This window comes from Chenopodium quinoa, unplaced genomic scaffold, assembly GCF_001683475.1.
Source record: "Chenopodium quinoa cultivar QQ74 unplaced genomic scaffold, ASM168347v1, whole genome shotgun sequence".
Taxonomy (NCBI): Eukaryota; Viridiplantae; Streptophyta; class Magnoliopsida; order Caryophyllales; family Amaranthaceae; genus Chenopodium; species Chenopodium quinoa.
In genome coordinates, this window is record NW_018742205.1 from 5,986,005 (window position 1) to 6,058,093 (window position 72,089).

The window sequence follows — 72,089 nt, forward strand, 5'->3', positions numbered from 1 at the left end:
GTATTCGAAAAATTGATAACCTTTACAACTCTGCATAATTTTTCACCAACAAAACAATTTCACAGCAATCCATCAGATCTATTATACCGGATTTTATGCTAAAGAAATAATCACCCAAAAAAAAAGGAGAAAAACTTGTCTTTCAAAGGAGATCGAAAAACCTTGCCTTTCGAAGGAGATCGAAAAAACCTTGTCTTTGGAGATCGAGAACCCTTTCATTCGCGGGAGAAATTATTATTGTAAACAAAAAAAACAAACAAAAAAGTCTAAAGAAACAAAGGTTGGGGCTTTCCATCGGTAAAAATCGATGAAAGCCCCTTCGGAAACAACAATGGAGGCTAGGATTTTTTTTTTTTTTTAGAGAGAATAGAGGAGAGAGGAGAGACTTATTATTGTTCAAATAATCACTAATTTATTAATAATACCATATATAAATATTATATTATGGAGTAAGAAGTAAAAAGTCGTACGAAAAATTAAACCCTAAAGTTTCCCTTCAAAAGGCGCTAATGGTTATGCATTTTTTTAGACATGAGCTTATTAAACGGAATAAAGGTTTATAAACTACGGAATAAGTTTAATAAGCTACTCAAAAGAGCTTTTTACAAATAAAACTGAGGTACAACATCCATACAATAAAATGTTGCTTGAAAACTCATGTATTTGCCTTCAAACATGCTATAGGAGATACCATAATATACATTGTTGGCTATGGATCCTCATTCCTGTTGAGCTTGGGGAAAGAATAGAAGAGCGAGCAAATAACACCCGATTGTTGGTATACATTATTACCGCGAGCTCAGAAAGACATAAACAGTTTTTAACGGGCATAAGTAAAACGGGTAGGAAAATAAGATGACCAAGGCTTAGCAAAACAAGTTGAGTTACGTTCACAAGTGACTTGGTACCCTTAAGCGTAGGTACTTTTGGCACCTTCTCTAGGGAAGAGACCATTACCTTACTAAATATCCCCAACAAAACTTATGGAAGCCCCCATGTTGAAAAGCTGGTATAAAATAAAGGTTTTTATTAGTTATATGAATATGGTTACAATTCAAAGGTGATATATAAAGCATAATAAAAGTGGAATCTCAATTTATTTACGTTGATTGGGTTAAATAAACACAATCATCTCTACTTAAGTGATGGATTGCATTCTAAAAATTGCACTCCAAGTTGCTGATGTCAAGACATCAACTTAGTACATCAACTTAGTAAATATGTGACATTGACAGCAAAGAAAAACAATAACAGAAATAAATAAATAATACGTAGTAATAATAATGAAAATTTTCTCCTACCCTACTGTATTTTTTAATAAGTGGATGATGTAGAAACACAAATAGCTTTTCCCTATAAATTCAAATTTGACTACTATTAATCTTCATTCTTCAAATAAATGTTAGTGACATTTCGTTAAAGGATATGCATCTATAGCCGCTTCGAATGATGAACAGATTTGATCCAATCTAATAATCTATATAAACATGTGCTATCTTAAAAAAGAATATCTCCAAGACACCCTAAAGATCAGAACACTCTCGTGTTTCCAAAATATAAGTCGTTTTAACAATTTTTACATCTGGACGAAGTTAGTTTAAATAAATTAAAGTTTCGGTGGCATAGTAATTAAATTAATGTGCAGAAGTAAATGATATTTGGCAATTTTATTATTGTAATTAAAGTTTGTGGGCTTAAAACATGAAAATCATTGTCAAACTTGAGTTAAGTAGGAATGCAATGAATTTGGTCAAACATACAAAGACAAATCTATATGAGACATTCATTTTTGGCCGAACAGTACAAGTTGATAATTGTATTGTCAAGTATTTAAACACGTACCTTTATAATATTAAGTTAAAATAGGGAGACAAATATATAGGTGATTTATTCAGTATGATATAGGGTGAAAAGACGAGGTAATCGAATTTGTTTGATATTGGATCCATATATTATTTATGTCTTTGTGATGAGCCATTTATTCTTAGATATGCTTTTGTTTGAAATTATAGCAACAAACTTAATAAAATTTCACTTTTCAATAATTTAAAATGAATCAACATAAATTCAATATACTTAAAATTGGATGTAATAACGATTAATCATCCAACTACGACCTGAAGCAAATTAACCTAACCACAATCAATCTTGATTACCTATCTTCCGCATCTAATTGCATGGCCTAGTCATCAAATTAAATCTCAATTATCTTAAGACATATCTTAATCTCTATCTCTTATTGAATATAGATTATTGCCTTGAGTTATAGATTATCTCTATATCAATTATCCCTTCTTTTTTAATTTCATTTCCTCCTCTTACACATGTACTTGGGTAAGGCTGTTTTGCAAATTTCACATTACCTTCACAATCAATCAAAGCCACCATACAAATATATGTTAGGTAACTCAAATATACTATTGCAATACTATTTAAGTTGGGTTCTTTACAACCAACAATAAATTATAGAAACATCAAACATGTATACAGAGACTTCTATATGTTATTGATCGATCTAGTTTTTAGATGGGACCTTTCTAGTTGTGAGAATTGAGTTGTAACAAGATGTTTGGTGGGGTGGAATTTTTTTATTTTTTTTTTTTTCTTTTCATAAAAACCCAATATTGTGGGGGATGCTATTTATTTCACATATTATATTACCCCACTTCATCACCAAAATATGCACTTCCATCACCTTTTTTTCATTTCCCTATATTTGTCTATTCACCCTCAAAATACACAAATTCCTTCACTTTTTTCCTCTTTCTTTTGCTATAAATTGGTTCACTAACACATCAAAACAACAAATTAGTGTCTCAATATTCAGTTTCTCTTGTCTTCGATTTTTTTCTTAGCTTCCTTCTCCTTTCTCTCTACTCTCTTCTTTCTCTAAATCAAATATGGAAGACTTTACATGGTACGGTGATGAAAGGTTTAAAGAAAAAGGTCATGGTGTTGAGCAAGATGGAGAAGCAGGGCACGTGCATTACTAACTCATGCGGTTTGATACATATATGCTTGTATACGTATATGTATCAATATGTCGATATAGATACAAATATAGAAAAAGATACAAATATAAAACAAGAGAAATCTTCCTTCCAAAGTTCGATTAATCGATTTATAATTAGTTGAAGTGAGTTGGTCCTTTCATGTGCCCGTCTTCCCCATCATGCCCACCTGACCTAGCTTGCTCGTCATACTTTCTCAATTAATCTTATCTCAAATTGGAAATAATGCAAGCGTTTGATCTTCTCAAGGTTCATTGATTATTATTAAGTTTCAGGTTTGCTTATCTATATCTTATCTACCTCTTTTTTTGTTAGTATAGAACATATACATTAGCGCTAAATTATATTGAAATCACATGCTAAGTTATTTAGTGTTTTCTTTAATTTGTAATAATGGATGGACAGATCATTTCTAATATAATGAATATGGAGATGAGAACATACATTTTGTTATATGGAACCTTTATATTGGAATAGATATAGCACTAATAATAATAATAATAATTTCCTTTAAAAAAAAAAATTAAACACTGTAGTACATTGGATTTTGGATGATAAGTAATGTAGTATATTTATTTTTTTTAATGGTGGATAATCTACAAAAAAAAACAAAAAAAAATAAAAAAATAAAAAAAAAATAAAACCTTCTATATTCTATATATATACCATTCAATTGTCGTACCCAATATGGACATAGTGTCTAACACCGAAGCCTGTGGTACAAATTAAACTTGAATATGTGTCCTACACACACCCAAAAAATAAAAAAATTAAAAAAAAATAGGTCCGGTATTTTGATATTTTTGAACAAATTGACACAAAATAGGTTTTACCTTTACTTGACATGGTTTGGTTTACTGTTAAGCCACACCAAAAAATCTTGTGGTGTTTTTAGATTTTGACAATTTCTTGTGCTTACTTTTTTTTTTTTTTTTTATAAATAACTTGTATTTACTCTTCCTAAACACTCCGCCACACCCCTCTCTCTCCTCTACCTTGCATCATGGACTTCTCCCTCAGATCAATACAACATCTATTACTCGGTATTACTTGCTTATTTAAAGTTATTTGGAAAATTGAAATTAATTTCATTGCTTATAAATTCATTCAATTAATTGTCAAATTAATTCCTTTGTTATAATACTTCATATATTGGATTTGTACTTTGTTATCATAAACATGTCCCCTGCCTAGTTTTGGATTGACGTTCTTTCATATTCATTTTGTACATGTTTATTAATTTGTACCCAATTATGAATGGCCTATGAAAGACTTTTGATGTACTTATGTACATAGAATAAATATAATCTTGTGAGTGTTAGTTGATCATCTTAATTGGTAAGATTAGACCTCAACTCCAAGTTTGTACATGTTAATTCATTTAGAGTGTGTTTGGATTGAAGAAAATGGAGGGAAAGGAAGGGAAGAGAAATGGAGGGAGGGAGTTTCTTTCATTTCGATAAAAAATTAGGGATGGAGGGAATTGGAGGGAAGAGAAATGAAGGGACTAAATTCTAAGAAAATGATCCCTCCAACAATTGAGAGAAAGGAAAACTCATCCTTCTTCCTTTCCCTTCCCTCCCCTTCACCTCCCTCCCTTTCTTTTCCTTCCCTTAGCATTACCCAAGCAAACTGTTAGTGGCTTTGCATTGACTTGTATTTTTAACTAATGTATAATTAACAAATTTTGTCATGTAATATGTTGTTCAATCACCAAGCATATATAGTTTGGACTAGTGGTAAGGTTTGTATCTCTCAACCATGAGGTTGTGGGATCAAACCCCACTAGAGGCACTTTGGGGTGGGGGTTCCCTTAGCCTCCCCCCCCCCCCACTTTCAAAGTGCCTAGCCCACTAACCCGAGCCGGAGGACCTATAAGAGGTTTCGGTCCGGTAGGGCCCTTCTCCTTACCAAACAAAAAAATATATATGCTGTTCAATCAGTTATAATGTAAATTTTCATAATATCAATATTGTATAATCTATATTAATAAAAAAAAATTAGAGAAATTAATGATCAAAGTTGTGTATCGACAAGCGTGTCCAGTCAAACTACTATAATTAAAAATAATTTTTTTTTAAAAAAAAAAAGAAAAAAAAAGGAAGAATATGAAGTATGTATTTTCCTATGTAATATCTTACTTAAGTGACCAAGATGAATTTACCTATGAAATCTCTTACTTTGTAAGATAATGTAAATACTCTATTTATATAGTTAAATTCTTAAGAATTAGCACCTAAATATATAGCGCATGGCAATTACATATAAGACAAATTTTATTTTCTAACTGTTTCTTTTTTTTTTTTTTTTTTTCAATTGTGTACTAACTCGCAATACTATCTCTTTTTCAATCAATAAAAGTTTGATTATGTGAACGATATATAATGATGACAAGGACAACAACAATAACAATAGAAAATTCCTCGGTGATTTGTGCTACATGAACCTTCATAGTTTATGATGTGTGAATATGAATAAAAGAGGCAGTACTCAAACAGGATTTGGTATTCCAAAAACTTATCTACAAGACTACAACACTTGCTTGTTGAAATGACATCTTCAAGAGACTTGCGTCAACAATCAATTTTGTAACATGCATACAATCCATACATATGACAAGATCGATGTAGCTCTCCGAATGAGTTAAGTTTTACCAGTTTTTCCACAACCTTAGCTTCAACAACTCAATCAATCCGATACGTTTTCTTCATTTTATAGGACAAGAAAATTTAGTATTCCTGTTAGAGGTAGCAAACGGATTGTCAAATCAAATACTAGTTATATTGGCTCGAGTCATATCTATCATATTCAAGCTATTGCGCATTCAGTTCAACTTAATTAAGTCATGATCAATTTGGGTTCAATGCTTCAATCATATATTCAAAAGACAACTGATACTTTATTTAAGTGAATATCAAACAATATTACTAGTATTTATCGATTGAAGTGTCAAATTCAAATCATGTAAAAAATATTCACGTAACTTTGATTTGGGACCATTTGAATCAAAATCGGAGAAAATTTTATTCTAGCTTAGTAATTGGGCAATTAATAGTTTCCCTCGCTCTCATATATAGCAAAACTCTTTTCACACTCCATATTACTTTCATGTCTACTCATATAAAGTGTTAAAATTATTGCATGATAATTTTTTATTACAATGAAGAAATGAAGAGTTGCTCTCAATTATAAATTGGACGTTGTCATGGTTGCCATGAGCCAAGGGGGCAGGAGTATTAAGCCATAATACAACTATCGTTTCCTGATTTAGTTGTTCCCTCTTCTTCAAGTAATATTGACAACGATTTCTTAACCACTATTAGCTTTATATAGGACCCTAAAAATTGTTCATTTCTAGGGTGTTTGCTTTGGAAGTAACTTCAAAGGAGCTAGGGAATCCTTTTTTTTAACTCTCCTATGAAATCTTTACAAGCAAATGGTAAGGTAAATGACCATTAATAAAACAAGTAACTTTGCATACATGATACATATTTGCTTAGAAGAGTACGTGCTGATGCAACATGTGTTTGTAGTCTTCATGGATCATTGCAAAGTGTTTAATAATTGACGCCTAAATTAAAAGTCAAATTTGCAAAGGAGTAATTTCATGTGATTTAAGGTAACAATAATGAAATATAAGTTGGCTTAATCCCTTATTATGAGTTGCATACAAGATTTGTTGTACAGTTGTACTTCATATTATAATTTGTGTGATGTATGTTACTATCTCAATACATCTCAATAGAAGTACATCACATTGTTTAATCTTGTAGATTTTTAATTACCATGTATGCACGAATTCATCAATCCACACGCTAGGTGTGGTTTATACATACTTGCTCATTTATGTACTTCCTAGTAATGCAACTCAATAATGTCAAGTTATAGGAAAGTTGTATGGCCAAGGTGTGAAAGTAATTGCTGTGGTGAAAATTAGTCGATTTCTTCGTTTATACGACTTAAAAAGAGTGTTGTAGAATCTAGTAAAATTGAATTTTAAAGTTAGACGAGCCCATTAAACTATTAGCAAGAAAACAAAATTGACAAGGATGCTAGATGAAAACTAACACCAATCCGAAACAGAATCAATTTTTTGTAGGAAAAGCAGCCTCTTCTAACCAATAAATATCTATGTCAACTGTTTAAAATTTTATTTATTTTTTTATTTTTTATTTATTTATTTTTTTTGGACAAAGAGGACTAATCAACAAACAAACAAAAAAGAAAAGAAAGCAAACTACGACGTCGAGCTGCACCAGCTAGGACATGAGTAACAACATCTGAAGCCCGAGGAACCTTACGAATATGACAGGCAGCAAAAGAAGATAGAGCAGCACAAATCTCATCAAGATCCACAATACCGAGATATCCTTGGGACCACAACTCATAAGCATCTTAGGAATGACATTACAGTCAGTTTGCAACAGAATCCGAGTAAAACCCTTCAGATGAGCTTGCTTAAGGCCAAGCAAACAAGCCAACAACTCAGAATGAAGTGCAGAACTAGCCATACATGCATTTGCACCACCTCCCAACACAATGAGAAGAATGAGAACCCCAAAAGCACCAACCCGCACCCGCATTGTGACTATCAGCCAGAACAAACACAGACTGGGGAGAATATACCTTAGAGCGAAACCGAACATTGTTCCACTCACTCCAACTATCAACCAGGACAAACACAAACTGGGGAGAATATACCTCAGAGCGAAACCGAACATTGTTCCGCTCACTCTAACTATCAGCCAGGACAAACACAAACTGGGGAGAATATACCTCAGAGCGAAACCAAACATTGTTCCGGGTTAACCAAATGGCCCAACACAAGCCAAAGACACGGTCTAACATAGATCAGGCCTTGATAGCAGCATATGTAGAAATAAGATCCGAGAACCACACATGAAAAGGAATAGATGCAGTAGATCCTAGGAGAATACCCCAAGAATTAGACTCCCAAAGCATCTTAGTGACCGGGCAATCCCTAAATAAATGCTCCACTGTCTCTATAGATCTACAAAAAAAGATACAACCCGGATCAATGGGAAGGCCTTTGAGGACAAGAAAAGAAGCAGTCGGCAGGGCATCATGTCAGATTTTCCACGCAACAACTTCCATTTTGGAAGAATTGGAAGACCCCACAAACATTTCCACCAAGTAGAGGGAAGTAAAGTGGTCTTCCGACTATGAAGCTGAGAAAGTAAGCATGAATAAGCTGACTTAGTAGTGAAGGAGCCATCATGAGTGTATTTCCAGTATACAAAATCATCAATCTTCTGCCGGGGACGCTTTAGGCTAAGAATAGTCGAGGCAACAGGCTGAGGAAAGACTTGTCTAACCAAAGTAGAATTCCAAGCAGACGAGTACGAAATAAGCAACTTAGAGACCAGGCTAAGCCTATCATCTTCAGGAATAGAATCCTTAAAACAAACCTTGACATTTGGCACCCAACAATCACTCAGAATACTAATATTATCTCCCGAGCCAACCTTCCAAGTAATGCCCTGCGAAAAAACCGAACCACCTTCTAACAGACCACGACCACCCCACGAAGGACAGGAACAAGAAATACTTGGTTTAGGCGACAATAAAACAGGATACTTAGCTTTAAGAACTCTAGAGACCGGGAGCTAAGGATGATGCATGAGACGCCAAGACTGCTTAGCCAGTAAAGCTAAATTGAAGACTAAAGATGGATGATGCCCAAACCCCCAAGACCTTTAGGCAAGTGAGCCACAGAAGAAGAAGCCAAGGCCGATCCCTTAGAATCATTACCAGATTTCCACCAAAACCGAGTTAGCATAGAATTCACCCAATCACAAATAGTAGCAGGTACCTTAAAAACTGAAAGAACATGATTAAAAGAAGCCACCAAAACGGAGTTGATAATCACCAGCTTTGCCGCCGCTGACAAACCAAGGGAGGCAAAGGAAGAAAGGCGTTGGCCCACCTTGTCCACCACGAATTGAAAATATTTACATTTACTACACCCCAAATCAACTGGAACACTTAAGTACCCACCCAAAGAAGAACGAGCCTACATGCGAAGAGTAGAGGCCAAATAATCTCGGTAATCATCAGGAGTATTGGCACTGAATCGAACAAAAGATTTTTGTAAGTTTATTATTTAGCCAGAGACCGAGCAAAACTCATTAATCAGCGAAAGAATCTGATCACAGGCTGAAGGAGAGGCGCGGAAGAATAACAGTGCATCATCAGCAAAGAAAAGAAAAGAAATCGAAGGAGCCCGACGAGAAATGCGAAGACCTTAAAACAAACCCTTCTGCTCATCGCGATGAAGCATTAATGAAAAAATTTCCATACATAGAACAAATAGATACGGAGACAAAGGATCACCCTGGTGTAAACCACACTTAGGGTAAAAAGGCTGGGAAGGGGAACCATTGAGGAGAATCTGATAAGAAACCGTACGTAGTAACGCATTGCTGCAAAATATGAATCCAATATGGAGGGAACCCAAACCTTCGGAGTATCTCCCATAGAAAATCCCAATTTACTCTATCATAAGCTTTATTCATATCAAGTTTAAGGGCCGCAGAACAAGATTTAGTCGTGGAAGATTTCATGTATGACAGAAGTTCATAAGCCAGTAAACTGTTGTCCGCCATTAACCTACCTGGAACGAAGGCGGTTTGAAAATCCGAAATAAGCAAAGGTAACACCTTGCGAAGCCGATTTGTCAGGCATTTTGTAATACATTTATACAACACATTACATAAACCAATCGGCCGAAATTGGGAAGGATTTTCTGGATGATCCACCTTAGGAAGTATAACCAAGAAGGTACGATTCCATTCCTTTAACAAGTATCCATGCGCAAAGAAATACCGTGTGGCTTCAGTTATCTGGGTACCTACTACACCCAAGTGAGACTTGAAGAAATAAACCGTGAAACCATCAGGACCAAGCGATTTATCGTCACCAATATGAAACACTGCATCTTTAATCTCAAAATTTGAAAAAGGAGACATCAGATACTGACAATCCAAGGTCGAAAGAGAGAGAATGTCCAAATCATCCCAATTGCACACCGCAGGGGGAGGATATCTATTCTGGTAGTTATAAAGGGAAGAAAAATAGTCATCTAGAAGACGAGAAATCCCATAATGGTCCGAAAGCCAAACTGCACTCTTATCTTGTAAACTCATTATTTTGTTACGCCGACGACGGGTCTGAACCGATCTAAAAAGTAGGCAAGAATGAGATTCCCCCAAAGCATCCCATCTAACCTTACACCGTTGTTTCCAAAATAAGAAAGACATTTGAGCACGAGATAACTTAGCCTCACGAGCCGTAAGAAAATCAGTTCGATTCATATCGTCCAGTAAAGTATGAGAACCAGAAGAAGTCGAGGCCTATAAATCTTGCCAGTCAATACCCCACTTTCTCTTATTAGTGACACACCAAGAGAAAAGAGACTACTTCAAATCGTCTAATTTCCTAGAAACATAGAACATCCGCGACCCTGGAACGAAATTGTGCCATTTTGAAGCAATAAGGGAACATATTTCATATTTGTCAAACACTTGTAGCATAGATAAAGATTTAGGTTATAAATTTATAATTATACAAAAACTCACTCCTAGATACTCCGTATTAATTGCTTGTTTGGTATCAATTTTTTGTTTTAAGTTTTTTAATTTTTTGAAAACCAAAAACCAAAAGCAGGAAAAAAGAAAAAAGTATTTTCTTTTTCTACTATTAGTCTTCAAAATTATCATGATTTTAATAAGTTTGACCAATTTTTTATTCATTATATGACATATATCATATAGTTTTGAAAAAAACAAAAAAACCAATAAACAGAAAATCACAGCGATACTAAATGATTTAGAGAGAAAAAATGTTTCATTGAGTTAGAGAAGAAAAACGTAGAATATAGGCGAGGGTATGTTCGTCCATTCATATTTAAATGCGGGCGTTACCTAATAAAATGAGGGCGTTGTTTAACAATCCCCTTATTTTTATTTTTTATTTTTTATAAAATTGAGTATTATTATTATTATACTAGATGAAGCCCGTGCGATGCACGTTTATTTGTATTTTTTCAAATAAAATATTTTACTAATATATATTTATCTAATAAACTTTATGATATTCGCTTGCTTACTACTTGAATTTTTTATTATAAAATGAATTATTAACTTTGTTTCTCATATTTAGATAAAATTTGTAATATAAAAAGATAATTTATTTCACAAAGTTTCATATATGATTGGTCACACCGTGTGGTCGGAATTACTTGGTCAGGAGTTACTTGGTTAGTCAAGGGTTACTCAATTGATCAGAGGATACTCAGACGGTAAGGGGTTACTCGATCAGAACAACGCACTGATTTTATTTTTATCATTAATATAAAAATTTTGATCTAAAATAAATTGCAATTCTTTTTTTTATTGGCTAAAATATAACATTTTCCTATGTGACACTCTAAAATTAATCTCACGTGGCATAATCCTATTGTAGCGTTTTAAAATTATTAATCTTACGTGGCAATTTTTTTTTATTAAAATTATACGTAGCACTTTTAAAAAAACTAATCTTACGTGGCAAAATCCTGTTATAGCGTTTTAAAAATATTAATCCTAAGTGGCGCTCTAATAATTTTGTAAAAACTAATGTCCTATATGGCGCTCTAAAAACTCGGGAAAAACTCCCCTTTGTATATATATACTAATTTGATGCCTGGGCGATGCCCAAATAATACATAAGATTTAGGATAATTGGCGTGAATGTTAAGTATGGTCATATAATCCCTTTTGATAGTTTATATAGTAGTGTATTTGTAGTTTTGTTAGTAAATAGATATCTATATTATTATTGACTTGAAATTATTTTTATTGAACTAAAATTATTTTTACTGATTATAACTTATTTTTACACATTCTCTATTTTTTTAAAATAAATTAAATATATCTATTTTATTATTAACTTAAAATTATTTTTATTGAAATTAAATTACTTTTACTGAACTGAAAGTATTTTTACCAATATTCTCTATTATTTTCTAAAATAAATTATATATTCTAAATGGATCTTATCTTAAAGAACTTTATTAAATGAATTTTACGATGGAAATAGAAATGAGTTATAGGATATTTATTAAAAGTTATGATTAATTTTGTATACATGAAACATTAGAACTATGTCGATAATAAAACTTTATACAACAATTTTATCTTAAAAAATATACCCAAAATACGCTTATTTAGCATCATATGTGTCACAATAATACCTAGTTTTTGCTTATGTGGCGTGACACTTGGCAAATAACTGGAATGTCAAGTGTCATTGTACCGTGACCTGACTGCGAGACCAGCTTTATTTATTAGTGATATGATATTAGATTTAATACCGGAATAAAATAATTTTTTTCTTTTCTCTTAGTTAAAATTTTCAATTTAAAAAGACAATATTTTATTTTTATAATAAATTTAAATTTTTAATTTTAATCTTACGCGGCACTTTAAAATAACAATCCTACGTGGCATAATCCTATAAGTAACGCTCTAAAAATACTAATCCTACATGGCGCTCTAATAATTTTTTAAAAATAATTTTTTTTATTGTATTTATGTGCTAAAATTTGTTACATATTTAGATAAAATTCCTAATATCAAAAGAAAATATTTTATATTTAATTAATTTTAACTTAAAAATCTCATTCGCCAATTTTGCTTACGTAGCATTTGAACTATTTAATTCTAAAAGAAATTAATAATCTCTTATTTAATTGGCTACCACTAAAATTTATAATCCTACATGGCGTGTTAAGACAATTAAATCTTATGTGGCTCTCTAAAAACTCGGTTTAATTGGAAAATTACATGGCGCGCTAAGAAAATTAAGGATAGATGAAGCCAGTGCGATGCACGGTTTGTTTGTTAAACTTTGTGATATTCTCTTGTTTACTACTCAAATTCTTTAATATAAAATGAATTATTAATTTTGTTTTTCATATTTAGATAAAAATTAATAATATAGATAAAAAAAATGAATTTTTATTTATTATTATATTCCTACGCTTTAAAAGAAAAAACTAATCTTATGTGGCATAATCCTATTGTAGCGTTTTAAAAACATTAATCCTATATGGCGCTCTAATAATTTTTTAAAAATTAAAATCCGGCGATTCACGGTTTGTTTGAATTTTTTAAAACATTTTTTTTTTATTTTTGTGCTAAAATTTGTTATATATTTAGATAAAATTTCTAATATCAAAAAATAATATCTTATATTTAATTAATTTAAACTTAAAAATCTCATTCGCCAATTTTGCTTACATGACATTTAAATTATATAATAAAACTTGGGAAAAGACTCTCTCTCTCTCTCTCTCTCTCTATATATATGTGTGTGTGTGTGTGTGTGTGTGTGTGTGTGTGTGTGTATTTTGTGCCCGAGCGATGCCCATGTTGATAAAATCTTAGAATAAACTTTTTTGGCTTGAATGTTATTAAATGCGGTTATATAATCCCTTTTGATTTTGCAAGATATCTAGATGTATGATATCATATCGCTTATTTATATGATAGTGTACTTTTTGTAATTTTGTTTGTAAAATAGGTATCTATGTTATTTTTGACTTAAAATTATTTTTATTGAACTTAAATTACTTTTATCGAACTATAAGTATGTTTGCCAAACTAAAATTATTATTTATTATTAAAACTTATTTTTACTAATTCTCTATTATTTTTTATATTAATTTTATATACTCGTATTATAAATGAATCTTATTTTACAGAACTTTTTAAAACGAATTTTATGATCGAATTAGAACTGAGTTAAACGATATTTATTAAAAGTTATGATTTATTTTGTATATATGAAATATTATAAGTATATTGATAATAAAACACTATACAACATTTTTATCTTAGAAAATTTATCCAAAATTTGTTTACTTAGCATCATATGTGTCACAATAATATCTATTTGTCGCCTACATGGCGCGACACTTGACGAAAAACTGGAATGCTAAGTGTCGTTGTCTCGTGGCCTGGCTGCGAGACCGGCTTTGGTGCCTGGGCGATGCCTATTTGGTAGATAAGATTTAGGATAAAATTTTGGGGTGAATGTTAAATACGGTCATATAATCCCTTTTGATAATTTATATAGTAGTGTACTTTTTGTGGTTTTATTTGTAAATAGATATCTATGTTATTATTTTTTATTGAACTTAAATTATTTTTACTAAACTGCAAGCATTTATAGCAAACTAAAATTATTTGTACTGATTAGGACTTATTTTTACATATTCTCTATTTTTTTTGAATAAATATATTATATTTGTGTTGTTATTAAATCGAAATTATTTTTATTGAACTTAAATTACTTTTACAGAAATGGAAGTATTTTTACTAATATTCACTATTATTTTTTAAAATAAATTAATATATTATAAATGAATCTTATTTTAAAGAACTTTTTAAAACGATTTTTATGATGGAAATAGAACCGAGTATAGGATATTTATAAAAGTTATGATTAATTATATATATATGAAATATTAGAAGTTTATCGACAATAAAACACTATCCGACAATTTTATCTTAAAAAATCTATCCAAAATTTGCTTACTTAGCATCATATGTGTCACAATAATACTTAATTTTCGCCTACGTGGCGCGACACTTGGCGAATAACTGGAATGCCAAGTGTCGTTGTCTCGTGGCCTGGTTGGGAGACCGGCTTTATATTTTTAAGTATATATTAGTGACTAGTTTTGTGCCCGGATGATGCCCAGATTGTCGATAAAAGTTCAATATAAACTTTTTTACTTGAATGTTAAAAAAGGTCTTACAATCCCTTTTGATAATGTAGGATATATAGACAAACGATGTCATATCTCTTATTTAATTAAATAATAATGTACTTTTTGTAGTTTTGTTTGTGAATATCTATGTTATTATTGACTTGAAAATATTTTTATATAACTTAAATTGTTTTTTTTCTTTCTAATTCTCTATTATTTTTTAAAATAAATTAAATATATTATAAATGGATCTTATTTTAAAGAACCATTTAAAACAAATTTTATGATGGAAATAGAACCGAGTTATATGATATTTACTAAAAGTTATGATTAATTTTGCATATGTGAAGTATTAGAAGTATTTTGATAATAAATCTCTATACAACATTTTTATCTTAAGAAAACTATCCAAAATTCACTTACTTAATATCATATGTGTCACAATAACATCTATTTTTCGCCTACGTGGTGTGACACTTGGCGAAAATTTGAAATGCCAATTGTCACTGTTTCGTGGTCTGGCTACGAGATCGGCTTTATATATTGGTGACTAGTTTTGTGCTCGGGCGATGCCTAGGTTGATAAATTTTAAGATGATATTTTTACTTGATTGTTAAATACGGTCAAATAATTCGTTATGATAATGTTGGATATTTAGACATAAGATATCATATGGCTTATATTTATATAATAATGTACTTTTTGTACTTTTATTTGTAAATAGATATTTATGTTATTTTTAACTTGAAATTATATTTATTGAACATAAATTGTTTTCATTGAACTGAAAGTATTTTCACCAAAATAAAACTACTTTTTACTGATTAAAGCTTATTTTTACTGATTCTCTAATGCTTTCTTAAATAAGTTAAATAACAATGCATTTTGTATGCGTCTAGCCACTTTATTTGGCCGGACCAAGTAACACGTATAAAATCGACCGAGTAACCCCTATAATATTAACTGAGTAACCTCTAACACTAACTAAGTAACCCCTATCTATAACAGTCATTAAGTGACCGCTATAACACTGACCAAGTAACTCCTATAGCACTAATGAAGTAACTCCTGTAATAGTTGGTCACACAGTTTGACCAGCTACGTATAAAAGTTTGTGATTAAATATATTATATATACATCTTATTTTAAAGAATTCCTTAAAACGAATTTGATGATGGAAATAAAACGAGTAGTTATATGATATCTATTAAAAGTTATGATTAATTTTGTATATATGAAATATTATAATTCTATTGATAATAAAACTATATACAACAATTTTATCATAAAAAATCTATCCAATAATTGCTTACTTAGTATAATATGTGATATGATAGGGTATATATATTAGATTATTTTATTTGTTTTAAATGATTTAAGGTACACCCATCTTTTGGCATCCACAAAATTGAAGGGAAATGGCAAAGGAAACGATGCAGTTCACTGGTACTCGTACTGTACTTTAGCATTTTACAATTTCTACTGCCCAGGTTTGTATTTTCTCTCTCCATTTCATGATCTTAAGATTTCTAGTTTATTTCAATTTTCTATTTATAATCGTTGTTTATGGTATTTTGATTTGAATTTTATGGGGTTGTAATTGGGTATAAATCAGTCAATCAGTCAATTAATTAGTATAATTATTGTAAACTTTTGAGAATTATTTTTAATTTTGTGGTTTAAGTTGGAAATTAGCCAGTTTGATTATGAGGTTTCTTGAATTATTCTCTTTCAGTTTCCAATTGATGCGAATTTCTATCTTCCATTGAAGCAGCTTCTGAGGTAAGATGTTTTTTTTTGTAATTATTGAATATTAATTTCACAATCTAGGGTTTATCGTTAATTTAATTATCAGTATACTCAATTTAGGGTTCTTCTAAATCTTGATCATTGAAATATTGGTTATAATTACTAAGGTGATGAAAGATCATAACCACCAAATTTGTTGCTACAGAACAAAATTATGTGATTTTTCGAGCTTAATTTGATAATTGAATCAAGTTTGCCTTTAGTTGTTAGGATGGAACTATGAAATTGGACCTTTTCACCAAAGATAATGTGAGTTTTCCAGCCTAATTTGATGATTGAATCAAATTGCAATGATTAATCTTTTGAAAGGCTTTAATTTCTTTATTATAATTTTATTATTATTTTTTGTCAGGTAGTTCTTTCATTTGATTGAGCTGCTTGGCTTAGATGCTGTCTTTTAGATTCCTGTAGAATAGGTAAAACGATAATCTAATTATCTTTTGAAAGTGAAATGGCAGGATATGTCAATAGTAAACTTATAATATGAATTATTATATGACTTATAAAATTATTATAATTAAAATATAGAATTGGTACTTTAGGTTCCCCTAAATGTCTTGCCCTTGTCTCAAATATCTTCAAACTCGCCCTTAGTTTAACTTTGCTTGGAGTAGTTAGCACACTTAGAAGTTTCTGTTGTCTTGTTTGTGTGTTGTGTCATTATAAAAGGAGTAAAAAAGATTGTTTTGTTGCATGTTAGGAACGTAATCAAGAGTATTATTAAGAGTACATGCTAAATCTTTTAATTATTTTGTCAATATGACCTTTAATGTGGCAGGCTTTAAAGCTTTCCCCGTTGATGGCAGAGCTAAAGGAGCCCCTCCTTTCAAGGAAACCTGCCTCAGCTGCAAACCTTAGAGAGATATCATATCATCCCTCTGGGTCTGGGCGCCCACCCTTTCAAGGGATGGATGTTTCGGGCTTGAAGAAGCGAGGACAGAGCAGTCGCTCATGGATCCGAGTTGATACTTCTGGGAATTCAGGGGTAATAGAAGTTGACAAATTCACAATGATGCGTCGCTGCGACCTCCCTGCCCGTGATTTACGACTGCTTGATCCGCTTTTTGTGTATCCATCCACTATCCTTGGTCGAGAGAAGGCCATAGTTGTAAATTTGGAGCAGATCCGTTGTATTATCACAGCTGAAGAGGTTCTTCTTTTGAATTCCCTTGATAGCTACGTATTACAATATGTTGTAGAGCTTCAGAGACGGTTGAGGAATGCTGGTGCTGGTGAGGCTTGGCAGTCGGAAGATGCTATGACCCGAATGAGAGGCAATAGAAACTTTGACACCTCATCACCTGATTATTTACCTTTTGAGTTCAAAGCACTGGAAGTTGCTTTGGAGGCTGCTTGCTCATTTCTTGATTCTCAGGTTTTTACTCACCCTCCTTTAAAAAAAACATGTACAGGTATAATGTAGCCATGCAAATGAAGGTCTCTCTGCCTCTTTCCCTGTCTTATGTATGTGCAATAGTCTAACCAAGGAATCCACAAAGAAACACTCACATGTATGTACAGAACACTTCTTGTAATACATGCACCTTACTTTTATATGCTAAATATAAACCAAAAACTGTTTTCTCTGCTATAGTGATGGAAATTTTTTTAATAAAATTTTTGCCTGGGTGGGGGTGTTGGGTTGAGGTTTGGGTTGATTGGGATCTCTACAAGTTGAAAAAATATAAGAAATATTGCATCATGATGTGCTTTTCTCGATATGTAGTTAAAAATAGTTCAGGTTCGAGAGGTTGCTGAAATTCATAGGCCGGATAAAAGAAATATTATCTGGAAAGCTGTTAAGTGCTGAAAGGGTAAGGTATGGTAAAAGTGGTTAAGAGATTTTTTTTTTTTTTTTTTTTTTTTTTTTTTTTTTTTTATTTCAAATTTTCGCATTTTTGCTGTCACTATAAGTTCTGAACCCAAGTTGTATAAATATCTCAAAAGTTAGTCTAATCTCTCAAAATAGATGGGATGATTGTTTGCCTGAGATTTTGTAGGTGGCGACTTTATGGTGATCAAATAAGAGTGAGATAAGAAGTTTTGGTGTGTTTTGGGCACTTGTGCTTACAGCTTGTATGAAAGGCTTTATTAATTCGTTTGTGATTGGTGATTTGGGGAACTCTCCTTAGAGCATGTTTGGTAAGAGTGTTTTTTGGGGTGGAAATGGATTCAATTAAACCATTACCGTTACCAAATGTTTGGTTTGAAGGTTTAGGTAACCATTACCATTACCTAGGGGTAATGGTTTCCACCTACTTGTTACCTCTCTAAAACTTGAGGTAACAAATACCCTTACCCTCCTTAAAACAAAAAGAAAAGGAGGTAGGTTTAAGTGATTCATTTCCATGATTAAACCAAACAAATGAAAAGGTAAAAGTTATTTATATTCTTTTCTCCCTCTTATTTGTTTCCTTTCCACTTCACTTCCAATATTAATACCAAACGCCCACTTAGTGCATTCTTAGCTTACTTTTGTCAGGGAAAGGGGGGATGCGGCTGCAAACTTGGATTTTGTGCTAAGCGTTTTAAACTTTGATATGATTTACAGGAGGATGAAGTGGTATATAGATCTGGACCCTTAAAATTTTGTAATTATTTGGACGTTGCATCCAAATTTTTGGGACTAAGGTGCTAGATCAATTAGACAATTACCCAATGGGTGGCTGGAGTGGGTTTGATTGATTTGGAACTAGATGTTTATCAAAGAAAATTGATGTGGATCTAATTGAATTATTGAGATGTTTAAGCAATAGGCATAAAGTTGTTTTGGTCATCCTTGAGTTTGGAAGTTAGAAAGTGCCAATGTGAGTTGAGTGAGGAAATCTAATTGAGGTTTAGTTCAGTTAGGTTTGATTGGTTTTTGGTTCAATCCAATATCCTGTTACTCTCTCTCTCTCTCCAAAATTGACTGGAAAACTTTTTCATTCCTGTCACAAAATTATTGGTTCCGTTGATTGAGGAAAATTTTGGTAATTTTTGGCTTCAATTCATTTTCATATTGGTTTTATCTGTTTCTTGTAAATTTCAAGTCAAAACATCTGAACTACATGGATGTTTATATTTTATTTCTTTTATATATATATTCTAATTTTTGTGTGTGTGTGCATGCCCGCTCTAGTGAATATATGTTCCCAAACTTAATATGGTTACAAGGGATTAATTTGTCAATAGGTCACAACCTTGTATATTTTGAAATTTATGTGGACATTGCATCCAAATCTTTGGGGCTAAGGGTGATATTGTGGTAATATTGACTAATGACCAATGGATTGCTGAAGTGAGTTTGGTTTAGGAAGAAGCAGATGTTTGTTAATGAAACTTGAAGGTATGGAGGGAAGAAAAACATTGAGATCCTCAAGCAAGCATCATAAAACTTTTATGGTCATTCATAAGGTTGGTAAGTTAGTGAGTGCCACTGGGCTTTTTAAATAAACAGAGAATTAAAGCGCAGAGTGCTACTGTTTGGAATATGAAGCTGAGTTTTTTTATTTGAATTTAATAAGAGCTTCGTTGGGGAACCTAATTGAGATAAAGGTGTACTCCCTCCGTTCTTTTAAGTATACATTGAGATGAATCAAACAAAACCCCACTTGACTATGTTTTTTCTTATGTATTAGAAAGAATTTAGAAAATTCTCTTAAGCTATGAATTGTGTCTAGATTTCAAATGGGAAGAACTTTTAGGAACGGAGGGAATAGTATGTTAAGAAAGATTTATTTGATGTGCGCTAAAGAGGTGAAACATGATCTAGAGTACTCTAGTCAAAGAGATTGGTTAGGTGCTCTGTTTTATGTTCAACTTAGGTTGGTTATGAGTCAACTTCTAATGGAGTTTATTTTCCTACTGTTTTCACTTTCATTTTTTGGTCAATTGAAAAGCTAAGATTTTCATGTAACTTTTGGTATACATGGAAGTTGAGGTTTTCTTAAGTTGTTTCAAAACTTGTATGGTTTATTGGGGTTAAGGTGGTCAGCAGTTCTAAACCCTTCAAATTTTGAATTTTTTTTGTGAACTTTGCATCCTAAATTTTTGTGATAAGATCACAAGGGTGGTAGAGATTGAATGTTCAATTGAGTGGTAGAATGGGTTTGACTTATATGAGGAACTAGATGTTTGTTAAAAAAAAAAAAAAGGTGTGGTGTGAAGAACAATATTGATAAGTTCGGGTAAGCACCTTAAAATCATTTTTGACTATCCATAAGATTGACAAGTTTGTTAGTGCCACTGTGTAATAATCTAAGAGTATAATACAATTGAGGATGATGGTTTGGGGTCGATTTCGAGCGTAATCCATTTTCCTGTTGTTTCACATTTTTTTTGGAGAGAGGAGGGGGGGATTCAATTTTAAGTCAAAATTTGTTGAGTTGTTTTAGAAATATAGTATGGGTTATGGTTGCTAGCATGGTCAATAGATCTAAACCCTTAATTATTTTAACTTTAGGTGAACTTTGCATTGGGACAAGGGTGGTGGATTGAAATCTCAATTGAGTGCTAAAGTGGGTTTGCTTTATGAGTAGCTTTCGAGCTCATGATGCACAAAATATAACTCTATAATTGGCAAATTTCTGACCTTTTGTAATAATAAAAGAATTAAAGTGCAAAGTGCTACTTTTGTAAGCTCAAGCGGATTTGCTAATTTTTAGGATGCTACGATAAAGTTACCCCTTTTATTAATTCTATATGAAGAGTACCATTATTGTTTGATGAATCATGCTACGATAAAGCATAGCACTTGGTTTGAGAGGCCTTGTTAGACTGATTTTAATGGACGTGGGTCGAAGTAGGAATTTTACTTTCATCGCAAAAGTGGGAAGGATAATTTTTCTAAGGCGAGGAACTTAGCATACTAGGTTGGTAACTAATGTTTATAAGACTATGGTTAAAGTGTTTTGTGAAAGGTGGGGTGCTGATTATTAACATCAATGCTTTTGTGGTAAAGTACATTTGTGGAAGGGGGCAAAATGTTTATGTGTATCTTATAGCTAATGGGATAGTTTTTATTACCTTTGTATCAAAAGTTTCTAACATTTAATGTTTGCCCAAAAACTAAGGCAATTGGAGTGACAGTGTTGATGGATAAAGCGAGAGTGAGGTTAAAGTTGGGTAAAAATAAAAATTGATGGATCATAAGAAAGAGTGAGTGGAAAGGTATATATTCATTGTGAGGGTTAGGGTAGTAAAAGGGGTTTGCTTAAAATGGAATAAAGTGAAAGTGTTAAATTTTCTAAAACAGATGAAAACGGGAAGTGTCAAACACTTTCAGAAACGGAGTAGTATTATTGAAACTTAGACATGAATTGTTTTGACATTGTGTTGAGGTTACTTAGGGGCCATTTGGTTGAAACTTTTGGAATGGGTTGGAAATTAGAATAGAGTTAAAATCCATTCTATCTAATTTATTGTTTAGTTAGACTTTTAGTTATTGAACCTCATAACAAGAGGTTTCTAGATCTACCCCATCCCTTTAGAATCCCATACCCAACTCACCTCCTAAGATTCACAACTTCACTAATATAGGATTTTGAATCCAGGCCTCCCTAGTATTAGATTCTATACCAATCCATTCCAAATGATAACACTAAGACATTTATCACAAGATTGTGTTTGTGACTGAATGTCTTACATGTTCTTGGAACTTTACTAAATTATTTAAAAAAATAAAAAATTAACGGAGAGACACGCAGCGTTATGCAATAAGGTCCAAAAATAGTCTTATCTATACAAGCTATATAAATTAACGGAGAGGCATTATCATAAGTTCATAACATTCAGACAACAGATTTAGAACTTAAATGTGATAAATTTGATGATCGAGACCTTGGAGTAGAGCCCTATGCATAGCACTTGGTTAAAACTTGAAAGGGCTTTTAAGATAGGTTGGATTAGTAGAGTGACAATCCCCATGAAATTTGGTCAGGATGTGATTTTGTATTCCTTAATAAAATTTTATCTGTTGGTTGATGTTTGAAAAGGTGGGAACATCATCACTTAAGTATAAAGGAGTTTTTTCTAAGATGAGGGATCTTGGAAATTTTTGTTTGATCATTTATGTTCATAAGATCTTGATTGAAGTGCTTTAGGTTGGTTGTTTTATTTTGAAGTATGATGCTTTCATGGTAGATTACAGTGGTGTAAGGGAAGCAAATGTAGGATGTGTATCCTATTGCTGAGTGATAATTGATTCATAGCAAGGATGGATACTTTGATATCTGAATTTTACATAGATTTTGAGTAATCTATCACATAAATTTCGTAAAGTTTCATATATACAATTGTAGAGAGAAAAGTTTTGTAAGCTTTCGTGGAAAATATGGGTATAGGGTTGACTTTGGTTCTTGTTTACAGTGCTTATAACGAAATCTTAAGTGTCTTTGTGCATGTCTTTGTTTGAGGATAGGAGACCATTTATTCCTACTTTTTGTTTCGAAAGTTTTACTCTTCTCAATTATTTACTGTAGTATAGATAGCAATTACAAGAGAGATTATAGCTTGTACAAAGACTAATATCCCTTAATTTAGCCAACAAATAATCTAGAAAATATAAATACCTTCAAAAATCCAGGAAAGTTGCTCAGTTGCAGTACATGGAAGGTATCATGTTGGTGAAAGATGTCATCCGCTGTGGAGCACTGGCTTAGAGGAATCTCTAAAGTTTTTCAGAATATTGTGAAGCTTGCTATAGCTTTGTTTTTGTTCTTTTCTTTGCTGTATCAAAAATTCAAATCAATGGAGTCCCTTTAAACTAAATTATTATCGCAGCACATCATTAATAAAGCCAAATAATTGTGTACAAAACAAATTGAAATTCAGAAATTGGATGGTCTTACAAGAAATGAGTTTTTAGAGGGGAAGTTGGTCTTTGTATTGGTTGTGAATATTAAACGAGGGTAGCTCAGTCATTTCATTTGTTAATTAAGGGGTTAGCTTCAAGCTGTTTTATTAACCAAATTAATGTTGGAAAGCATCATTAATGCCACAGAATTTAGTTGGACAGTAATATATGGTTTGCAACTCTTTCCTGCTTTTCTACACAAACTCCACTTACAAAACTCTTTTTTAGTTTTTCCTCTTTATTTTTACACAAACTCCACAATCTTCTACCTTTTTCTTACGCATAGCCTCTTGCTATATCCTACCCTTGATCTTTGTGGAAATAGTAATTGTAATTACTTCAAAGGTTTGGAGGTAGTACATTTCTTTGGAGAAAGTGCTTCGTAATTGGCTTTTTTTTGTACTTCGTGCACATACACATGTGGCAATGTCAGTATTTTCAGATGAATCATGAATGAAAGGGTTCCGATGGCCATTTTTTTAACCCATCATATTCTTACTGCCGAAGAACTCTATTCTACATGTATTATTATATTAGTGTGTAAAACAACTTTAGTAAAATGTTGCTTCCAAGCCCTTTTTTTTTCTTGTAAAATTTGGGTGGTAGATCATTGCACTATTAAACATCCCAAGATGCTCTTTTGGAGACACCATTTTATCGTATTGTGGTGCTATGGCTGCTATGGTGTAGTACATTGGAAGATTGAAAAGGCGGTTCTGGAAAATTGTTTAGGTAAAATCACTACAAGGCTTCTGGTGACGTGGACTGTTGTATGTTCTTAAATTTAATTGTCACCGATGTTAGATAAAAGGTTTGCTCAGGGACGGTTATGCTCGAATTACGGTAATAGTTTAGGTAATAGTAGAGTGAATATGTCATTTGTGCGTTGAAGTTATGAACTGAGATCGTCATGCTTTAATGAGTCACAAAAGTTTGTTGTTTGTAAAGTTGTATTGTCCAGGCTTCTGGAATAGAAATTGAAGCATATCCATTGCTTGACGAATTAACACCGAAGATCAATACTTTAAATTTAGAGCGTGTGTGCTGACTGAAAAGGCAGACTTGTTGGATTGTGTTGTTCTAAGTTGTTTATCTGTTGATGATTTTACCTAAAGTATCTGTTTTGGCCAGGCTTCTGAATTAGAAATTGAAGCATATCCATTGCTTGATGAATTAACATCAAAGATCAGTACTTTAAATTTGGAACGTGTGCGCCGACTGAAAAGCAGACTTGTTGCCTTGACTCGAAGAGTGCAGAAGGTACTGTACAGTATTATACTATTATGGTTAAAATTCTATAGTAAAGTTTATTGTTAATTTCTGGGGAGGGCATTTGTGGAACACTGGATCTTAATAGCTTTTGATGATTGGTTTCTGTAAACTCTTAAACCCGGAAAAGATATAAACCTGGGTTAGTTTTTTGGCAAAATGAACATTAGCTGTGAATCTGATGTAAACCTTGGATCTCTTTCATATTTTCATCTTTCTTATAGGTTAGGGATGAGATAGAGCAACTAATGGATGATGATGGGGATATGGCAGAAATGTATCTTACAGAGAAGAAGTCACGGATGGAAATGTCATTGTATGGTGATCAATCAATCTTAGGTTTGAGATCAAATGATGGTGCAGTGTCCATCTCGGCTCCTGTTTCTCCTGTCTCCTCTGCCTTGGATTCACGAAAATTAGAGAAAAGCTTCAGTATCTCAAGAAGCCGGCACGGAAGCTTGAAAAGTACAGATAGTGCTACAGAGAGTATAGAAGAGCTGGAAATGCTCTTGGAAGCTTACTTTGTGGTCATTGACAGCACCCTTAACAAACTTACATCAGTACGTTGATATCACATCTAGTTTTTTTGTTATCACACTGGAACTTTTATTTACATGTTTCATTCCTTCATTCATTGCAGCTGAAGGAGTACATTGAGGACACTGAAGATTTCATTAATATTCAGCTGGTAGGTTTGGTTATTTCATTTGAATAGAAGAATGAGAATATGAGATTGAGATATACTTCGTACTGGAAGAGGGAAGGGAAAAATAATAGGCATTAGGCATTTGACTGACATTAGGTACTTGTTCTAATTTTGACTGGGCCAAATTTGGGCAATATTCTCATCTGTTTGATTGGTGTTTTAAATTTAGCAGAAGGATACATATACCAAAGAAACCAGGCTAGTTTCTAAAGTGGATTTTTAGAGTCTAAAAGACAAATTTACTGCATTGGTTTACGTAGAAGTGTTTCTAATTTCATTTAAACTATTTTCCTGCAGGACAATGTCCGAAACCAACTGATTCAGTTTGAATTGCTGCTAACTACTGCAACATTTGTTGTTGCCATATTCGGAGTGGTAGCGGGAATTTTTGGAATGAATTTTGAAATTGAATTATTTAATTACCCTGATGCGTTTAAATGGACTCTCCTCATCACGGGAACAACTGGGCTCGTTATATTTGGTTCATTTTTATGGTTTTTCAGATACAAAAGGCTAATGCCGCTGTAAATGCCTCTCATATAAGTGACGGAGACAGTCATAATCCTAAGCAATTCTTTTGCAAAATAGGTTACATCAGCCGTATATTTGTTGGGCCAAATACAATTATGTTTCTGATGTAGATATAATTTTGTTCATTTTTGACATATTCATCAATTTCTGATTGAACTTTCTTGTTAGATAATCAAGTTCATGTATTGTTGAGGTGGGTATTGCTCGTCTTTTCTTCACACCGTTGGTGATTTCAAGTGGAGACAACGCGAATGGGAATAGATAAAGTATATACCATATAATACCATATAATCTTGCTTCCATTAGGAATTTATTTCTATTATGCATATAATGTGGGAGTTTAAACTGGGGAGATATTTTTCTTACTCCTACAAATTTTATTTATTTTTAATACAAATTTTGCTGTCAGAATCAATGTAAATTGTAAACAAACAACGGTTCAATTAGCAATAGGACAACCAAAAATGCAAGGTGTGGTTCTCCTACAGCCTAACACCATTACTCGTCGTAGAAGAAGATTCATTGAAGGCAAGATTTATGACAATGAAACAGGGCAGATTTGTACATTTATTAATGGAGTAATGACATAATGACCAAGGGAATTAATACTTGTGGAGAAGAAGAAGCTTAATACAGAGTAAGCAAGAATATAAACTTCAGAAAACTTCAAGATAATGTTACAGAGACATCAACAAGCTGAGACTCCCACTAAACGAACTAAAAACATAGGCTATTACCTGTGCTTTGTAGCTACTCACTCATTTTTTCAGTAGATTACTTCTATACAAAAAAATAAAATAAAAATAAAATAAATCCTTGATAAAAAAAATTCCTTGATCAAATTTACTTCCAACGCATATTCTAGTGCTGGTAGCGTGTAACCTGCATCACAATTTCATAAAGCACTGAACAAGAGTTATCGATAATTTTCCTTGATCAAATTCACTCTCAATGCATACTCTAATTTCTGGCACTTGCACAATCAATAGGCCAGCTAAGTCAGCTCGCAGCAAACCCATGAAGACCCCAGCATTCACCACAGCACAAGCAAAATATTTTGTACAACGCAATTATTGTATGAATTCAGTATCAACCTGTATTCGAACTGATTCAGCAGCAAAATACTTTTCATCTCTTCGAACTGATTCAGCTACCAGAAGTAACGGTGATGTCCTTAAAAATTCTTGGCAGAGCTGAAGAGGAGGGCTCAAGCCTATGTTAAAATTTTGGGCATGAAAGTTATTGAGAATAGCATCTACTTTACAATTGACATTGGTAAATGAACCTCAGTTCTCAAGCAAATTAATTCAAAGTGCTTTTCATTCAAGATCAACCAGAATTTTCTTATATCAGGTTTCAAAGAGATTTCTCATGGTGTCTATACTTGGTAGATGCCCAATCCAGCACTTATCCAAATAACAAGCTCATTAGCTTTACTGTTGACATGAAATTCATTTTCGCTTATTGGGAAAACCTACCCTTTAATTTTTATGCAAGTTTACCAAACTGGGAAACGCATCCCCCACAAAATCATGATTAATTTTTAAACCAAGAAGAAGTGCTTCCCATGACATGGAACCTGGTAAAACACCGTGGTCAGAAACTATGTCAAGAGTATGTAACGCCTCTGGTATAAGCCCCTCGTGGCACAAACTACATATAATCCTCTCATAAGTGGAGAGCATTGGCAGGAAACTCTTGGAAAGCATCTCCTCCAGCATATTGCAAGCTTCCATAACTTCACCCGCAGTAACCAATGCATCAATCATCAACTTATATGATCGATCATTCAATTCTATACCTTTCTTATTCATCTCACTCCACACCTCCCTCACTCTACTCAAATTCTCAACCTTGCAAAAAGCTTCCAATACTGTATTATATGTATTCACATCGGGTAGGCAATCCAGTTCAACCATGCAGCCAATCATCTTATACGCATCCTCGGCTTTCTTTTGTTTACCTAAGCCTTTTAGGTACACATTATAAGTAAGCACATTTGGAGCTAGACCGAAAATGAGGATTTCGTCAAACAACTCTTCTACTCTAGAAAACTCTTCTGCTTCAACAAGACCATTGAGAGCCATTGTATAAGACATGATATCAGGCTTAATTCCCTCCCTTTTCATCTCACATAAAACATCAAATACCTCTTTACCCTTTGCTTGTCTCCCTAAGAACTTAATCACATTGCAATAATCCTCTCTACCGGGGCAAAACCCGACTCTTTTCATGTCTTCCCACACACCCATTACCTCCACACTAGTCACATTTACCTTCTTTTGTCTACACAATGATCCCAAAATCAAGGAATACAATTTCCCATCAGGATCAAACTCATCATAAATCATGTAATTTAGCAACTTAATAGCAAAATCAACCTTCCCAATCCTACAAAGGGCATTAATCAATATCGAAAAACTCGAACCCTCCATTCGAATATTCATGACCCTACTCTTTAACAACAATTGCGGAACAATTCTCAAACATTCTCTATTTCTACAAAGAACAAAAAGCAGAGAATTGAGTGAGAGTACAGTAGGAACACACCTGAATTTAGGTATCCTGAAGAACAAATCAATTGCCTCCTTAATCATACCCTTTTCTCCATAAACCCTAATCAAATCAACAAAAACCCTTTCTGGGGTTTCAGATTTCTCAACATTTTGGAGATATAAAAGAATATGATTAAGCTCATTGAATTGGGATTTTTGAATTAGGGTTTTGATAACCAAATTATAAGCAATGGGTGTTGGATCACATTGGTAAGAATCGAAAGAATTTATGAGACAATTGAGAAGATTAGAAGGGGTTTTAGGAGGGGTTTGGGTGATTTGATGAAAATTTGAATCTGGGGTTGAAGAAAGACATGATTTTTTTAGGGTTTGAAGAGCTTGTTGTTGATTGAAAATGTAATGCCATCTTGTTTTGTAAGGTGAACGAATCCATTTTCTTCTTCTTCTCAGAAATAAATTTGGGATTTTTTGGGAAGAAGATTTTAGCACCATACGAGCAACAGCAAGAGCAAGAAATGAGCAACGTTCACAATTCTGACATATTGATAGTATACTACTCCGTATTTCTTTGCTACAAAAAAAACTTTGGTTAGTAATTCTAACCTAGGAGATCAAATGCAGATAAAAAACTTTACTGTATATTGTTTATTATTTCTTTAATTCAACCTATGAAATTATTCCAAGCTAGAAATTTCCAAATATGCGATGTAAAAATTCTAAATTTCAGTCGATAACATTGCTTGTTAGATAGTTTAGTTAAGAAATATTTTGATTGGTAGCGAAAATAAGTGTTAAAGTGTGCCATGAATCAGTTTTCGATTTGAGATTTAATAAATAAATAAAAAATTCTATAGATTTTAGCCTAATTATGAAATCAGTATTTTTCAGTATTCCATGTAAAATTTGTGTTCTTGCTTAATTTTTCACATTCGTTACAAGCTTATAATAATGTGGAATCTAGAATCATGATCATCATTTCTCTTCTTTGGTTACATAAGGTATACATTAGCAACATCAAGCCATCAATAACAAATATCATTACGACGAAGTAGGGACAAAATGGACTATTCAATGGCTACAAAGAAATTGTAGCAATTGTAATTATTTTCAATCGACCATTCATTTCTAAATGACCAATCTTGTCCGTTCATTCCATAGACTTAAAAAAAAAAAAAAAAAAAAAAAAAAAAAAAAAACTATCGCCATCCACCACACCATTGTTACTGCAAGCTACGTTACTTACCACGCCATTGCCCATTGTTATTGTAGTTTAATTTTAACCTTCAAATTGAAGAAACATGCTAATATGTAGTCTTAAATCGAACTCTTGATTGTTAGTATTATTAACCGTCAACATATGAGTTTCTTACTTTTTCGATTCTTCCATCAAAATTCATAACAAATACCATCATCTTTCCCATAAAAACTAAACCATGAAAATAATAAAAATGGAAGGAGATGGAAAAAGGTCTCATATCAGCATCTTTTTTTCACCTACACGGCTACACTAGTCTCATATAATTTATATAGTACATAATTATTATTCTCCTTAATTCTTGCTGGTCAAATTAAATTACCATTGTCTATGTAATTTTTTTCATTTGATTGATGATCGAATATGAATTTCATGTTAAGGGTGGTTGATTGGTTGTTTATAATTTGCAGAGAATTAGCAATGGAAGCTTCCATCGTTACGGAGTAGTTTATTTTTTGAGAAAAAACAGTTAAAACTTAAAATATTTTTTTTTTTTATGTAGTTTTTTTGGTCAACTTAATCAACGGTACTGAATTATAGAATTACAATCAAGGGTCTAGATTTCATTATTGTAAAGGGGCTGCAGTATTTTACCTAAATGCAAAATAAGATAAAATTTTAATAATTTTATGTTCCTATTTTACCCTTATTCTAATTTACTCCTAACTATATAGTCATCCTTATACCTCCTACCAACAAATTATAACGTATCTTAACTTTTTATCCTGTTTGATTTTTCGTACGGATTCATGGACAATGATGAATTGCACCACGATGATTTTTTTAAGGTATGTATATTTTATGCTATAGAATTATTATTTGTTTTTTCGCAAAAATCATTAATATATGAACAGTCGAACAATTAAAATTTACTCGAGAATTTTACGGAAATTAATATTGTTCGAATTTTCGAGCATGAATGCAAAAGACCGTCTTATATCATCGGGGATAAATGTACCGGCGTTGCTTTCCCGGGGTAAGAGTTGGTACCGGGTAGAATTTCCGAGGCCTGTTAGTGGGTACTGGCTGGAATTTCCAAGGCCTGTCAGTGGGTACCGGCGCTGCTTTCCGGGGGGTAACAGTTGGTACCGGGTAAATTTTCCGGGGCCATACGATGGGTACCGGCTAACATTTTCGGGGCCTGATAATGGGTACCGGCTATAATTTCCGAGGCTTAATATATATGATTTTGGTATTGGATTGGATTAAATAGTTATCCTTTGACATTGTTATAATTGATAAGAATGTTATTTTATGAAACGATATTAGTTGTTAGTTTTATTTATTGTTGAGATGATTTATTTTTTGTCAAAACTTTGGTCAGGATTACTATTTTATACCAGATGAAAATTTTCAAAACTATCCTCATGTTGGCTATCTTTTCATGACGGACACGTTATTTAATGATCGACAAAAAATGTTAGAATGGGTGATACAAATCGGCAAAGATAATGATATGTATTTTGCTATACAGTCTTCTCGAAGAGGGAATGTATTGGGGCATGGTCGAGTTTATATTGAATGTGAAAGAAGTGGACCTTATAGGTATAATTTTCCTTCACCCGATAAAAAATTCAAAGCTAGACACAACACTAGTACAAAAAGGCATTGTTGTTGTTTCGGGGTTTTCTGATGTCCTGCGAGAGAGTTACAATTCCGAGACCGGAACCGGACGCCTGTACATGCAAAACAAACGGATGCTCCGGGTGATTGGAGATCCGCCTCCGACGGTCAAGTTAGTACTTGATTAAGGAGTAATTAATGCGGAAATAAAGGTGATTGGGTCTCTCTAGGTGAGAGTGTTTAATGTGCGTCATCTCCCTTAATGAGGATTAAGGGAGGTATTTATAACCTTGGGAAACGTGTCAATCCTAGGTTTAGGTTAACCTAGGGCTGATTGGGCTTCCCTTGGAAGTTGGGCCCAGGTGGCCGGTTTCTCCATTAGGCATGGAGGATGCCACGTGTCATGACATAATAGGTCCAGGGTGGACGAATAGGCGTGTGCCATGTGGCAAATCCTGACAGTTCCAACTGGGGGACACTTGGCAGGACCTGATTGGCCCACGTAGCGCATTCCGATTGGTGGGAGCAAAATCTCCTAATCATTTGCCCCTCACAGGTGGCACGTGACTGGTCACATGTTACCTGTGACAGGTGTCGCACTGTGACAGGCGACGACCTGCTACAGGTGTCACTCGGCGAAAGGTCGAGAGATTCTCCCGCCCAAATTTTGAATTTTGGAAGTGACCCTTCGATTTCTCACTTCGCCTATATAAGGGGGTGTTGACTTCAGTCATTTTCCCATTTGAGAACTTTTAGAGAGAACATTCGGACCCTGAACTTGCTCTGACATTTCGGACCCTTTCTGCCTACCGCCTGCTCTGACAAGCCGACTACACAAGATTTCCAAAACTCCGTCAACTTCACTCGTTCAGGTAACCGTCGGTTCTCTTACTCTTAATTTTTTCTTTATTTTATTCTTTTTTGAAATGGCACCACGGAAGCACACGACACGACCTAGGTTAGTGATCAGCCGGTCACCGGGGACAGCTGAATCTAGGACTAGGAGTGCCGCCTGCCCTTTTCCGGACCCATCTTTGCCCTTTATACAAAGTCCGACTGTCTCTGTGTCTATGCAGAATATGATGGCCAGAACAAAAAGAACTGCTAGGATTTCGAACTCAGACGACTCCTCCCACAGGGTGCCGATTAGTGAAACATCTGACCAAGCGCCAGATGTGGAAGTGAACCAAAGGGGCTTGAAAGCCGACAGTTCTGAGGGAGGAGTCAAAGTGACCCCTTCCAATTTTACAGTTGACAAGTCTACATTCTCTCCTGCTCCTTTTGAAGGAGAGGAGGCGGGCCCCTCGGGGAGAGGGGAGGAGTCGTCCTCTTCGGACTCGTCAGAGGACGAATCCGAGTCTAACTCTTCTGGTCATGCTTCTCTGGACACAGAAGAGAAAAACAGCCGCCTACAAGAGGCGAGACTTTCTCACGCAGTTGAGAGAAGGGGGACAATTGGGCGGAGCCATCCGCCTCTTACCGAGAGCAAAATACCCCCTACTACTGCACTGTCCCACGGGGCTGGATCACGGCCATGCAGGAGAAAGTGGGGAGCTTTATTGCGAACCACACAATGGGCCCCGGCTTTTTAGTTTTCGTGCCGGATCCAGAAGACACAATCGTCTGGCCGGCTGGTACTAGTTATGATGGCGCCTGCTTTGGCTGCTACGAGGCGGCCATCAGGGCTGGGCTGCGCTTCCCACTACATCCGGTTGTTCAGCGGATCTTGGATGGGTATGAGTTGGGGTTATGGCAGTTAGCCCCAAACTCCTGGGTCAACGTACTCGGCTATGTGGCCGGGTGCGAACTGCACGGGGTGGAGCCAAACTTCGAGGCTTTCGCCCACATGAACTACCTCAGCCGGACCCCTAAGGCAGGCGGTACAGGCTGGTATCAATTGACGAGCCACAGAGGTTACCTCATGACAAGAGGTAAAGCAAACAAGTGGAAGGATTGGCGAAACACCTTCCTTATCATTGAAAGTTCAGACACAGAGCTTAACAAGCGCTTCAACAAGTGGAACAGGAATCCGCCTCTTCTTGAAGGCGGCCGCAGCATGCCGCCTGTTCTCCCCAAAGCTAAGAAAGAGATCCTGGATAAAGGACTCTTTAAAGTAGAGTCGAGGGTCGACTCTACTACAGGGGTACGAGAGCAAGTACCCCTGCACTGCATCCCGAGCTTCAAATGGCTCTATGACGAGTACTTTCTGGCCGCCTGTGGCCTTAGACGTCGGTGTTCAAGAGGTAGCCGACATGTCGAATACTCTGTTTTTACATGCATTATTGTTATGACTTTTTATTAACTTTGCTATTTGTTTTTGCAGCGGACGCCATGAGCAAAATTACCGCCTCCAAGACTGCGGCGGCCATGTTGCGGGCCTCCATCATGCAACAGTCCTCAACCGACTCCCCCAACAAGAGGGCGCCCTTGGTGAGCTTCGAACCTTTCACTCTCTTTTTGGAGTTGGGTTTATGCATATACTGACCGAGTGTTTTTTTTTCTTTTTTTTTTAGTCGGGCACTCCAAGAGCCTCTTCTTCCCAACAGCCGGACTCCAAGACCCGGAGGACGACTGTTGCGAGCTCTCCTGGTTCTGCCAGGAAACATGCGGCGGCTGAGAAACAGCCGTCCATTCCTTCTAAAACTCCAATCGGGCCGCCTAGAAGTATGAAGCTGTCTTTGTGAATTTAGACTTGCTCCCTTCTTTAGGTCTAACTCGTTTGTTTATAATTGATGCAGCCGGCCCTCAGGAGCCGAACTTGGTCGAGGTTGCCAAGTCTATGATCAAAGCCGTTCCTCCAGCTGAAAGGGAGGCGGTCAGGAGTGTCGGCACCCTTGACCTAGACGGGATTGCAGGGGTCCTTGCTGAGGTATACTTAGCATATTTTTGGTTATTTGAATTCCAGGACGCCTGTTCTTTTTGTTTGGAAACTGACGCCTGTTCCCTTTTACTTAGGCCCTGCTCCGAGTGAACGGCCTTCGCAAGCCGCTTGACAGGAAGAACAAAGAGGTAAAGGCTGCAAAAGCTATGGCCGCCTCTGACTGTGATAAGGCAATGTTTCAAATTGCCCAAAATGAGATTTTGACAATTGATATTCTTTATTATCAGGCGCAGGCTACTTCTGCTATTCGGGCTCAGTTAGAGGCGGCCCAGAAGAAAAATAGTGAGCTGGAGGCGACCATCAACAATCTCAAGGCCGAGCTGAGACCTCTTCGCCAAAAAATGTCCTCATACAACACCTTGGAGAAATCCTTGGCGCACGTTGAGGAACGCCTGGTGACCCAGGAGAAGAGTCTTACTCAGGAGCTCTCGGCAAAGGCCGAGCAAGAAAAGAAGGAGCTGGTCCGAGAGATGATGGAAGACTCTGCTCAGATCCAGCGCCTGACCTGGGGCCGCCTCTTCCCCAATGCCGACTTTTCCTCCTGGGAAAAAACGTACCGCCAGTGCTCTGATAGATATAATCAAGAGATCCTGGCGGCTGCTGAGGACGAGGCGTTGGAGGAGGAGGAGCCGGTAGTGGCGCTTGTGCCGCTTGGGGGTGATGCATCGAAGAAGGATGTAGCTGAAGCCGAGTCCAGCAAAAAGAGTGCTGACCAGGCGGCAGCTGCTACTATTGAAGATCTGCCCCCTTCTTAAGCTTAATGTCTTCTTTTTACGGCTTGCGTGCCGTTTGTTTCTATTTACCCGGACAGGGGGCCGGGGTTCTGAATATTTTGCCGGTCTTCATGACCGGCTTCCTTTTGTTATCTTTTACCCGGCCAAGGGGCCGGGGGTATGAATGTTTATGCCAGTCCTTCGAATTTGTTTCGTTTTGAATCTGTTAAAATTTGTTAAGTATCGAAACTCTGATATCAAATTGCATACTTATACCGACTGTTCTGCATGGCCGACAGTTGTGGACAGGTACAAGGTAGTTAATCACACCACCTATGCCCCTGGACGACTGGTTGTCTGTTTCCAGGCTAAGCGATCAGTCGGCCACTTTAAAGACTGGATCCCCTTTATCCAAGTAGGAAGGTGGTTTCTTACCTGCCTTGCTTTTTTTTTTTTTTTTTTTTGTTTTTTAAGCTAGAGACTCTAGTCGGTCCAGGCCGACTATTTCCCGCCACATTTAACCTAGGGTGAACAGGCGCTGTATGAACACCTTTTTAGTCTCATACTAAATTTTTAAGGAGTGACCAAGTAAACATGATTGTTACCTAGTCGCCGGGTAACTGAGTAGTAGAGGTTTCAAGCGGTGGGTACCGGTTTCTCCCCTTTATTTGCCAATGTTTGTTGGCTATTAACTCATAAGATACCGACTGGTCTTATCCCAAGTAGTTCAGTCGATTGGTTGACACGGATGGTTACTGCAAACACTTGTTTGACCTGATTAGTCAGTTAAGTGAGGGGTAGCCTTGTCCGGGAAACGGCTACGTGGTTGTCTTGGTTAGACAGTCGTATAGGTGCCGTGTAATGATTTTATAGAACAATGTTCCACCCAAAAGGGAGCTGCTCTCTGCGACGAATTTCATCCGGATGGATGCTGTCGGACGCCTGCTATAATGTTGGGACAGGTCGAATTGAACTTATATTTGGATCAGTTGGCTTGGCGCCTGGTCTGATCATTTTAGCTATGAGCCTTTGATAGTTCTTGGTGAACTGTGTTATGGGAGAGTAGCCGGTTGTATGAAAAAAGCGGCGTGCCCCTCTTAAGTAAGAATGAAAAATAAACATGGAGAGTAGCCGACTGTTTGTCAGTAGGAATGCCCCTCTTAGTACAAAATTGAATGAAACATCAAACTTTTATTAAGTAGCCCTCGACTATTTACATTATTCAAAAGAAATATTTCTTAAGATTATCTACATTCCAGGTTCGAGGCAATGGTTGGCCGTCTGGTGTTTCCAGACGGTAGGTACCGTCCCTGACCTCCTCATAGATTCGGTAGGGTCCTTCCTAGTTGGGAGTTAATTTTCCAGACTCATTAGCCCTACCAACTGCTTTCATTTTTCTAAGTACAAAGTCCCCCACTTTGAGTGGACGCCTGTGTACTTTTTTGTTGTATGATCTAGTCATTCTCAGGCGGTAAATTTCATGGCGCAAGACAGCATTGCCCCTCCTTTCTGGGAGTGAGTCTAATGCCAGGCGCATGGCTTCCCAGTTTTCCTCTTCGTCAAATAGCATTACTCGAAGAGTCGGCTCGTAGTGTTCAATTGGAAGAACAGCTTCCGCACCATAAGTTAGGAGGAATGGAGTTTCTCCATTCGCCCCTTTTTCAGTCGTCCTAATGGCCCAGAGAACATGTGGTAATTCATCCGCCCATAGGCCGCCTGCTCGTTCAATCTTTTTCTTGAGACCGTCTGAGATGATTTTATTAAAGGCTTCTACCTGGCCGTTTGCTTGTGGACGGCCGACTGATGCAAAGTGGTGTGCAATTCCTTGGTCACCCAACCAGCTTTTGAGAACAGGCGTCTCAAATTGGGGACCATTATCAAAAACCATAGACATGGGAACCCCGAACCGAGTGATGAAATTTTTCCAGATGAATGAAATTACATCCTTCGTCTTGATTCCCTTTAAAGCCTCCGCCTCCACCCATTTAGTGAAGTAGTCGACTGCAACAAGTATGTACCTCCTTCCGCCTGTAGCAGGCGTATAGGGACCCAGAATATCCATGCCCCACTTAGCAAACGGTAGTGGGATATGAATGGAAGTAAGGTCAGTAGCCGGACGGTGAATTAGTTTGCCAAACCTTTGGCACTTGTCACATTTTTTTACCATCTCCATTGCACCTGTTTCTAAAGTAGGCCAAAAGTAGCCCTGCCGCCTTGTCCGTTGAGCAAGCGACCTACCGCCTATATGGGAAGCGCAGTAACCAGAGTGAAGATCGTCTAGTATCTCTCGTCCCTTTTCTGGAGTAACACACTTTAAGTAGGGTTGAAGGTACCCTCTTTTGTGAAGTTCTCCCTTTATCATTTCAAAACTGGCTGCCCGTTTTTTCAGTGCTGCCGCCTGGTGATGATCATCCGGCAAGGTACCGTCTGTCAGATATGCCCTGATTGGATCCATCCAGGTTGAGCTTCTGTCTAGGATTCCAATAGGGTCTTCCTCGATGCTTCTCTTCTCCATTACCTCCCAAAAAACAGTTCGAGGAGTATCACAAGAGGCGGACGATGCTAATTTTGAAAGTGCATCCGCCTGGTTGTTTTCTGATCTCGGCACTTGAGTCAGATGAAAATCTTCAAGGGATCCGACTGCTTGTCGTACCGCCTGTAAATACTTGATCATGGTCGGATGGGTTGCTTCGTATTCGCCATTATACTGACTCACTATCAATTGTGAATCGGAACAGGCGTCTATCTTTCGTGCCCCTGCCGCCTTGCACATGCGGATTCCGGCTAGTAAAGCTTCATATTCTGCCTCATTGTTTGAGGCCTGAAAACTGAAGCGTAGAGCATACTCGTACCTGTCGCCCTCTAGCGACTGACATATGACGCCTGCTCCACAACCATTTGAAGTAGAGCTTCCATCCACATATACCTTCCAGACTTGGTCTGGATCTCGAGAATCAGGGGGACGAGTCATCTCAACAATAAAGTCAGCAAAGGCTTGCCCCTTCACTGCTTTTCTAGGCTCGAAAGTAACTTCGAGGCTCTGTATTTCTATGGCCCATTTGATCATTCGGCCCGACGACTCCATGGTGGTCAGTGGCCGCTTGATAGGTTGATCTGTATACACAACGACTGCATGTGCCAAAAAGTAGGGCTTCAATTTTTTAACAGCCATGAAGAGTGCAAGACCAAATTTCTCCACTAAGGGATACCTCAACTCGGCATTTTTTAGTACATGACTAACAAAGTAGACCGGTAGCTGACAGCCGTCTCTTTCAGCAAGAAGAACAGCGCTTAACGCATGATCAGAGACGGCCGGGTACATGTAGAGTACTTCTTTGGGCAAAGGGCTGACCAGCCTCGGCAAGGAATGCAAGTGAACTTTCAATTTCTGGAAGGCCGCCTCAGCATCCGGCCCCCATTCAAACCTTGCCTTCTTCTTAATGGCTTGGAAGAAGTATAAGCATTTGTCGCTCGGCTTAGAAATCTTCCCAAGGACGCCAGACAACCTGTTAACTTCTGAACCTCTCGGACGGTACGAGGCGACTGCATGTCGATGACCGCCTGCACCTTCTCAGGGTTCGCCTCTATTCCTCTCTGATTGATAAGGAATCCGAGAAATTTCCCAGACTCAACTCCAAATACACATTTCTTGGGATTGAGCATGACATGGTGCCGCCTGAGTGTGGCGAAAGTTTCTCGGAGGTCCGACAGATGATCTATCTGAAGCTTAGACTTGAAAATCATATCATCAATGTATGCCTCGACGTTTCTCCCAATCTGATCAAAGAACACAGTGTTTATCATTCGCTGGAAGGTAGCCGGGGCATTCTTAAGACCGAACGGCATGACCGTGTAACAGTATAACCCTTGATCAGTGACGAAGGCCGTCTTCTCCTGATCTTTCTTCCATAAAGGAATTTGATGGAAACCAGAGTAGGCGTCCATAAAGCTCATCAAAGCATGGCCGGCTGTTGAGTCGACCAGGTTATCAATTTTAGGCAGAGGGTAACTGTCTTTGGGGCAAGCCTTGTTTAAGTCTGTGTAGTCTACACACATTCGCCAGGTGCCATTCGGCTTTTTAACAAGCACCACATTTGCAACCCAGTCTGGAAAGTAACATTGCCGAATGAACCCTGCATCAAGTAATTTTTTAACTTCGGCGGCTGCCGCCTGACTTCTTTCTTTGCCATGGTTCCGTTTCTTCTGCCTTACCGGCTTCTTTTTCGGATCCACAGCCAGTTTATGTACCGCCAGGTCAGGACTAATGCCTGGCATTTCGTGGACTTCGAATGCAAAGATGTCCTTGTATTCTTTTAATAGTTTGTGAAAATCGTCACCCAGGACTCTCAGAGTAGTCGTCCCAACTTTGACTGTTCGCTCAGGACGTGAGTCGTCTAAGATCAAGTCCGTATGCTCACCAGTTGGCTGAGGGCGGAATTCATCCGACCGCCCCTCTGCCAATGATTGCTATTTTTTGTCTTTTCTTGCGGCCCCCGTCTGGGCTGCCTTTCTCTTCTTGCCGCCTGCTTCTTGAACAGGCGCACTCTCCTTGACATTGTCAAGGTCTGTTTTTCCACCACTTGACCCAGCGGCCATGACAGTGGGCTTGATATCCGAGAGATAGCACTCTCGGGCCATCCTCTGATCTCCCCTTAGGGACCCGACTGTTCCATTATCCCTCTCAAACTTGAGCAACATAAGAGATGGGATTATAACAGCCTTGGAATTATTCAGGGTTGGTCGTCCTAGAATCATGTTGTAGGCCGAGAGTTCTTCTACTACCAGGAACCGGACTACCAAGTGTCGTCCTTCCCCTTTTTCACCCAGGCGGATGGGTAAATCCACTCGTCCCACTGGGTGGACGACTCCTCCTCCAAACCCTACTAAAGGGTGGGATGCCGGATGTATGCAATCAGTCTGATATTTTAGTTTTGACAGATATTTGCTACTGATAAGATCTGAAGAGCTTCCAGTATCTATAAGGATTCGGCCAACTCTCTGGTTGGCCACTTTACATTCAATAACGATAGGGTCGTCATGCGGCCCCCTTACCCCTCCTAGATCTTCTTCAGTGATGACAATCTCAGGAAATGAATATTTGGGGGGACGTTGTTGGTGAACGGAATTTACATCTAGCCGCCTGATATTGTCTTTGTTGCCCCTAATAGTGGGACCGCCTCCTGCGAAGCCGCCTGCAATGGTGTAGACGACTGCATCAACTGTATCAAAGCTGTCGGCCTGTTGACTCTTTTTGGCCGACTGCTTTTTCGAGGAAGTGTTCCCAGTAGATTTCTTGACATAAGAGTCAAGATCGCGTTGCTCAGCCAGGCGGTCCAGATACCGCATGAGACTGATGCATTCGTTGGTGTGATGACCAACATCTTCATGATAATCACAGAATTTTTCTTGGTTCCGGTTGCTTGCAGAACCCTTCATGGGGACCGGCTTCTCAATTGAGATCCGTCCCTTGATTTCCTTTAGGATAGCTTGGCTATCCTTGTTAAACGCATACTTTGGGGAGTATGGTTTGAATTCTTTTTTCTTCTTCTGGGCCGGCTGTTTAGAGGAATCAACCGCCCAGACCTCTTTTCTTTTCTTTTCATCTTTGTTCGGCAACTGTTTCTGTCGCCCTTCTTTTTTGTCGAACCTTCTCCCGTCCGACTGTTTTGTACTACAAAGATCAGTCGCCTGTATATAGGCTTCTGCTTCAATCAAGGCCTCTTGAAGAGTCGCCACCCTCTTTCGGACCAAATCAAATTTGAATGTCGATCCGTCTTTGAGGCCTCTGAAAAAGTCAGTATAGGCTACCTCATCCGGTAACCCTTGAATCTGTATTCTCATCAGGTTAAACCGCCTGATGTAAGAACGAAGCCCCTCCTTCTCACCCTGCTGAATCGTTCCTAAATCAAGGGTCGTCTTTTTCGCAGGTATGTTCATGGCAAAGTTGGAGGTGAATAAGTAAGCAAGCGTCCTGAAGTTATTCACACAACCAGTCGGCAGGTTGCCGAACCATTGTTGTGCGATTCCTTTGAGAGTCGCTGGGAAACACTTGCACCAAGTGGGATCATCCAACCCTTGAAGGTACATCAGGTTGGTGAATGCCATCAAATGGTCTTCTGGGTTAGTAGTTCCGTCATAGGCGCCTACTAATACATTTTTTACTTTGGCCGGCTGAGCGGCTTCAGCAATTTCCTTGGAGAAGGCCGACGGCTGTTCCCCAAGTCTAAGCAACCGTAGCTGCCAGTCCATAGGTTGGACATTCTTTGCTGCATGCCCACCAAACAGAGGTGGCTGCAAAAAATATTGTTGTTGCGGTACAAATGGTAAGTTTGGTACCGCCTGGTCACTATGAAAGCCGGACTGACGGGAGGTGCCGCCTGACTGACTCTCATGATACGACAGAGTATACTTCATCGAGGTATTGCGTAGACTGTCTTGGAAGTCTGAAGTAGAGGCCGACTCTGACAATCGGTCATTCTTCTTCTGTTCTAGCAATAACCGAGCATCTGTGTATGTTTTCTTCGACCCGTCCGCCTGAATATGACGAACAGGTTTCCTCTTTCCTGGAGTAGGAAAGCGGTACTTTGTGAAATCAAGGGCAGGCGGCTCCCACTTCCTAGAGTTAGGATGAGAGGTCGCCTCTCGCCCTTGAACTGGCTTCCTCTTCCCTGAAGTGGAAGGTTTCTTAGCCGACTGCTCCTTGGCCAGAGCAGGCTTCTTGTTGAGCAACTCTTGAATCTCTCCCTTGAAGCCCCTCATGAAGGTCATGAGTTCGTTTCTTGTAATGGGAGCAGACCCATCAGCCGGCTGCTGCTGAACAGGCGGTGCGCCGGCTGGATCACTAAGTCCAGTTTGAAGATGTTCCTGTTCCCTCCTTTCGGTATGACGGGTGCGTCGGGCCCTTAGGGTCCCGTCTGAAGCTGTGTGAGCTTCAACTTCAAATTCTTCCTCAGTATCATGGTCCGACTGAACTTGAGGGTCGTCTAGGGGACGCCTCTCTTCAAGAGTCGGTACAGACGTGGATGCCATCTCAGAAGTACTCTCCCCACAGACGGCGCCAAAATGTTTCGGGGTTTTCTGATGTCCTGCGGGAGAGTTACAATTCCGAGACCGGAACCGGACGCCTGTACCTGCAAAACAAACGGATGCTCCGGGTGATTGGAGATCCGCCTCCGACGGTCAAGTTAGTACTTGATTAAGGAGTAATTAATGCGGAAATAAAGGTGATTGGGTCTCTCTAGGTGAGAGTGTTTAATGTGCGTCATCTCCCTTAATGAGGATTAAGGGAGGTATTTATAACCTTGGGAAACGTGCCAATTCTAGGTTTAGGTTAACCTAGGGCTGATTGGGCTTCCTTTGGAAGTTGGGCCCAAGTGGCCGGTTTCTCCATTAGGCATGGAGGATGCCACGTGTTATGACATAATAGGTCCAGGGTGGACGAATAGGCGTGTGCCACGTGGCAAATCCTGACAGTTCCAACTGGGGGACACTTGGCAGGACCTGATTGGCCCACGTGGCGCATTCCGATTGGTGGGAGCAAAATCCCCTAATCAGTTGTCCCTTTCAACTTCTAGGGATTGAACAAGTTTGAGGTAAATGAAAATTATTGGTTGATGTGAATAAAAGTAAACATAACCATACATTAGGGAAATATAAGCAATGGCATAGATCGGCTGCAAATTGAGTACAGAAGAGCTTGAAAAGGTTGCTCATTTTAAACGAAGTAACATGAAGTCGAAACAAATGTTAAACAAATACAGTTAGAAAACCTTGAAAATGTAAGCGGAAGGAGACACATCGACAATGCATTGCAAAAAATTAAAAGAAAGCAAATGGGTGATTTATCTCCTATGAAATATTTTTTTAAATTATTGAAAGATCATAAATGTAGTTATGCAGAGGAGCATGAGGGTGGGCCTCATCACTCTAGGTGGCCAGCCATGAGGGTGGTTAAGAGGGTTTATGGGCTTCCTAACCTAGTCTAATTATAATAGGATTATAAATAGACTAGGTGCCTAGGTTTTTCTACAAAACAATTTTACTGTTAAGTTGAAACCCTAATTAGCAAACACGAAACCAAGCCTCTCAAACCTCTCTCTTTCTCACAGCTCTCTCCTCCCCTAGGCACCGGTGGTTTGCGGCAGTGGTGATCTGTTGTCCAAGAAAGGTGGTGATCGCGGTTTTCCATTTCACTCGACCAATCTAGCATTGGTGGACGCTTGTTCTAATCCCGTGGACTAAGTAGAGGAGTCATGCTTGGGGCTCTATTCTCTCTCTGATTTGTCAATAGAATAGCTACATGGAATTCACGCTTCAAAGGTATAATTATGTGATTCTTGTGTGTTATGCATGTGATCTTGATTTAAGTGCGTATGAAATGATTCATGAAATTCCGCTTATAGTACCTAAAGTCCTACAGTGGTATCAGTTAGCCTCTTGCATGAACATGCTTAATTATAATAATATGATTATTTGAAGTCCATGTTCATAATTTTATAATCAATTAAGAGGGAGAAATTAATTTAATTATGGTTCAATTATTATATTAAATGTGATTTAACTCTTGGAATTGATTAAATGTGATTTAATTATGCTCAAAATAGCCTAGAGTGGACCGAAAAATTTGCCCTATTTTGCTCAAAAATTTCGAACCCTAAACCCTAATTTTCGGACTTTCGAAAACCCTAGCCCTAAAATATGATTTTATGCTTGAGTTTTTGGTTAAATTAGATTTGTTTCATGTTTCATAATTTTAATTAGAATTTATTCATGCATAAAAATATTTTTTGTATGATCATCAATTTAATTTTAAGAGTTAGAATTAAATTGGGATTAATTTTATGAAGAACCCTAATTTATAAAATTGAATAGCAATTTAATTTTAATTTTGGATTGATTTAATTTAATTTTACAAAAATTGTTTTATTAAATTAAAAAAAAAAGGTTGATTTAAGGGGCGACAGCCGTGGCTGGGTGTCGCAGCCACGATGGTTACCGCCGTTGCTGGTCCAAAGAGGGAGGGGAAGGGAAGGCAGGTGGTCCGGGGGTGGCTGGGCAGCAGCTGTGCAGGCGTTGCACGCTGCTGCACTTACGACAGTGGCTGCTGTAAAGCGGCCAGCCACCGTGGCTAGCTTCGGCTAGCCAATTACGGTGGCCAGCAACCCATGCAGTTCTGCTTTTTCAAAAAAAAAAATTGTAAAAAAAAAAATTCCAAATAAAATCAAATTTCAAAAGTTGTTAAATTTGGTGATTATCCATAATTAAAGTGGTTAATTTTGGATGAAAACAGTTGAGATATTTTGAGCATATTCCAAAAGGATAATAATTGATTTAAATAATGTGATTATCCCATAATTAGATTAGGAAATAATTAATTTTAAAATTATTTGATTGGCTAGTAATTAGGATAGAATCTCCTAAATTAGTTAGGATAATCATGAAAAATAAATATGATTTATCTTTCCATATTAAAAAAAGATTTGATTTTATCTCATGCCATATTTAAAATATATGATATTTCATGGATGGCAATGAATAATATACGATATTATCTAATTATGAATAAAAATATGAGATATTTTAGGAATCACGTTGCTTTAATTACGAACATTCGATGTTGTAGTTTAGGCAAGCATGTTAAGTGATTTATTATATGGCACTTTTATATAATATATGATATTATGTTGCTATATATACACTAGTATGGCCCATAGATTCTAATTACGATATGCACATCGTGACGTATTTTTGTAATCTAAATACGGTTTGCATACCTTTAAGTATTTTTGTAACTTTTCATTTAAAGTAAATAGATTAGTTATTTAAATAGTCTAATCCAAACAAGCCCATGAAGTGAAGGCCCAAAGGCCAAGGTGGATGGAGATCCATGAAAGTTCAAGTGACAGCTTTTCAATTTTAGTTTCTTAGGACTAAGGGGCCATACTATGTCATGTTTTATTTATGCATTAGTATGATGTTTGTGATGATACGCTAGAGTTCACTAAATAATCACAACATAATAAATCTAGGTTTCGGTAATATTGAGATTGCTTTTCCAATTAGATACCCAACAGCCCTTCGATCGTGAGTGATGGGTTTGCCTCCGTAGGGTGTCACTTGTTATCTTAGGTAATTTGGGGTAGATCACGTTCTACACATTTAATTGGTTGTGCTCAACATGGTTACCTAAAGCGTTTAGAACCTTGAAGCAAAGAGTAATAATTAAACATGTGATGGTTAATTATTCAACCAAGAGTTACAAGAGTTGTAATCAGTAAAGAATTTATTCACCTTGAAAATGTAATGCTTGATGGTAAGGCCTCAGTCCAGTCAACTATTACACAAATAAAGGATCTTGGAATCACTTAATTCAAATGGGATCATTTTATATTGAATAAAGTGATTTAAAGTAACCAATTTAATTCGTTTATGGTTTTTTAATTTTAATTAAACATAATTATTAAACTTTGCCTTATTTTGTAATAGATGGGTAGCCATAATAATGACAACACTACTTTACCACCAACATTGAAAACGAGGCTCAATTTTCTCAACTTCAACGATTGGGAAAACGAACTTAGAAGTGTTCTAAGGAACGAAAGGCTTGAATTTCGTTTAGACTTACCAATCGAGAGAAGATTCAGTCCAGGCATGACTCCAGAGAAATATTTGAGAAATGTTTTAGAATCTAAGAGAGTCGTGTCTGTCATATTATCTTCTATTCCGGAAGATTGGGCTAGAAAATTTATGGACTATAAACCTTATCTCTTATTCGATTGCTTACGTAATGTTTGCAATGGAATAGAAAAATCCCGAAAATTGGATGGAAACGTCAAGGAAATCATTAACATAGTTCCTAGAAACGACGACTCCCGGACTGGAAGAATTAGGCATGAAACTTTCAAGATTGCTGGTGAAATTATTACCAGGAAGCTAATGCCAGGAAAGTTTGTACAAATTCATGTGGATATGATGGCTCAACTGTTCAACTACATGAGTATGTTAGGGAAACCATTCAAGGATCATGAGGTTCATGATATAATTCTGCATTCATTGCATGATGGTTTTGAACTTGAGAAACTATCACATGATGATGATGATTCAGCCATCAAGTTGATTGATTTACTCAAAAATCATGCAGAGAATTACATGAAAGGAGAATGAGTCAACGCTTCAACAAGGATGTCCCCACTACGATGAAGTGGGAGGTAAGAGCTACCTAATATTCTTGTTGTAAAAATTTTAACTTTCACTTAGGTATGTGATACCAAGTTGCAGTGCTAACATTATTCATGTTGTGCAGAAACTGCAAAAAAGTGAGGCTAGCTTGAAATGGAGCTTGAAAGTGCACGAGAAGTGTTCAAGTGGCCAGAGATAGCTTCATGGTTTTATTTTAGATTATTTTATGATGGATTTAGAATTATTTTTGGGTTTTTGATGAGACAATTTTTTCAGTTTTTGTTGAAATACTGATTGGTTTTACTTGGCATGGACAAGTGTTGATCCATGACAAGGTAATAAATTGTTTTCACTTTGCTAGCTATGAGTTAATTTCGTTTTATAGCATTGATATAAGTAGATCACAAAAGCAAAAATAGATGATTCAAAACTAACCTACTATAACATAGTAGGGTTAGGTCACATAAACCAATTGCACATCCAAAGATTACAATTGGATGGACTCTTATCCTCATTTTATTATGAATCACTTGAGAATTGTGAGTCATGCTTGTTAGGTAAGATGACCAACTCACCTTTTAGTTGAAACGATGAAAGAACTAATGACCTTTTGGAACTCTTACATATGGATTTATGTGAACCAATAAGTTTAAAAGCTAGATATAGATTTAACTATATAATTACTTCATCTGACGATTTAAGTACATATGGCTATATCTACTTAATGAAGTGAAAGTTGGAATCATTGAAAACTTTAAGGAATTCCAGAATGAAGTATAAAATCAGCTTGAGAAAACAATTAAAGCACTTCGATATGATCGTTGTGATGGATATTTGACTCGAGAATTTTATGATCATCTAAGGGATTGTCGAATTACTTCACAATCAAAGGAAAACCACAATCAAAGGTGTGTTAGAAAGGAGGAATCGAATTTTGCTTGACTTAGTTCGATCCATAATGAGCTTAAATGATCTTCACATATCGTTCTGAGGACATGCATTAGAAAATAATTACAAATATACTAAACAAGAAATCCGTCCAAAGCAATTGAGAAGACGTCATAAGAGTTATAGAGTGGAAATGTTCCAAAGTTGTCTTTTCTAAAAGATTAAAGGTTATGAATTATATGTATAATGTTTAAAAAGGTGACGAAACAGACCCTAAATCAGATAAATGTTACTTCATGGGTTATCTCATATAAACAAAAGGGTATTACTTCTACAATCGCGTAGATAACAAAGTGTTTGTTGCTCGCGATAGTGTCTTTATAGAAAGGAATCCTTTCTACAAAGCCAAGTGGGAGTAAAGTGGCTCTCGAAGAGATTCGAGACGAGCAACAAATGGATGTGGATAACACCACATTAGAGGCGAGGGCGCATGAGTCAGCTAATTTGACGAATCATGTGTCGAAGCAAGCTAATTCAACTAGCGAAACTCCTATCATCCTCTAGAATGAAAAACTTCAAAGAGTTGAAGAGAATAATTCTATTGCTGCTCATACCAGTAGTAGGTAGCTTAGAATAAAAACAAACAGTTTGTTAAAATTCTGATAAACTAAGGATTCCAAAATTTTCTTATTGGAATATGTGAAACCCATAGCCTACAAGCAAGCTTTGGTAAGTGCCAACTCAGGAAATGGCTTAAGGTCATAAAATCTAGAATGGACTCCATGTCAGAAAAATGGTGTTTTAGTCCTAATAGACTTGCAAATGGGTTCAAACCCATTGGTTGCTTAAGTCATCTATTCGGATTCTTCTAGCGATTGCTAATTTTTTCGATTACGAAATTTGGCAGTTGGATATCAAAACCGTCTTCTTGAAATTTTCTTGATGGAGGATGTGTAAATTAAACAACCTAAGGGTTTTGTTGATCCAGATAATCCTAGAAAGTTTTGCGAACTTCAGAAATCCATTTATGGATTGAAGCAAGTATCAAGGAGTTGGAACATTCGTTTTGATGAGGCAATCAAACATTTTGATTTCCTTAAAGAACGAAAAGAATCTTGTGTATACAAGAAGTTTAGTAGGAGCAATCTAGTTTTCTTAGTCTTGTATGTAGATGACATAATGCTCATAGGGAACGACATATCAATGCTTGAGTTAGTCAAGTAATGGTCAAAGAGTTGTTTCTATATGAAAGACTTGTGAGATGCCGAGTACATATTGGGATTTAAGATTCATCGAGAAAGGCCTCAAAGGATGACTGAACTAAATCAAGAGACTTATGGTGATAAGGTTCTTGACAGATTTGAAATGGAAGACTCTAAGAGAGGATTTCTTCCCATATCTCATGGTATTACGCTCAGTAAAACTCAGTGCCTGCAAAATCCAGAAGAGTTGAGACGTATAAATAGTGTACCTCATGCTTTTGTAATAGGGTCCATTAGGTATACCATGATATGTACAAAGTTGGATGTTGCACATGTCTTGATTATGTGTAGCAGGTTTCAAGCAAATTCAGGAGAAGTGCACTAGAAAATTGCTAAGGAAAAATCCTTGAGTACTTATGAATTGAAGGACTAAAGGATTGTTTCTAGTCTATGGTGGAAAAAGTAAATTGGTTGTCAACAAGGGTTATACAAATGCAAGTTTCCATACAGACAAAGATGACTTTAGATTTGGATCTAGATACATTTTATGTCTGAATGGAGAAACAATGAGCTTGAAGAGTTCAAAGCAGAGCACTGTTGCAGACTCAATGTCATAATATGAAGTATTTAGCTACAATAGAAGCAGCTAAGAAGGGAGTTTGGATCAAGTTATTTTGTGACAAAATTACCCCTTTGCCCAATCAAAGGATTTAGGGTCACATTACAAATCCAAACATGTTAAGATAATGTATCACCTCATTTAAGATATCATTGGCTAGCGGGATGTCAAGATCTGCCGCAAAGTTTTACATGAGTGAGAATATCACTTATTTACTTATTAAACCCCTTTCATAGACCAAAGTATGAGAGTCATACTAAGGCTCTTAGATTGAAGCAAGTTATGTAATTTAAGTTGTATATGTTTTGAGAAAACATATCACATAAGTAATACATTAACTTGCAGAATTATGTTTAATCAGAAATTTATTATTTCTCTTATTTAATTATGGTTTTTGAGATTAAATAAAATGTCCATAATAATTATGAATTAATGGGTTCATCAAGTTGATGACTAGGTGAATTAAACCCCACAGGTGAACTAAATTCATAAATTATTTAAGTTTCTAGTTCAAAATCATTAAATTGGACATAAATGATTTCAATAAATGGACTGGCATGTAAGATTGATTGGATAGAGCAGTTTTATGGGCTATAGAGGCATAGAGATGCTCGGTCAATCACATGGGTATGCATAAATGATGCATGTTCGAACTATTGACCTACTTTGAAGTTCAAATATAGAACTTCTGGATATATTAGTGGATTCCTTTGACATGAGTGGAACATCGATTTCATTTAATAATGATTGATTTAACTGTGGTACATCCAAACGTCATTCCGTAAAAGGGGACTATAAAAGATGTTTCCTAGTTACTTCAAAGTTGAGTGGGAGCCTTGGTTGCTACAAGATTGGATTGAGTCTACCTATTTAATTAGGGAATGTGTCATGGCCGCTTGAAGAGGGAGAATGCAAAAAATACGTGGCTGCGTTCAAATGTATTACTCAGTAATCATTTAGCTTTGTAATTCTAACTCAGAGTACAAGAAACAATTTGTAGATTAATATGATCTCGACATGAGATGCAATCATATTATCAAATCGACACATATTGACTTAAGGAATTTGAATATTGCACACTTGTGGTTTAGCTGGTTCTAAGTCATCCTCGTCATCTGATATCTCATTAAGGATCCTCTGAATGGCCTTATTTCTGTCTTTCTTCTTAGTTTTTTTGTACTCATACCAATGCTGGTATGTTACCTCCCTTTCATCATTTTGGTTTGGATGTAAGGTCCACTCATCCCAAGAGTCTGTGCAGTACTCGATTTTTACTTCCTGATTATGCAGAGTCACCTTCACTGGATTTTTATCCATCTCTCTACGTTATCCCAACATAACAAGCATTCAAAGAATTGCCACAAGCACATCATAGAGAAAATCAATAAGAACACAATCATACAATTATTAAATAACAACTCGCAAAATAATTAAATAAATGCAAGATATTCAGTATGCATGCATTCCCTTTCTAATTCTACCCAAATCTCATTAAATAAATAATTCAAGCTTCAAAGTTATTTTATAAACATTTAAAACAATCAATTCAAACACAGTTAAATTTAAAATCAGTTAAATTAAAAATCATTTTTTACTTTTAAATAAAAAATCCTTAATCGATTAGTTAGGCGCCTATTGAGACATACTAATTGGCTTTAGTGGTAATTAAATCTAACCTAAGCTCCCAGATACCACTTTGTAACACCCCAATAACTATCTCTTAAAAACCTGTAAATACCTTTAACAATTTGCAAGAGAATTACTGACGTGCTACTGCCACGTGTTCAAATGTTTTAAGGCTAGTTCAGAATTTAGTAGCGGAAAAACTAAATCAGTTATAAATAAGTTTCAAAACCAATAATCAAAACCAAATTTAGTCTTACAAGTCGGAATTATTAAGGCCCTTATTCAAATCCCAACAAAAGTAGTAAATAAATCAAACCAGAGTTAAAATAAATACAAACTTATGAAATGAAATATACTGTGGAAATATCCAACACTCCACTCAAAATCCCACCACCTTGATGCAAGTTCTGATTATGTAAAAACCTGTGATAAATCTGCTCCCCAATATTACAAGTGTAAAAATTGGATCATTACAGGGTCATTGAAAAGGCGAAGGCCATGACCAGGAAAGAGACACACAAAAGCACGTAATCAGCAACGCTGAGTACATACAAGCTACGAAATATAACAAAGAATCCCTAGCATGTTACTAAAAATCAATCAGCACACACAATTTAATTATTGACTCAAACACATTCCTCAACTGTTAACATTACTAAGACTTCACTAATTACTAACAATAATTCATTTCATTTCATTCATTGATTGGATTAAGCAATATACAAGGTTGTCTCCCCATGCTCCATTTTGGAACATCAATACAAGAAAAGCCCCATGGCCTCCTTTCGGAAACATCAATAAACATCCAATGGAAGACGGGTGTGACTCCGTGGCCATAGCTAGTATGAGATCTCATCTAACTCCTTATTGTTTTAAAAAGTATTTGAAAACAAGAGACTCGTAGATCAGACGGCCTCTAAAAAGTACACGGCTAATACCCGGTGAACCCCAACCCCTGTTTGTCAATACTCTAGATGTGCACAAATCCAGAGTTTTATTGCTCATCCATCTTGCACTTTACGTGATTTACAAGTTTAAACTTGGTGATGACTCATATGCAAAACAATACCACCATCCATACATCAATCATTCAAATAATTCAAATTTCCAATTCAATTCTTGATTTATTAGTGACAAACAATATTTAGTATTGAATCCTTTAACTACCTCGGTGTATAAACACCTGAAGTGCATAAGGCACCTCTATCCCCAAGTTCGTCTTATAAGACTTTAATTCTCCCTTTACTCATTCCATTTCAATAATCATGAATGAGTTATAAAATAAATCATTCCACATATTCACGTACCTTTGCCTCTAAGCTCATCTTGCAAGTTAATGCATAAATAATACTTACAAGATAAATTAATACGCATTTCTCATACATGAAACAAAACCAATAATCACATTAATCACCAATCAAACTTACTACCATACGATTCCAACCAATCCAAAAGTTTCCTAACATGATTCTAAATCTTCCAAGTCCTTAAGCATGCTCCTAAAGTCAAGGTTTTTGTATCCTTGTACGTACCTTGAGTAAACGAGTTGATTGACCACTTTAGGAACTAGAAATCGCCTTCTACAAAGTCCTCTCCTAAACCAAACAATAACAGTTCAATCAATACCCAAGCAATATAATTTACAACAATATCAAACTACTTTTAAACCCCATAAACCATTGAAATAATGCCTTTAAATTGTTCCCAATAGCCAAAGTTAATAATTTAATAGTTCAACTATAAGTTTATATGCTAAAATCATGAAAATATAGCTTATAACATGAAATTCCAGCAACTTTAAGAAAAGAACATAATCTGAAAATTTAGTTTAAAATTATAAAACAACCTTATAGACATCTCTACTTGAAATAATCATTATGTAGTAGGTTAGTATGTTAAAAACCTAAAAATCCATCATAAAACCATGATTTAAAACCTTTAAAACCAAGATTAAAAATCTGAAAATTTAATTTAATATTAGAATGTATGAATACAACAATCTAAACTTGAAATATATAATTAGAATTCAATTAGTTTCATAAAAACTCAATCAAACCTTCAAAATTCAATTAAACAACACTTTAAAACCTTCTTTTTTGCTAGAATTAAAAGCTTATATATTGTTCTTTAAGTTTCCTACATAAAAACCTTAAAATACATACTTATATATGGAATTACAACAAGTTTAAAATTTAATAAAAATTTGAAAATTTATCTTATACATGAAATCTCAAAATTATAGTAATCTTTGAAACTACCTACATTATATATTAAGTTAGTAGGCTTTAAACTTAAAAATTCACCAATTCAACGCATTTAGAGGCATCAAAAACAATAACCTAAAATCTGAAAAATTTATTCTTGCAATTAAACTTTAAAGTTCCAAACTTTATAATCATAAAATAACCACAACCTTTGTTTGATGAAGTTAGAGACTTGAAACACATGAAATCAATACAATTTAAACCCAAGATTAAAACTTTAATAATCTGAAAATTTATTTATCATCAAAATATATGAGTTTTAACATAAATTAAACATAGTATAATAAAATAACTTTAGCAACACGTTTTTAGGCCCTAAAACCATGAAAATCAAGTTTTAAACCCTAATTTCTTAATTAAATAAATCTGAAAATTCATTCAATAAATTAAACATAATAAAAATCATAAATTTGAAATCTTTAGTATTAAATAGACACTTTTAACTCATAATAACAACAATTTAAAACCAAAAACTAATAAAGATCAAAGCTTGGAATAAACTAACAAAAGAGAGAAAGAAAGAAGGAAGAAGAGGGAAAGGGGGTTGCCAGCTGTGAGCAGCGTCACCGGAGGTCAGGTGGATGGCGGCCGACAGTTTGGCGGCGTGGTAGCAGGCGGCAAAACAGAGCAGCTGTGAGGAAAAGTGAGAACAAATCTCACGTAAGGAAGGAGGAAAGAAAAAGAAAAGGAAAATAAAAAAATGAAGGGAAAATAAAATAAAGAAAATAAAGGGAAAAGAAATAAAGACTAACCTTTTTGTGTGGGGGAAAATTTGGGACTCATGGGGTATTTATAGGAGAGAATTTGTAGGGTAGAATTGAGTCAATCAAATAATGAGCCAATCAAATGGGTTAGGCTTTGTTTTTATGATAATGGGTTGTAGAATGTTGGTTCATAAAATAATTTTTGACCCAATTAATAATTTAAAACTTTTAAAATTAAATTCTGGAAAAATACAAATAAATATTATAAATAAAATAAAATTCTGGAAAAATACAAATAAATATTATAAATAAAATAAAATTTTATTTATAAAATATTTAAAAATACGGGGGATTACAGTTTAATTATAATATGATTATAAATAGACCAGGTGCCTAGGTTTTTCTACACAATAGTTTTTTTGTTAAGTTGAAACCCTAATTAGCTAACACAAAACCAAGCCTCTCAAACCCCTCTTTGTAACACCCTCAAATCTCCCTCTACGTAGATACTATATTTATACGTATAAAATACCATAGAGATAGACTTGGGCGTATTACCGCCACGTAAAAACGTAAGGCTTACTTAACTACTAAAAATGACAGCGGAAAATAACTGACTTTATTAATATTATAATAACCATAATATAGAGTTCGAAAATACTCCAAATAAATAAAAATAAAAAATAAAAAAAGTTTGACTCATGAATGAGTAAATTAAATTCCTAACTAGGTGATCCCAATCCCGACTCAAGTATGCGCACGATCAACTCCACACCTAAAATCAAAACTGCTTACCAATAATGGTAAATAGGGCGAACCAAAACAAAAAGGAAAACGGATTAACAAAAACGCTAAGTACATATAAGTGCAAGGCATGTAAATGCTTTTATTAGACAAACATGCTTTCGAAATAATTATTCCAATTCAAACTTGCCAAAGGTCACTTTCCAAAGTTAGACTTTCCAAATTTAAATCTTTCAAAAGTAGTAACGTCCATTAATAGAAACTTTCCAAACCAATAGATTTCCAATTTTAGACGAATTTCCAAAATCAATTTTCCTCACCTAAGTGTGCACACCGCTCCAAGCAAGTTAAACTATACTCGAGGAAAGACCAGATCATACAAAGCTCATGGTCATACTTAACCAGTCCCGGGTAGAGGGGCAATTAAAATAATAAATACTCAGGCCCATAATAAGCTACAAGTTTAAATTAATTCTTTTAATTCAATAGCTTGAAATCCGGTGATCCATAAACAACTTTTATTAAGTTAAACTACACTTTTAAAGATCAAACCTTTAAATCGTAAAATTTATATTTTAACTCATGATGAAAACCATTAACTTAAAACTTCATACGCAACATTTATTCGAACAATCATTAAAATAAGCCTTTACCAAAACATGCATTCAAAAGACTTGTATCAAGAACCTAGCCATCTACACGTACCTTGATCACAAGAACAATTAAGATACGATCACTAAACTTGACCACGATCGAGGGACTCCTCCTACACAATTAAGATAACCTTAATTAATATAAGGTTAACAAAATAAACACAAAACTATAAATAATACCCTATTTGTGCTCTCACGGTTCTCTCCTCCCCTAGGCGCCGGTGGTGGTGGTGATCGTTCGTGGTGGTCAGTTGTCCAAGAAAGATGGTGATCGCGGTTTTCCCTTTCACTCGACCAATCTAGCATTGGTGGACGCTTGTTCTAATCCCGTGGATTAAGTAGAGGAGTCACGCTTGGGGCTCTATTCTCTCCCTGATTTGTCAATCGAATAGCTACTCGGAATTCACGCTTCAAAGGTATAATTATGTGATTCTTGTGTGTTATGCATGTGATCCTAATTTATTTGCGTATGAATATGATTCATGAAATTCCGCTTATAGTATCTAAAGTCCTACGTAAACTTCCGCTTCATAATACATATACACAAATAAATATAAAATTAGAGGACAGAGCTTTTACACTATCTCGCTCTTAGACTATATGGACAGTGATTCAAATTGATGTATTAGAGCTGTAACGCTAGTAGCCTAGTAGTGTTAGTTTTATCAATTATCATATAACTTGTGCAGCGTTTCTTCAGATGACTTCATATACGAGCAGAGGGACCTAGTCTGTTAATACTGCATTCTTCCCCCTATCTTCCAGACACCTGATTTAAAAGTCCAATGTTTCTGTGAAAAAAATCTATATCCCAGGTTTCGGTTGCTGATGAAAGAGTCATTAAAGCAACCACAACTGATTTCATAGAAGGACGTAACTCAGGGTTCTCATGAGTGCAGGCTTTTGCAAGCTCAGCCACCTAAAACATAAACACAAGAAATGTTTTCAGAATAAGGCTCTGACTAAGCGTCTAGATTTGGTTGTCATGCTAGTAGTTCAAATTACACTAACAACATGAGTATTGTTTACAATGGAGGAAGTATAATGTGAGTTGAATTTGTAGGCATCTCACCTGACGGACAGAGTCTAGCGGGTAATCATCACCCAGATTAGGATCAATCAGTTTGCAGATCTCATTTGGATCAGGATGATTCGGAACATCTTCAAACTGCAATGCAAAATACAGTAATTCAAGATTGGTTATTAGTTGCTGTCTTGCAGAGTTGCAGGTAAAGATGGAATAAAAGGCTGTTTGAATCAGGTTTCTTGGGGGCAAATTCAAGTGACAAGTCTTTCGGATTAGTTTGAGTATGAGGTCATATTCGGGTCTGTAATCAATTTGCTTATTGTAGGGTTGATTTTCAAGCTCACAATCTTTTGTAATCAAGCACTTACAATGCAACTGAATGATGCCTTTAGAAATGTAGGGTAGATGCATAAAGCGGGCATACCAGAGCAACAAGACTCCTTGATTCAGCAACTGAATTGTTTTCCCTAACGATAGCTGGTTTTGCTGATATGAGTTCATAAAGAACAACCCCAAATGCAAAAACATCTACCTTCGGAGTCACTTCACCGAATTGAGCGTACCTTAACAAAGCAACATAAGAAAGTCATGGTTAACACTTTAAGGAAATCATCTGTTTCAAATTATCAGTCATTAAAGGAACCTCTTTATTTAAGGCCACTGTATATGGACTTTTTTCTTCATCATATATAATTATATACCATCCATCTTTAAAAGACTCTGCATGACTTACTCTGGTGGCATGTATCCAAATGTTCCAACAAGTCGAGTTGGCAAAGTTGAGTTTTCAAATTCAGCTAGCTTCGCCAATCCAAAATCTGCAACCTACAAAAAAGCCATTATTGTGAGTGAACATAACTATTGAATGGCCAACAAGTAAGAGGCAATTCAGGCAAAGCTTAGCAATACCTTGGCTCGGAAGTTCTTGCTTATCAATATGTTTGCTGATTTAATATCACGGTGAATGTACACAGGATTAGTGTGTTCATGGATATACTCAAGACCTCTAGCTGAATCAAGGGCAATTTGCACTCTGGTGGATCATGTTAATGGATCATTTCCTAAAGAAGGGATTTAATCAGTCATCAGCACCAGCTTATTTACTTCTATTAATTACACCACAAGTTAATATTCAAGCACCTGAGCCGTGTAGATGTTGGCTTAAGTTCCCATTATCAATAAACTCGTACACCAGAAAAAGTGAACCTTCCACACAATACCCAAGTAAGCGGACCTGCACTAAAGAGAATTTATTTATTAATGATGAAACAGTCAAGATTCTGAAGGGATGCAGAAGATAAATATTTCATCATATTCATATGCTTCAGCCAAGCACAATCACAACCTTTAAGTTGGCACGATATAGTGATGAACTTGTTGTCACTGCTTACTTCTATAGCACAGAAACTTTGTGAAGATCACATTTTCCGGTTCAAAAGAAAGTCATTTCTGAAAAACTCAAGGACACGTAGTGGATGGTTTTGACATTGACCTCTAGGATCTTCAGTCTTTCATGCTTCTAGATCTATGTTTTAGTAATTCTAGCTATAGTAGTTGATAAATTAAAGGTCAGGACATTGCCTGCTTAATTCAAGGATTAATTCCGTATAATACCTGAAATTAGCAGGCGAAGTCCTCACCCTTATCAACCAGTGGAAAACAAATAATTTGCATAATTGTATCATATCCTCCTTGTGTACTTCTCATACATTCCTATTCCCTTCACAATTTACATCCTCCTTAGGTATCACTCAAACAATCCAATTTTATTTGAATTGCGAAAATATTATGTTGAACTATAAGATTAATGTGGCTAGAAAAAGTTATGATAGTCTTATTTCTGGGGTTAAGAAAGAGTAAAACTTGAAAGTTGTACACAAACTTAGCTGATTATATGGATGTGAAACTAGTGGCTCATTAAGTCATTATAAAACTCTAAGCTTTAATTTGTCTAGTGATAATCTAAACACAAAGGTAGAACATTCTGATTAAAGAAAATCTCCATAAATCTAAAATATAGTCTAGATAAAGAAGATAATATTGATCTACAATTTAATGAAGTCAAACCAGGAAGCATACCAGATGTAAATGATGAACACGAGTTAAGACCTGCAACTCGGCAAAAAACTCTTTTGAGGCTTGCATATCCATCTTTTTGATTGCTGCTTTCTGAAGTTGATGTATGATTCAAAGAGCATTCAATGAGGTCAGGTAAGTATACAACTAAGAAATGACATAACAAAGCATTATAAAGTAGAAGCGGCCTGTTTTCAAAATTTAGGCTAATCTGTTTTTACTTTGATGTAGGATTCCCAAAGAAGTAGAGAAGTAGGAAGAAGAGGAGCAATGTCTAATGGTAATAGTTTCGCTACTGCCTATGAAAAGTATGTTTGTCAACACTACTTTACAAACATCAACTAGTTATAGTCCTTTCCATCATGAGTTCATGACTTATATTCGTAAAAATTGCAAGTACAAACTACAAACCTCGCCTCTGAGCTTTCCTAAGTAGACTTCTCCAAATCCACCTGCACCTATCACATAGCTACTGTTGAAATTCTCTGTCGCTTTTGCAAGCTCTTTGTAAGAGTACTCCACAGAATTACTATATACGCCTGAATCATCAGCTGTATCTCCACCTTTACTGAAGAAATCTGCATCAAAATGGGAAGTTATATGGGCAAATCTTTACAAAAATTGACCTAAACCTGCATATGCTAATAACTAAAGGTACCGTGCAATTTTAGATGGAACCTGCATGTTCAGCAAGATGTAACGAGGAACAAACTATTATAGCTTGCATCACTATAAAATTAATTATGATTTCAAAAAATCAGAATCATCATACATAATGGGAAAGCGGATTACTAAGAGGGGAGAGCAGTACTTGAATGTGTTAACTGGTATCCAGGTTTCTCAGATCGTGAAGCCTCTTTCACATCTTTATTTCTCTTGTATCTTAAATAAAACCAAACTGACAGAGCAATTAGCCCAACTGCTGCTAAGCATATACCGGCAATAGCTCCAGCAGCAAGCCCTGGGGCAAAAGGAACAAGATTATGTAATAACCTGAGTACATCTTACTACAAGTCTACAATGACATACATTAGAGGTCTAAAACAAAAAAAGAACAAAGACAGAAGGGAAAATACCGATTACCTGAAGCACTTCTGCTGTAATCAAAACAACACAGAGAAAAAGAATAAAATTATCAAATACGTATAAAAATTATCAGTAAGAAAATACAAGTCAATTCAATGGCTGGTGCAATTATAGAACAAGAATATACCTTATAACCAAGGGTGGGTAGTTTCCATTTTTGTCTGCAAGATGAAAACAGAAACAATATTAGTCATCAAGAATGTAACAGCAATTGATACAGATTGCAAAGAAGTTGATAGCAGACAGACAAATGGAGTAGCAACCTTAGTGAAAGCATTATCATTAGATTACTAATGTACAATTAAACACACTGCTTGCACTCGAGAGGCTAAGAAAAAAACAATTCTTCAAAATTTGTCACATTGCTTAAGCACAGATAGATATAACTTCACTGTAACACAACAATGGAACCCCAGACAAGTTCACCCCTTTCAGAATCACAACTTACCAAAAATTGACATAAAAAAAGATTAGCAAAAATAAAATCCCGCCAATGCTGTCAAAAGTTGTGATTTTTACCAATTTTTTAACATCACATATTGAAAGCCTTTGACCAAGTTCAAAAAAACTACCGTTCTAATTTAGTTTGTTAACTTCAGGTTTCAATGCCACCACTTGAACAAGAAAGACAACAATCATTTCCACATTTGTCAACCAACGAAATTGACTAACATTTGATCTCGCACTAATTACAATAGACCAACCAAAACTGACCCTTCTCGCATTACTCGAACCAAACTACCCAACCCAGACCAAACCCGAATTGTAAACAAAATTACACGAATCAAACCAAAATGACACAAAAATTAGATAATATCCTTATTGACAATGACTAGTGGTCCACAACATAGGCCAAATCTGACCAAAAACTTAACCAAACAGCTTTTTCCGAATCTGATCTGAACTACTCTTTGCTAAGAATTCTATCTCAACACACACAAAGACTAAACAAACGTATAACGAGACCAACTAAGGGCAAATAATATAGACGAGATGTGGTCAAGAAAGATTACCTCTTCCAGGAATATACACAAGACCAGTTCCAGCACTAAAATTCACACCAGGATTATAGCCCTGCAACAAACTCTCACTCAAATTGAATTCCTGAGAAATTGACCTCAAACTTTCACCAAATTGAAGTGGATAAGTAATGAACAACCCATAATCCTTAGAAACTCTGCTATTACCACAAGAACAATTAACAGGTACATTAATCATTGCTTCATCAGGCACATTAAACCTGTTATAACTATTAAACTGTTCAATCCAATCCCATGTAGTAACATTGGAATAGTTATATTTTGCAACTTTATAATATGTATCACCCTTTTGAAACATGTAACTAAAAATGTGACCAAGAAATGTATCATCTACACACCCACATGGGATTGGTACACGAATTCGAGTATTCGGACGAAGAACATCTTTGTTTTGAATTTGTGTGGGGTTGTAGCTAACAATATCATCAATGGTTGCCATGGTTGTATGATTGTTGAAGTAACTAGATATTTGTGTAAGTGATGTACCTGGTAATACATAATATGAAACTACACTTTGATTCAACTGTATTACTAAGACATAAATTCAATACAACATAGAAAAATGTAAACTTGAGTTTTTGAATTTGTGACATTTTTGTTTGGTATTTGTTTGGTTTGGTCAAACATGGGAAGAAGAGAAATTTGCAACAAACATCACAAATGTTTGGAATGTTGACTTTTGTGATTAAACAGAACAAGTAATTGCCACATTGGACCGTTGACTTTTATTATAATAATTAGTTGTGTGCCAATTTGGAGGAGGTAGGTGATATTCTGTGTTGGATCATTGATGGCTTAATATTAATTACGGAGTAATCATTTAGTATAATGTATAATTATGGGGGACTATATAAGAAAAGCATAGAGAATATTAATTATATAAGTTGAAAGAGGTTGGAGTAGTGAGATAGATCCGCTATTGACGAGTTCAAAGGATTTTTAATTTTCCTTTCAGGAATTTCTTTGCACTTACACATGAAAAGGACAAAATTAAATTAACCAACCTGAATAACGCAAGCATAATTATCCAATCCATATACAAACATCAGCGCGTTCTGTGTGCGGCTTGCCACACTATATACGTAGCCGCTTGTTAAAGAACAAATAACTCCTATAACACTAATTAAGCAACTCTCAATGGCGGATGTTTAAAGGCGCTTGTGTGGGCTTGGCCCCTGAAGCAATTGGAATATTTTGTTAATCAAAGAATATAATACATGGCAATTTGCATGCCAATTGACAGAAAAAGGTTAAAATGTTAAAATATCAAATATTTATTTATTTACATGTTTTTTAGCACAAAATTGAAATTTCATTTAATTAGTTTGAGTACTCAATCTTAAGTTGACAATAGTATTTACCAATCATTAATAAATCATGAATGTACTTAATTTTATATTAGTAAGAAAAAAATTCAAATTGATAATTTAAAGGTATATATTGAGACGTCACTACTAATGGTTTGAAAATAATTTGAAAATAGATTAATCTAATAAATTCTTACACGACTATGTATTTTTCTTTTTTATATACAATTAATGGTCAACAAAAGGTATGTGAATAGTGGAATGTCCAATTATTACGATATTTGAATGAACTATTCGGGAAAAATGTATTTTTAATTATTTATGTTTATCTTAACTAACTTTAAGTCTTGTATATATACTACGTACATTCTATCTTAGAACATATCGGCCCCTAAAAGGAAAGGTATGAAGACCCGTCACTGCTTACAACACTAACGAAGTAACCCCATAAAGCCATGATGATTGACCATACGGTATGGCCAACCACATATAACAGTTGGTGTACAGACATAGATTATAACACGCTTTATATAACTTTGATTAATAGCATAAAATAGACAACACAAGCCAGAATTCCAGAAATGGAAAAAAGAAAAGCCGAGCATAGTTTTAACATAATATAGAATAAGATCTAATTTTCGAAATCAAGTTGAGTTTTGTGCTAATTTGAACTTGAATTTTTAAGGCTGACAAAGCTCGTGATTCGACCCAAAAAAAAGTGTAACGAGCCTAGCTTGAGGCTCAAGTTAGATCTTGGGTCACTCAATAATTACATACTTGAAAAATATACGAAGTATTTATAACATCGCAATTCCTAGTGGGCTTAGTGTGCCAAAAACTCTGTAATTGTGTAAGCATCTAAGCAAGACCATAAACCATGGATATGGCATGATCGTGCTAGGCTTCTTTACATAGAACAAAGCATCCAGGATGAAATCAAGAAGAGTGTTTAAGGACATAATGATTGTACTAATCATTTCATAAAAGCCAATTAAAGGCCATAATAAATTGCATAAATCATGATTAAGAATAGTAAGAGAAGGGGAAAAAATCAAATAAAAAAATGTTTTACAAAAATAAGAAAAGTGTAGAGGATTAATTCTTCCTAATTCTTTCCCCACAATAATATTTTATTTTTTATTTTATTTTATAGATTTGCAATACATTTAAGTGAACTTAGGTAGGTAACGCATGCAATGCGTGCGACATAGGTACTCATATTCGAAGAGATTTTTCAATTTGTCTTTATGTCACAACTTTAGTTGTTGAAAATGTTAATTAAAAAATATATATAAACAAATATTTTTAGGGATATAAATGTCCACACACTATTCTTAAGAGTTAAAAAAAGAGACAATTAACATTAATGAGGACAATTAAGTAAAAAAACATTTTAGAGGATATAATTGTCCAAACACTATTTATAAGAATTGTCTCAACAGATAGGGATTCAACAATAAATTTATTGCAAATCTATAATTTAAGTGAATTCAACAACAATATTTAAATTTATTTTACTTTACCTTAAAAGTTAGCAACTTAATGTGTGTAAACTTATAAAATGATCCCCATAATTTCAATAGTCACATGCCTAATTGCCTACTAGTAGTATAAGGGCAATGCACACACAAATGTTACTAAATTATTTGAGTATGCATAATTAAAAATCTCTTAAATCTTTGTTCATGAAAAAAAACTACACATATTCAACTTTTACTTGTATTCAACAACAATAAACATATTAGTATAGGTTAAACTTGTGACGTGGACCTGCTACATACAAAGTACGAGTATTAAAACATAGATGGCAAAATAAGTTATTGGTTTTTTAATTAATTAATACGGGATAGTTTTTGTTAACAAATGATCATTTATATTTATAGCCAATTGCATATTGACAGGTATGTTATTGTATGTATTTAGGAACGAATGGAGTTACTTATGATTAATTAATAAACATACAAATATTAATTTAAACAAATATTATACTTTTGACGGAGGACCTCTTATATAGAAACATGATTGGTAAATTAATAATTTCAAGTATTAGTAACTATCAATTATCTTAACAAGGTTCACAGTCTTATCTAAATTCAATACTTTAAAGACATATTAGTCAATTCAAGTAGTGAATCGAATGGGCCCGCCACGGGCCCAACCAACTATCATTAATGAAAAACTAGACAATGACAACCAAAACTCAAACTTGTTAGAAAAAATAGGATATACATATACAATGAGTCAATCACACATCTTCCTAGTTGGAGCTTGCATGTTAACCACCAACGTTGTGTTCTTTGGTATAACTGACACATATGAGTATATGACAAATGTTTGGGCCAAATGACGTTCCCTTTTTAATCACAATTAAACAGCTAAATTTTAATCATAAAGTCTAATCTATCATTATCTTTAATCGTAATATATACAATGTTTTTACTTTATTTGGTCTAAACGTGAAATGACTGAAGAGTAAAATAAAGTTGCTTAATGACACAACTTGTACATAAATATGACAAAGTCGGCCGCTTGAAAGAGACATTATATTAGACTTCTTTGATTTTATAACTTCTTATACTTATATTAGATTTTAATCAACTTCAAAACTAAATTAAATTATCCATTTGATCTTATTGATGATTTTGATTTTGGGAGAATACAAAAAACAGTCGCAAAACTCTAGGAGCCGCTATAGTACACTTGCCTTCACACACTTTGCCGAAGCTTTGCCCTATAGAGTTTAGGCTTCCGTCTAAGGAGGTGTTCGGCAATAGTTTTTGACAAAATAAGTCAGTAAATATTTAGCACATAGGTCGGAAAATGAATTTGTTTATTACTTCATACTTACTGACTTATGTACTTAAATTTGTTCTCGATCATTATCACTATTCATAACTGAGTATCAAACTGGCCGTTACTCTCGTTAGTGTTTTAATTTTTAGATTTAACATTTAGTGTTCTGAATGATAGTATTTGGCTAGCTGATGATATTTCTATTTCATTCTCAAAAGTTAACAAAAGTAGCTTTTAAAATATTTCATAAGATAATATGTATTTATAGATGGAAAACCTTTTTTTTTCTTTTTTTTTTGGCGAAAAGTAGATATTAATGGGAGATTTATTTAGGATTTGTTCTCTTCAACTTATTTCAGATACTTATTACTTATTTTTTAATAAATTCATATCAGACCAGACCAAGTTAAAAACATTCAAATAAGATCATATCAGAACTTTTAATTATCATTTACTTATTGCTAAATATCGTTAATTGCATATTACAAAAATTTATGAAAATTGCACATAATGAGACGAATCTAACAAAATCCATTTTGATAATGTTTTTCTTTATAGATTAGTATTAAAATACAGTCAAAGTTTAGCCAAATTATCAAATCAGATCAGACCAAATAATAAAAATTCAGATTAGACCTTACTAAAATCAGACTAGCTAGATCTCATTGTTTTAGGTAAAGAGAACATGTTCTTACTTTAGTTGTATCAATATAATATCACATATATATGATATTACTCTTATATTATCATATCAATATACTTGTGATCTAGAAAATTGAATATAATTTATGAGGATCAAAATGTTATCAAATCATATATTTAATACTTCCTCCATTCTTTTTTTATCGCATCACTTACTACTTTAGGAAGTTTACTTATTATTGCATCATTTTCTTTTTAGGATAAAAAATATCTATGTTCACACTGCAAATACCCAACATACTCTTACTTTTTCACACTTACTTTTTATTTTATCTTACATTACATGAACAAATTTGTATTTTTATGTTTCTCTCTCTTACTTTTTTCCACTACCAAATTTTGCCTCCAAAACTCTATGATGTAATAAAAAAAAACGGAGGAAGTATATAATAAAACTCTCCACCTATTACATAGATTTTATAATCAATAAGTATTTGTTTTTGTTGAAACTTATCATAACTTATCCCCTCAAACATAGAAATTGCCAATTTAGGTAATAATAATCTTAGAAATCATTATTATCTTCAATCCAATTACTAAAATAAGGTATCATACTCTCGAGTGCAGTTAGACTTTAGAGTGATATTATGTGTTTAGTTCCACGATATACCGCACATCTTTAATAACACCATCATTTAGGTACACCCACATGTATAATTCCGAATATAGCATATTGCTAATTTGCTACAATGTCCTTTATTTACCAAAAGTTACTCATAATCAATGGCAAGTAACAACTTCCATAGTTGATATCATAATTACTATAGCTTCGGATACTCTTGCATGTTTTTTACACGTGTCGAGTTTTAAGACTAGTCTTCCGCTACTCGAACGCCAACTTTGATTCACAAAGAAAAAAAAAAAAACTGCAACAAGAAACAACGTAATTTCCGCTGAAACAAAAAATAAATAAAAATTAATTAACCACACAAACACATAAAAAAAATAAAAATAAAACAAGTCTTCTTCTTCTTCAACAAAATTCTCTCTCCTCTTTTCAAGGGTTTCTTAATTTTTCCCTCAAAATTCTCTTCATCTTTCTCTTTCCTCCACTTTCTCTCTCTATCTTCACTCTCTACAAAAAAACCCCTCTTTTTCCTTCAATTTTCATTATATTTTTATTTATTTATCTATTTATTTATTTTCTCTGAAACTAATTATTACTCGTCCAAAAAAAAAAATAAAAAATTGACGAATTTGAAGAAGAAGAAAGATGTTGCCGTCGTTGTCGTTATCGTCTTCTTCGTCCTCTTCAGCTACGAGTCGAGTTGATAAGGCTACCAGCGAGCTTCTTGTTGGTCCTGATTGGACTTTGAATATTGATATTTGTGATTTTTGTAATTCTAATCACTGGTAATTTCTTTTTTTTTGTTTGACTTTTTGTAAATTTTTTGATATTTTTTTTTAATGATTTTGTTGTTATTATTTAGTATTTTGAGCGATTTTCTGGTGAATTTTTTATTATCTATTTTGATTCTGAGTTTGTTCGTTCAATTAAAATTTTTCTACGATTTTTGGTTAATTTATTAATTATTGCTGTTCGGATTATTATTATTATTATTTTTTTTTTTTTTTTTAAGGTATTGAGTTTCTTTTAATGTGCTGTAACTCGAACCATCCGAAATTGTAGATTGTTTGTAGAATTTTGTCAAATAAAAATAAGGTTAAATTAAAAAAAATTATTAAAAATAATCAAAAAAATCTCTGATAATCAACCACTAATTTAAAACATATAAAAAAATTGTCTGTTAAATTAATATATAAAAAATTGAAAAAAATTTATTTAATTTTTTGAGTATTCTGTTACTCATTTTTGGATATTTTGGAAGAAATTTTAGGGTTGAAAGTGTAATTGAAGAAGACTGATGTTTTTGCTTGTTGAATAATTAGGTTGGCGAAAGACGTGGTGAAAGAAGTGAAAAGGAGATTGCTGAACAAGAATCCTAAAGTTCAATTGCTTACTTTAACGGTATAATTTGTTACCTTTTGTTCTTCCTTTTTACATGTTTTATTGATTATAATTGTACTGATTTATAAAGTGGTGTGTTGTAGCTGTTAGAGACTATGATTAAGAATTGTGGCGAGTATATACACTACCACATTGCTGAGCGAAAGATATTGGATGAGATGATCAAACTCGTAAAGAAAAAGGTATATTTTTGAGATTGTCGCGAAATACTTTTGTACAATATCATGCAAAATTGGCAAATTCAACTAATTGTATCGTGAAATACCTTTGATTGTCATGTACAATATCATGCAAATATGGCAAGATCAACTTAATAGTACTCCGTATCATACATACATGCAATACTTTTGATTGTGATCAATTTTATTGTTCAATATGTTATGAAATTTAATGAATGAAATACCATATTTTGCTGTTATCACTGGAAAATTGGCAAAATCAACAATGGTATCATGAAATACGTTTGATTTTCATGTATGATATCATGCAAAAATGGCCAGATCAACTTATAGTATCATGCATTCATGCAATACTTTTGATAGTGATGTTCAATTTTATGGCTCATTATGTTATGAAAATTAATGAATGGAATACCATCTTTTGCGGTTATCACTGGAAAATTGGCAAAATCAACCAATAGTATCATGAACTAGTTTTGATTTTCATGTACAATATCAAGCAAATATGGAAAGGTCAACTTATAGTATCATGCATTACTTTTGATTGTGACATTAAATTTTATGGTTCATTACGTTATAAAAATTAATGAGTGAAATACCACCTTTTGCTGTATATGATTCCTCTTCCCAAGAAAGTCAAAGAGAATGTTAAGAGGAATCATACTCCAACACCCTGCTGCAGAACGAGTGTCACGTGTCGGATCCTTTGACACTTTGACAAGATATGAAGCCCTAATATATAGTGGCCTTGTATGAAATTTTATAAAATCTGGCGTGGTGAAGGATTTGACACCATGTTGGACACGGCAACCAAATCTAAGTCTCGGCTAAGTAGTCGTACAATGAGTCTATATATGTTTTTTGTTTTATTTTATTTAATGCCATGCCAGCTTGTTTTCTAGTTCAAAATCCCTCTTTCTAAGGCGGATAACTCCAAATCAACTTTTGAAAAAACCAGTAGGAAATTAGTGAGCTTTGCTATACTTGGCTGTCAGCTATGTTACTTTGACTCCGTGTCGGACCCTCGGCACTCGGACATGGGTATTTTACTTGGACACTTCATTTTAGTTCAAAACCATAGAAATTTTTCACAAGCCGAGTCGAACACGTGGACATGGGTACCCGAGTCCGACTAGCATAGGCTGTCAGCATATATTCTAGCTTTGCAATCTGCTTGGGTTGCCTTTTTTAGAGATGAGTGTGAATAGTAGATCTGAATTGAATTCAATGAAAATATGGAAAATTTCATCAAATAAATCTTACCTAGGCTTTTAGTTTCAAATTGCAATTCAAACAAAGGTCCTATCGAATACATGATCTATCGTCAATTTCAATTGTAAATCAAAATTTCCTACTCCCGCCGTTTTTTGTATTACACTTTGATCGGTACATAGTTTTTTTGGCAATATATATGACTTTTAATATAATACGTATAAGTGAGGAAGTTTGGGTGTTAAAAAATTATAGAATAAGATAGTGGAGTTAATATTTTACTGAAAAGTAGGGGATGTGAGAGGGAAAAAATTATAAAAAAGTAGTAGGGGTTTGGGTGGTGATTATGAGAGGAGAGAGAAATAATATTAAAATGTTGCTTTTTGCCAAAATTGGTAAGTGTAACAATAAAAGCCGCATTTGGTAAGTGTAACACTTGAAAAACAACGGAAGGAGTATTTGATGGAAACCCCCTATTATCAAATTGGTTAGCAATAGTGGTCTCTGACTTACAGGTTGACATAGATTATTTGTCAGTTGCTATTCCATGTCAGTTCGCTCTTCAATTTTCTCTTCTCTCATTCTCTGTCTTCATTTCCCCTTATTGTCACAAAATTCATTCTTCTCCCTTCCTTTTCGTTCTGGAAGCTTGGAAGCATATGCTCTCAATTATTTCTCCTCTTTGACCTCTACAACAAAATGTTTGAAGTTTTTTTTTTTTTTTCCTTTTCTCCCCATTTGTTTTGCCTATTAGCAGACCATGTGACCTTTCCCCCGTTCTTAATTTTTTTTTTTTAAAAAAGCTGTTCAAAAACTTGTGTCTGGAGACTCTGGACAATACTTACTATGCGTTTGGTGCTGTTTTTGGAAGAATTACTGGTGATTGTATCAATAGCTGGCAGCATAAAGCTTAACTCTTTGGTGTGTAGAATTTTTGAAGGTAATATGATATACTTGTATTACACTCACATAGGTATATCGTGTATATTTAGGAACACGTGCTTTGTCTTCCTGGTTTTAATTATAGCAAACTGGCAAATGGATCCTTGAGGAGATCTTTAGTTGCTGTGTTGCCTCATGGAGAAGGTCAAATATATCTGAGCTGTTTTATTGTCTGCATAAAACATGCCTTTTTAAATTCTGTAGTATTGCAATGCTCTCTGTTTCTATCTTCTTAATGTTCTTGTTAAAGATGTAAAAATGTTTTTTATTTATTTATTTATTTTAACCTAACATCTGGATTTTTAAAATGATTTTTCAGGCTGACATGCATGTGAGAGAGAAAATTTTGGTACTTCTGGATTCATGGCAAGAAGCCTTTGGTGGTCCTGGTGGAAAATATTCTCAGTATTACTGGGCTTGTGATGAACTGAGGGTAAGCACATTCAACTTGTTTTTTTGAGTGCTTGGGCACCCGTGGATATTATAAACTCCCATTTATGTAGTTATGGGACTCATGTCAGAATTTTGTTGTAGTCCTGAATGAGTACTATTTGCAAAGCATGTGATTTTGACTATTAAGCTCCTTAATACCTACTGTCTTTGCCTATATGGAGCGATTTTTAGATTCAGATTCTGGAGCTTTACTCTGCTGCCTGGCTGTGCTTGAATGGTTGGATTTCCTCTTCATAAGTTTTATGGGCCTAATGTCCTGTATCTTATGCTCTATATGGAATAACACTCTGAATGGCTTTAAATGTCAACCATCCTCCACTGGGCATTAAAAAACTTGTTGGCAATTTGTTTAAGTTTCATTTACTACTGCTATGCTGTCCATGCTTCTTCAACCCATTGCAAGTTGCAAAAGGAGGAGGGTGTGTGTGTGTGTAATTTGACCTCTTCGTCCACTTTTCTTGTAGAAATACATTTTGGCACATTTTACTTCAATTTTCATACATAGTCAAGTATCCTATACAGGTTAATGTCACCATTTCTTAGCGAGAATGAAAAGAAAAAAAAAATTCATAGATAGATGCATTGCTGTAGAAAACTTGAAGGGAAAATAATGTGAATTATATGAATTTGTAGCAATTTTTAAGATTAGTATAATCTTTGGATCATCTTCATCAATCCCATCTTTATGGATCATATTCTGATAACCTAGTTGCTCTGTACTCATTAACCTGTAATTGCACGAGAACTTCTATGTGGAAGGCGTAGTTGCATTGTATGCAGTTATGCACTGTACATCACATATCAAGACCCGCCCTTTTTTGCTCAAAATACCTAACATGCAAGATAAAGTAAAGGAGGGCTTTCTTGATCTTCCATTCCATCATGAGTACCAAGATAGTAAAGCTTGAAAAATGAAAAACAATGAAGGATAAATTCACGCATCATATGCACTGTAGTACTGTACATGAGAAGACCTTTTTTTGCTGAAAGCACATCTCGTACAAAATGTAGGGCTATCTCCATCTTCCTTTCCTTTCTAGAACAGGATGACCCCCGCCCGCTCAAATAAAAAAAGGAATACCAGAATTTAATTGAGTAGTTGGAGTAGCAGTATTAGGAGCTTTGAAGAAGTTGGTCAATAATCAGTCTCCGCCGTTGATCTATCACTGAGGAGCAGTTGGAGTAGGAGTATTAGGAGCTTTGAAGAAGGTGGTCAATAATCAGTCTCCGCCGTTGATCTATCACTGAGGAGCAGTTTAAGTAGTAGTAGTTTGACTTATAATACTGCTGTAGGTGATGCAGTTATATGACGACATTGATAGGGGAAGGATATTTTCAGCGTTAAAGATGACTAATGTAAATTTGTAACAGATCATCCCCAACGCAAAAGTAGAGTAGTCCTAAAGAGGGTCATGCTGCCCATGCATAAGCTGGCAAAACTTTTTGTTCTGTCTACTTTGTTACCAAAGTTGTCGGTTGTTAAAAAGGGAACATTGTTGACTCATTTGAAGGGGAAATGTGGTGGAATTAGTATGAAGATACTGGATTGACAGTTATTACCTTTGGATTTGTGGTACGCAATGTAGTTTTCTTTTAGTTGTATAAGTCTCTGTATAAATGGGGCTGTTCTCAGGATGTGATCCCCACTGAAGCTGGAATTATTTTGATGCTATATATGATGGGATTTTATGAAGAACGTCATTACAGTTTGGATTATGCATGTTACTTAATAACAATTCTCTTTTTCTAGAGTTGATTTGGTTTGGAGAAGGGATAAATCTACAACATAGAAAGATTTAAGATGTATCACAAACAATTTTATTTTGTTGGTATGTTTTCTGTAGTTTGTATGACTATGCTGTCTGTAGTCAACTAGTCATCTGGATACATTTCTATATCGACATGCTAATTGCAATATTTGCTCATGTCAGCGCTCTGGAATCCATTTTCCCCAGCGCTCTCCTCGCTCAGCCCCAGTGATTACACCACCAGTCACCCACCCATCAAGAGTTACTCAAGTTGGCTTCGGCATGCCTGCCAATTCTTCGCGGAGGCTGGATGAAGCCATGAGTTCTGAGGTTGAGAGCTTAAGGTACTATCACGAATATGATTACGTGCTCTTGTTCAGTAGTGTATATGATGACAAAGATTTGTCATGCAAATATGCATATTTTTGCCGAATATTATCCGTAACCTGTTAGCTGTGTTTTTGCCAGCAATTCGACTTTGGAATCTATGCAGAATGCGTTTGAGCTCCTGGATGACATGCTCCAAGCAGTCAATCCTAATGATCGCATGGTATGGAAACAACTGTATATATATTATAGTATTAGATTATGTCATGGATTATTGCTTCTAAAGAAAGGGTAAAAAAAGCATCTCATGTTTTTTTTTTTTTTCAATTTTTTTTGTAGTCTGTGAAAGATGAAGTAATTGTAGATCTTGTTGAGCGTTGTCGTACAAATCAGAAGAAATTGATGCAAATGATCACTTCTACTACGTTAGTATTGCTGGAATGAGCTTTTTTGTTACTTTTTGTATAATTTTTCGTGTGTGACCA

At 35.2% G+C, this 72,089-nt stretch overlaps 3 protein-coding genes and 1 pseudogene across 4 annotated transcripts in view; 2 read left to right on the forward strand and 2 right to left on the reverse strand.

Annotated features, from left to right (window-relative positions):
• Positions 1-16,139: 16,139 nt before the first annotated feature.
• Positions 16,140-26,256, forward strand: LOC110730705 (magnesium transporter MRS2-1-like). Of its 2 annotated transcripts, none has more exons than XM_021910531.1 (7): positions 16,140-16,277; positions 16,523-16,569; positions 17,375-17,971; positions 24,563-24,691; positions 24,925-25,260; positions 25,341-25,388; positions 25,704-26,256. In XM_021910531.1, exons 3-7 carry the CDS (start codon positions 17,396-17,398, stop codon positions 25,932-25,934), a joined length of 1,320 nt encoding a protein of 439 aa, XP_021766223.1. In that variant the 5' UTR covers positions 16,140-16,277; positions 16,523-16,569; positions 17,375-17,395; the 3' UTR covers positions 25,935-26,256. The 2 variants fall into 2 exon arrangements, with proteins under 2 accessions (XP_021766223.1, XP_021766227.1); XM_021910535.1 differs by having other exon boundaries at positions 17,403-17,971.
• A 542-nt stretch (positions 26,257-26,798) lies between these two features.
• On the reverse strand, positions 26,799-29,704 carry LOC110732618 (pentatricopeptide repeat-containing protein At2g38420, mitochondrial-like). The gene is made up of 4 exons (XM_021912585.1): positions 29,697-29,704; positions 28,488-28,553; positions 27,440-28,436; positions 26,799-26,819 (listed from the first exon to the last, which is right to left on the reverse strand). Exons 1-4 carry the CDS (start codon positions 29,702-29,704, stop codon positions 26,799-26,801), a joined length of 1,092 nt encoding a protein of 363 aa, XP_021768277.1.
• Positions 29,705-49,662: 19,958 nt separating this feature from the next.
• LOC110730714 lies at positions 49,663-60,613 on the reverse strand (annotated as a pseudogene).
• Positions 60,614-65,767: 5,154 nt separating this feature from the next.
• Positions 65,768-72,089, forward strand: part of LOC110730720 (TOM1-like protein 6) — an 8,474-nt gene continuing 2,152 nt past the window's right edge. Inside the window, exons 1-7 of the mRNA XM_021910545.1 lie at positions 65,768-66,127; positions 66,665-66,743; positions 66,827-66,925; positions 69,396-69,509; positions 71,461-71,621; positions 71,746-71,827; positions 71,944-72,029. Of these exons, the coding sequence (XP_021766237.1) occupies positions 65,988-66,127; positions 66,665-66,743; positions 66,827-66,925; positions 69,396-69,509; positions 71,461-71,621; positions 71,746-71,827; positions 71,944-72,029 (761 nt within the window). The 5' untranslated portion in view covers positions 65,768-65,987. The remainder of the gene's footprint in view (positions 66,128-66,664; positions 66,744-66,826; positions 66,926-69,395; positions 69,510-71,460; positions 71,622-71,745; positions 71,828-71,943; positions 72,030-72,089) is intronic.

Excerpts from the sequence above, each read along its gene's own strand:
- LOC110730705 (XM_021910531.1), top strand. The coding sequence starts at position 17,396 with ATGGCAGAGCTAAAGGAGCCCCTCCTTTCAAGGAAACCTGCCTCAGCT. Across the intron at positions 24,692-24,924 it reads TGACTCGAAGAGTGCAGAAG|GTTAGGGATGAGATAGAGCA; the intron begins GTACTGTACAGT and ends TCTTTCTTATAG. Across the intron at positions 25,389-25,703 it reads ATTTCATTAATATTCAGCTG|GACAATGTCCGAAACCAACT; the intron begins GTAGGTTTGGTT and ends ATTTTCCTGCAG.
- LOC110732618 (XM_021912585.1), bottom strand. Across the intron at positions 28,437-28,487 it reads TTCAGGATACCTAAATTCAG|AAATAGAGAATGTTTGAGAA; the intron begins GTGTGTTCCTAC and ends TGTTCTTTGTAG. Across the intron at positions 26,820-27,439 it reads GGGATGCGTTTCCCAGTTTG|GTTACACGCTACCAGCACTA; the intron begins GTAAACTTGCAT and ends ATTGTGATGCAG.